This window comes from Pan troglodytes, chromosome 10 (assembly GCF_028858775.2).
Source record: "Pan troglodytes isolate AG18354 chromosome 10, NHGRI_mPanTro3-v2.0_pri, whole genome shotgun sequence".
In the NCBI taxonomy this organism is placed as follows: Eukaryota; Metazoa; Chordata; class Mammalia; order Primates; family Hominidae; genus Pan; species Pan troglodytes.
The window spans coordinates 123,303,067-123,374,800 of NC_072408.2; the positions used below are offsets into that span (position 1 = coordinate 123,303,067).

Below are 71,734 nucleotides of genomic sequence, written 5' to 3' on the forward strand. Positions count from 1 at the left end.
ACTACTGCTGCTCGGCTCACCCACCGTGGAAAGGTGGAGGTCTCTCTTTGCTTCTCTCAGTTTCTATCCCCCCAAAGACTAGGAGTGCTCTTTGGCCCAGGAAGTACGTGGTCTGTGGAGTTGTAAGACTTCCAAGGACACTACAGGGAAAGAGGGCAGATGTAAAATAAAATTCGTCTGATATAGCAAAAGTCTGAATGTAAAATCTTGGAAAGAAATGCCATCTCAAAACTTTTCGAATTGTTAACAATAAAACCAAGGCACCATCAGTCTATGAGAATCTTGTAAGTGCTCTTAAAAGTAGATAAGAAAAAGGCTGGGTGCGGTGGCTCACGCCTGTAATCCTAGCACTTTGGGAGGCCAAGGCGGGTGGATCACGAGGTCAGGAGTTCAAGACCAGCCTGGCCAAGATGGTGAAACCCCGTCTCTATTAAAAATAAAAAAATTAGCCGGGCGTGGTGGCACGTGCCTGTAATCCCAGCTACTCCGGAGGCTGAGGCAGAGAATTGCTTAGGAGGTTGCAGTGAGCCGAGATCGCGCCACTGCACTCCAGCCTGGGCGATAGAGCAAGACTCCGTCTCAAAAAAAAAAAAAAAAAAGTAGGTAAGAAAAAAAAAAAAAGGTCAGCTGTGGTGGTTCATGCCTGTAACCCTAGCATTTTGGGAGGGCGAGGCAGGCGGATGGCTTAAGCCCAGGAGTTCGAGTCCAGCCTGGGCAACATAGCGAAACCTCGTCCCTAATAAAAATAAATTAAAAATAGGGCCAAGCGTGGTAGTTCATGCCTGTAATCCCAGCGCTTTGGGAGGCCGAAGTGGGCAGATCACTTGAGGTCAGCAGTTCGAGACTAGCTTAGCCAACATGATGAAACCCCATCTCTACTAAAAATACAAAAATTAGCTGGGCATGGTGGCACGTGACTGTAGTCCCAACTCGGGAGGCTGAGGCACGAGAATTGCTTGAACCCGAGAGGCGGAGGTTGCAGTGAGCTGAGATCGTCCCACTGCACTCCAGCCTGGGCGACAGAGTGAGACACTGTCTCAAAAAAAACATAAAAATAAAACAAAAAATAATTAAAAAAAACTTTTACCTGCTTGTGGCAGAAACAGATACACGTATTACCCTTGGAGTCCCCCAGCCTTGGGTTGCAACGTGAGCAGCACAGTTTGCTTGCTGAGTGACCCTCAGGAAACAACTAAACGTCTGTGCTTCCAGTTCGTCACGTGTGAGATGAAAAGAGGAGTATCAAACCTCACAGGAGTCATGCTGTAAATCCCTGCAACCTGCCAGCTCAGGACCTGGCCCGGGGTCGGCACCCAACATTGCTGTTATCGCTCTCATTATTACGCACTGGGTGTTCGGTTCCTTTTCCTTTTGCCAATACTCTTTCTCCTCTTCTGTCCCACTTTATTTCCCTGTGCCACCTCCCCTACATTCTTTTTTTTTTTTTTCTTTGCCATCAATAGGGAAAATCAAAATAAATCAAACCAAGCCAACGCCAAGCTCTGCAAGCTCTCAGCGGCTCCAGCGTTTTCAAGGAGCGGGGTCAAGGTCAAAGGGCCCCTCCCAGGCTGCCCGGGCGGGGCTGTAGTGGGATGCTGGTCCCCAGGCTGTGCTTCGGTTCTCCAGGGCGAAACGCAGGGGCGGGGCCGTGCAGGGGCGGGGCGTCGCCGCCGGAGAGGGTCCCAGCGCGCCCAGGCCTCCCGCAGGCGGGACGCGGCGTCCCGGGGGCTGCTGCGCTGCTCGGCCCCAGCGGGCCCGCCGCGCCGCCGCGGCTCTGGCTGCCTCCTGCATGCCAATTAGGCCCTAATTTGATTTCTGTTCTATCTGTGCGAACCCCATTAAAACCCAATTCCGCTTATTACCAACAGCTTTCTTGCAACGCGACGCCTCTCCCTCCCAGGGCTGCTGCTCAGGCGCGCCGAGGAGCCAGGCTCCGCGCACCAGGCTGGCGGGGACACCTTCCCCGTTCCCCCTGCCCTGGGACGTGCAGGGTCCCCGCTGATTCCCGCCCCGGGGCTCCCCGGGTCCAGGCTGGGGCCCAGGGACTGGGGCAGGCTCCAAGTCACCAGCTTCATAAGAAGCAATGGAATCGTAGAAAACTGGAATCGAGGGTTGTTGGGAACTCAGAGGTCACCAGGTCCTCCCTCCCCACCCCCTGCAGGAATTCTGGAGACGCCTGAGCGATCATCAGTCCCCCACCCACGCTTGGGCTGTTCCCAGCGCGGAGAAGTTCCCTCCCTCCTTCCAGGAAGCCTGGCTGGGTTCAACTGTCCGCCCCTCTGCTGTATGATTTTAAGTAAAACTCTCCACCTCTCTGAGCCGCTGTCTCGTGTCCTCCTCTGTAAAACAGGACCCTTAGGGAAGATAACCTTGCCTCCTAGGGCTGTTGGGAGGATAAGACGCAAGGAAGACCTGAAAGAGTGGTACAGGGTGAACACCCGACAGCTATGGGGCCTGACTCCTGGCTCACCCCTGTAGTCCCAACACTTTGGGAGGCTGAGGTGGGAGGATCGCTTGAGACCAGGAGTTCAAGACCATCCTGGACAATATAGTGAGACTGTCTCTCTCTACAAAAAAAAAATTAATAATAATAAAATAAAATAAATAAAAACCAGATGGGGTGGTGCACACTTGTAGTCTTAGCTACTTGTGAGGCTGAGGCAGGAGGATCACTTGAGCCTAGGAGTTAGAGGCTGCCGTGAGCTATGATCGCAGCACTGTACTCCCGCCTGGGTGCCAGAGCCAAGACCCTGTCTCCAAAAAACACAATAGTAATAATAAATGAAATAGCTGTGAGAAGTTAATGCTGCAGAATCCATACTAGGATAAGATCAGTGAGGCACTTGCCAAGGTGCAAAATGTAACGGCAAACAAAAAATGTCCATAATCAAGATAAATAATGGCAGGAAGTGGCAGCTCACGCCTGTAATCCCAGCACTTTGGGAGGCCGAGGTAGGAGGATGGCTTGAGTCCAGGAGTTTGAGACAGCCTGGGAAACATAGTGAGACCTCATTTCTAAAAAATAAACAAATAAACAAACAAATAAATAAATAAATAAAATTTTAATACAATATTGTTAAAAACTGAAAATTACTGCCAACAAAATCAATGATGAACAAACTGAAAAAATTAAAGACAGGACTGGGATTAGAGTGAGGCAAGTCAGGTGAAGACTTTCGTGTACAAGGTGGGATCCTGTCTTTCTTTAAAATTTTCATGTCTTGTTCATTGTGGATATTTTGCATCAATTTGTGAGTTTTAAAATGTTGCATTAAATACTGTTTATCTTGATTACTGGGTTTTTGGTACCCCTTTAACTTTAGCAGCTGAGCCGAGGCTTCACTCTGGTCCCCGCCCTGGGTTGCCGTCACAAGAAAAACCTTCCAGAGCCTCAGTTTCTAATCTGCAAAATGGGGCTAAGCATGACTACTTATAGGGACGTTTTGAGAATTACTAAGCAGGCAGCATAATTAATAGTGTCTGCTCTAGAATCAGGGCAAGTTCAAGCCCCATCTCTGCCACTTACTAGTGGGAGGAGTCGCAACCTCTCTGTGCCTCGGTTTCCTCATCTGGACTATGTTTAGTTCCCAGAGGTTACTGGGAACTTAACTACAATAACACTCACAGTCAGTGCATGCATGACACTTAGCAAGACATCAGTTCATGTTGCAGCCATTATTATTTGCACGGATATCCTTAACCTTGACCATCCCTGGTGTAGCACAGGCCCTCAATAACTAAAATTCATGGTGATATGGGGGTACTTGACATCATTTTTGCAAGGGGCCTGGCACATAGTAGGTGCTCAGTTGACTGTAAGTGCTGCAAGAACAAAGACCACTTCTTTTCCTTTTCTTTTAATTTATTTATTTATTTATTTTTTGAGACAGAGTCTTGCTCTGTCACTCAGGCTGGAATGCAGTGGCGTGATCCAGGCTCACTGCAACCTCTGCCTCCAGGTTCAAGTGATTCTCATGCCTCAGCCTCCCAAGGAGCTGGGATTACAGGTGCACACCACGACACCTGGCTAATTTTTGTATTTTTAGTAGAGACGGGGTTTCACCATTTTGGCCAGGCTGGGCAGAGTCCACTTCTGATTTGTTCCCCATCATAGCCCCTTAATAACCTGCACATAATAGGTCTGCAGAAATATTCAGAATGAATCAATGCAATTGTTAAATAATGCAATACAGTGCACTCCATCTTTGGTTTCAGGAACGATTAGGAAAGTTTATTCTCTCAAGGACCCACCATCCTTCATCACCCTCTGTAATAATAACAATGCCAATGACCCGGGGGTGCCTCCTCTTACCCCCTGTGGAAAGGGCTTGCTCTCTGGACCTCGCTTAGGTAGCTTTGATTCTCAAAAAACCCTTCGGAATGACTCTGAAAGCTTTCATGTTTGGCCCCTTGGCCTTGCAGAGAAAGCTAAAGAAGGATGATAGAAACACACTTCTTCTACGGCACCTGCAGCCAATTTCCTGACACGCCCAAGAGCCTGAAGCCGCCCCTACAAAAATTGCCTTCATCCCATTGAAAATTACAGACATGGCTTTGGGAAGTGTGCTAAGGCTGTCCCAGTGTCAGGCTTGGGCTAGCCACTTCATTAATGTACTTACCTGTCTGGCCCCTGCTGGCATTTGAGGGTTAACCTCTGGCTTATCTGGAACTGGCCTTATTTGGACCCCAGGATCTGGCCCTCCCTGCCTCCTCGCCTCCAGGCTTCAGATCCTTGACTTTCAGCAGGGCATGCATACGGTGGGGTTTTCAGACTAGTCTTGGCTTTTGGCCTTTCTTTGAGATTTGGCAGCTTGCAGAGGTGGTCCTGACCATTGTGTGTGCTGGTCTGGATCCCCCAGGTCTCTCCCTAGACCCTTTTGGGGCCGTTTGCAGGGACCAGTGATGTCTTTGAGGCTATGTTTAAGGCAGGGAGGAGTGATGTGGGTAGATGGACCCACCCTCACTCATGTTTTTGTGCCTAAGGCTTGCAATTTCAGATGACTAGCTAGAGTTATATAGATGAAAGACACAGATTCAAAGCCAGCCCCTCAGCATTGAGGTCCAATCAGTGATGATCCTCAAAATATGTGTGTATTAGTATTAGTCAGTTCTCATGCTGCTGATAAAGACATACTTGAGACTAGGAATTTACAAAAGAAAGAGGTTTTGGTTTTGTTTTGTTTTTTTTTTAGACGGAGTCTCGCTCTGTTGCCTAGGCTGGAGTGCAGTAGTGCCATCTTGGCTCACTGCAACCTCTGCCTCCTGGGTCCAAGCAATTCCCCTGCCTTTCTCCTGCCTCAGCCTCCCGAGTAGCTGGGACTACAGGTGCATGCCACCACACCTGTCTAATATTTTGTATTTTTTAGTAGAGATGGGGTTTCACCATGTTAGCCAGGCTGGTCTCGATCTCATGACCTCATGATCCACCTGCATCAGCCTCCTGAAGTGCTGGGATTACAGGCATGAGCCACCACACCTGGCCAAGAAAGAGGTTTAATGGACTCGCAATTCCGTATGGCTGGGGAGGCCTCATAATCACGGTGGAAGGTGAAAGGCATGTCTCACATGGTGGCAGACAAGAGAAGAGAACTTGTGCAGGGAAAATCCTCTTTATAAAACCATCAGATCTCATGAGGCTTATTCACTATCATGAGAACAGCATGGGAAAGATCCACTCCCATGATTCAATTACCTCCCACCGGGTCCCTTCCACAACACATGGGAATTGTGGGAGCTACAATTCAAGATGAGGTTTGGGTGGGGACACAGCCAAACTACATCAATGTCTCACTCAGTACAACAAGGGCATTTGATCAGTCAGAATGGATCTTGGCTGCAGCACAGAAGAAGGAGCCTGGGGGTCCCCTCCCTGCTGTACCAGGGAACCATTATCCTTTTAGTTGCTGAATGGTGCAGAGGTCCCTGGGGTCTTAGGAAGGGTGGCGGGGGCTGGCATAGCCAAGGTGGCAGGATGGCACTTAGGGGTTCAGGGAGGCAGCTATTTACCAAGTGCCACAGACAGAAGTATTCCACCATTGGAACTGTGTCGTTGTATCAGTGCATCCTGGTGAATGTCAGCACTACCTCTAACCACCAGGGCTGACATTACTCCTCCCCGACCAGATCCTGAGCCCCATAGGGTTGGGGCTGTGTCGTACCCCCTTCAGAGCCCAGGATAGGGCCCCCCAAAGAGCACACACACTGTAGGTGTTTGTTGAAGACAGAGGGATCCAGGAGTTCTTGGACATTAATGAAAAAACCTGGGCTGATGACACTCCATGGTGATGACTGGAGCAAGTTAACGGTCTGCATGTCTAATTATCCTGCTGACTTGCCGGCTGCCTGTTTTTTAAAACAGCTGGAAGTTTGGGGTTTCAGGATTCCACTGTATTTGTTTCAGTGTCTTCTGCAAGAAACTAGCCTGTATCATTCTGACAGCACAAGAGGGTCTGCTCCAGTGAATTTTAACATGCACTACCTGGGTCATCTTGCAACCAACGCTTTTCTTCATTCAAATAATGATCCCAGGCCAGGCGTGGTAGTGCATACCTGTAATCCCAGCACATTGGGAGGCCGAGACGGGTGGATCACTTGAGGTCAGGAGTTCTAGACCAGTCTGGCCAACATGGTGAAACCCTGTCTCTACTAAAAATACAAAAACTAGCCAGGTGTCATGGCACGTGCCTGTAATCCTGAGGCATGGGAATCACTTGAACCTGGGAGGCAGAGGTTACAGTGAGCCGAGATCGCACCACCACACTCCAGCCTGGGTGACAGAGTGAGACTCTGTCTCAAAAAAAGAAAAGAAAAATGATCCCTTTACAGGGTATATTCATTTCCTTAGGCTGCCATGACAAATGAACACAAACTAGGTGGCTTAAAAAAACTGACATTTATTTTGTCATAGTTCTGGGGGCCAGAAGTGCAAAGTCAAGGTGTTAGCTGGGTCATGCTCCCTGTGAAGGCTCTTGGTGAAGACCCTTCCTTGCCTCTTCCAGCCACTGGTGGCCCCAAGATGTTCCTTGGCTTGTGGCTCCTTTGCTCCAATCCCTGACTGCATCTTCACATGGGTGTGTCAAATCTCTCTCTATCTTTTTCTCATAAAAGGCACTTGTCATTGGATTTAGGGACCCAGGATGATTGATATGGTTTGGCTCTGTGTCCCTGCAAAAATCTCATCTTAAACTATAATCCGCTTAATCCCCACGTGTTGAGGGAGGGACCTGGTGGCAGGTGATTGGGTCATAGGGGTGGTTTCCCTTATGCTGTTCTCATGACAGTGAGTGAGTTCTGACAAGATCTGATGGTTATATAAGTGTTTGACAGTTCCTCCTTTATGTACTCTCTCTCACCTGCTGCCATGTAAGACATGCCTGCTTCCCCTTCCACCACGATTGTAAGTTTCCCGAGGCCTCCCCAGCCACGCAGAACTGTGAGTCAATTAAACCTCTTTTCGTTATGAATTACCCAGTCTTGGGCAGTTCTTTATAGCAGTGTCACAACAGACAAATACAATGATCTCACCTCAGGATCCTTAATTATATTGCAAAGACCCTATTTCCAAAAGAGGTCACATTCACAGGTGCCAGGTGTTAAGATGTGTATGTAAGTTAGTGGCGGAGGGGGGCGTTGGGTCACCATTCAACCCCATTGCACAGGGACAGAAACCTTGCATATCTTGTTGATCTCAATCCCATGCATAAGCACAGTGCTAGGCACATGAGAGGCACTCAATGAGTATACGTTGCATGGATGAAGAATCTAGACAGGGCTGTAATGGAGAGGAGATTGGTTATCATTAGCACCCTGGTCTACACCTGAGCTGTCCATTTTTCAGCCCTAGCACACTGTGTTTAAATCCCAGTGAGACTCAAGGATTGGGCACTAGAGGAGGCAGTGTGCTGATACAAGGAAGAGTTTCAGACTTGGGGTCAGAGGACTTGCATGCTAGGTTTGGTTCTTGGCTGAATTGCTGAAACTGTCCAAGCCTCAGTAGCAAAACATGGGTGTTAACTACTCCCCACAGGATTGCCATTCAAGTTAAATGATATAGCATTTAGACAGCCCCAGATCCACACTACGTACTCAGCAAATGCTGATTATGTTGCAATTATGTCATGATTTCATTCGACTCACTTTATATTTGTTCTCAGTTTTATTTCCAGTACCTAGCTGAATCGTTGACTGGTGTGATTCCAAAAGCTTGTATAGGCTTTCCTTTGTGTCACAAGGAAATGTACAGCACCCTATAAAATTGGCTTATAGAACAGGTTAAATAAATCATGGTACGTCTATATGCTGGAATGCTATGCAGCCCAGATCAAACGAAAGCTCTCTCTGCACTCCTCTGAAATGGTCTCTAAAAGATATTAACAAACGGAAAGAACAAAGAGGCATAACAGCATGTAGAAGATGCTATCATTTGTTAAACAAAAGGGGATATGCACTTACATTACACACTTTTATAGCATCAAATTCTTCTGGAAGCTTATCCAAGAGGCTAGTGATGGTGGTTTCTTCTAGTGAAGGAACTCAGGGGGCCTAGAGTCAGACAGTGAAGGAGATGTATGCTCTTTTTTATCTTATTTATTTTCACTGTACACTTTCTTGCAATGCTTGAAATTTTTCCACATATACATATATTACCTATTCAAATAAAGACACGCTGAATATACATACACTGAATTTTTTTTTTGGCCAGGTGCGGTGGCTCACATCTGTAATCCCAGCACTTTGGGAGGCTGAGGTGGGTGGATCACCTGAGGTCAGGAGTTTGAGACCAGCCTGGCCAACATGGTGAAACCCCATCTCTACTAAGAATACAAAAAAAATTAGGTGGGTGTGGTGGCGGGCCCCTGTAATCCCAGCTACTAGGGAGGCTGAGGCAGGAGAATCTCTTGAGCCCAGGAGGTGGAGGGTGCAGTGAGCTGAGACTGTGCCATTGCACTCTAGCCTGGGTGACAAGTGCAAAACTCCATCTCAAAAAAAAAAAATTTTTTTTTTTTTGCATGGTCGTGGTTGCACCTGTTCATGTATTTAATACCAACGAATTGCATACTTAAAATGGTTGAAGTGGGCCGGGCGCAGTGGCTCACGCCTGTAATCCCAGTGCTTTGGAAGGCCAAGGCGGGTGGATCACGAGGTCAAGAGTTTGAGACCAGCCTGGACAACATGGTAAAACCCCATCTCTACTAAAAACACAAAAATTAGCCAGGTGTGGTGGTGCATGCCTGTAATCCCAGCTACTCAGGAGGCTGAGGAAGGAGAATCACATGAACCTGGGAGGCGGAGTTTGCGGTGAGCTGAGATTGTGTCGCTGCACTCCAGCCTGGGCAATAGAGTGAGACTCCATCTCAAAAAAAAAAGGTTAAAATGGCCTGGCATAGTGGTACACACCTGTAGTCCCAGCTACTCGGGAGGCTGATTGCTTGAGCCCAGGAGTTCTGGGCTGTAGTGCCCTAAGCCAATTGAGTGTCCACAGTAAGTTCAGCATCAATGTGGTGACCACTTGGGGGTGGGGGACCACCAGGTTGCCTAAGGAGCGGGGAACTGACCAAAGCTGGAAACAAAGCAGGTCAAAACTCCCATGCTCATTAGTAGTTGGGATCTCGCCCTGTGAATAACCACTGCACTCCAGCCTGGGCAATGTATCGGGAACCTACCACTTAAAAAAAAAAAAAAGATGAGTTAAAGTGGTGAATTTTGTTATGTATGGTTTACTAAAATTAAACATGCAAAAGCATTTTATGTGTACCCACTATGTGCCAGGCACTGTGCTAGGCTCTGGGTATATAACAATAAGCAAAGGCAGATGCAGGCCCTGCTCCCATGACACTTTCAGTTTAGTGGGGCAAAGGGGAAAGAAATTAGCACTCTAACACATCACATGATTAAAAGCTGAGATAAGCCTGCTGCTGGAAAGAGCATACAACAGATTGCACCTGTGCTGGGGTCCAGGCATGCTTATCTGAGGAAGTGATGCTTGAGCTTCACAGAAAGGATATGCAATTTACCTGCAAGAGGAAGGAAGGTAGACTGGTGCCATCAGAGGCAAGGGGCAGAGTCTGAAGAGAGAAAACTGGAGGAACTGGTGGGGTTAGGTGGGCCAGGTCGTGCAGGCACGGGTGTGCTGGTAAATGTTTAACAACCAGCTCCCCAGGAAAAAGCAAAAAGGCTCGGATTAGTGTTTGCCAATTTCCGTAGTGTAAATACTCCTGTTGTGGCCGATTCCAAGTCACCAATGTGACGTCAAGCAGCTTCCAAAATTCCTGATACTTTGATAATCTGCTCTGACAAATGGATACATGTGGACTCCAGCAGAGGGCTGCACCCAGCCACAGAGAAGAGTTGGGTCTTCCTGCTGAGGGCAGGGGGCAGCTACTAGTGAGTTTGGAGGGGATGAGGGAAGAGGAGGTCATGCATTTCCTAAACATCACCCTGGCTGCGGTTTACAGAGCAGCTTGGAGGCAGTTAGGGTGGGGCAAGGGGAGCACCTGGCTATGGTGCTCAGATTAGTCCAGGTGAGAGATCAGGGCTTAGATCAAGGTAGTGACGTGGAGATGAGAGAGGAGGATGGATCTGAGAGACATGTAGGTGATAAAAAGCACCTGTAGGCCGAGCACGATGACTCATGCCTGTAATCCCAGCACTTTGGCAGGTGGATCACCTGAGGTCAGAAGTTTGAGACCAGCCTTACCAACATGGTGAAATCCCATCTCTACTAACTAAAAAAAAAATTAGCTGGGTGTGATGGCGCACACCTGTAATCCCAGCTACTCAGGAGGCTGAGGCAGGAGAATCGCTTGAACCTGGGAGGTGGAGGTTGCAGTGAGCTGAGATTGCGCCATTGCACTCCAGCCTGGGTGCAGAGTGAGACTCTGTCTCAAAAAATAAAAATAAATAAATAAATAAAAAGTGCTGGTGTCATGTGGGGATATTGGATACGGTTGAGAGTGAATTGTGGGAGGGGCTGATATAAAGAATGACAGCTTTTCTGTTCAGGAAGTAACTTCAGTTGACCATCTATGACCACTGTCACCTCTCAGCAGTGTTCAGCAGCCTTTGAAAGGAGCAGCTGGCTCTAGGAAGAGCTGGGTGGTGCGGAACAAACTCACTTACTACACCCTGCATTAAACATGCAGAACGCACGCAGGCACCCAGCAACCCACGTGGGGTCTTCATTTCTGGCTCCAGGGGAGTTGCTATGAAAACATACAACCTCCTGTTTTAAATTCCCTGGTCTGAGAGTCAGCAGCCAGAACAACTGAAGGGATATTTGCATCTCCAGCCCCTCCCTCTCAAATCCCTAATCAAACGCAGCCTTGCGTGGTAGGAAAGTGGCAATTCCATGGCGGGAGACCCAGCAATGCCTTTTAGCCACCATGTAGCCTTCAAACCTCAGTTTCTTCATCTGAAAAATGGGGATGATAATAATAGTATTAATAATATTACCTGTGGGCCAGGCATGGTGGCTCATGCCTGTAATCCCAGCACTTTGGGAGGCCAAGGCAGGTGGATCACTTGAGGCCAGGAATTCAAGACCAGCCTGGCCAACATGGCAAAACCCCGTCTCTACCAAAAATACAAAAATTAGCTGGGTGTGGTGGCGCACACCTGTAATCCCAGTTACTTGGGAGGCTGAGGCATGAGAATCTCTTGAACCCGGGAGGCAGCGTGAGCCAAGATCACACCACTGTGCTCTAGCCTGGGGGACAGAGTGAGACTCTGTCTACAATAATAATAATAATAATAATTTAACAACAACATTACCTGTGGCTATAGACTGAATGTTTGTGTCTCCCCAAAATGCATATGTTGAAGGCCTAGTGTGATGGTATTCAGAGATGAGACCTCCTGGAGGTAGCTAATCAGGTCATGAGGGCAGAGCCCCCATGATGAGATTAGCATCCTTTTGAGAACAAAAAAAGAGGCTGGGCTCGGTGGCTCACACCTGTAATCCCAGCACTTTGGGAGGCCAAGGCTGGTGGATCACTTGAGGCCAGGATTTCGAGACCAGCCCACCCAATGTGGTGAAACCCTGTCTCTACTGAAAATACAAAAATTAGCCGGGCGTGGTGGTGAGCACCTGTAATCTCAGCTACTCTGGAGGCAGAAAGGCACAAGCGAGAATTGCTTGAGCCTGGGAGGCAGAGGTGGCAGTGAGCCGAGAACGTGCCACTGCACTCCAGCCTGGGTGACAGAGAGAGACCCTGTCTCAAAAAAAAAAAAAAAAAAAAAGAACAAAAAGAGAACTAGCTGTTTCTCTCTCTCTCTCTCTCTCTCTCTCTCTGCAGTGTGAGGATACAACTGGGAACTAAAGCTGGAAGATGCCAGACATTCAGCAGGGAGTTCCCTCATCAGCAGCTGGCTAACTGGGGAACTGAAAGTCACAAGGCGCTCGTTTCTGATAACTCCATGAAAATTTGCTCTGGGTCAGAAATCAATCTTTGGAGTTCTGAACATGCAGCTTTTCTCATGGGCCCTTTGGAGAACAATCAGCTACTCAGCCATCAGAGCCTTTTTTGCTGGACGGCAGGCAGGAACTGACAGCAAACCATCGTCTCTAAAACCCGCAGAAGATCAGCACCAAGTCTCCATTCTCTGAAAACGTGTGTCCATGCAGCTCTCCCAGGGGAGGTCTGCGCTGCAGTGGAAGGCCCCAGGAGCGTGGGAGCCAGCTCATCACATGAAGGAAACACAGAGTTATACCTCCAGGTGTCTAATTTGGAGCTGAGACCTATTCCTCTTTTGGCAGAGGACACTATTTCTTTTTTTTTTTTTTTTTTTTTTTTTTTTGAGACGGAGTCTTGCTCTGTCGCCCAGGCTGGAGTGCAGTGGTGCGATCTCGGCTCACTGCAAGCTCTGCCTCCCGGGTTCACGCCATTCTCCTGCCTCAGCCTCCCAAGTAGCTGGGACTGCAGGCACCCACCACCATGCCCGGCTAATTTTTTTGTATTTTTAGTAGAGACGGGGTTTCACCATGTTAGCCAGCATGGTTTCGATCTCCTGACCTCATGATCCGCCCACCTCAGCCTCCCAGAGTGCTGGGATTACAGGCGTGAGCCACCGCGCCCGGCCCAGGACACTAGATCTTTATCCCAGGCTTGTTCTGTGGGACAGTTTGTGAGTTCCAGCATCGGCTGGTTCGTGAGAGGCACCACTTGACGTGCAATGTCCCCTTTTGCCTCTCCTTCCATGCTACCAAAAGCAGCTGGTTCAGTGGCCACTGCCATCTTCCCTTGTTCCTGAGCTTTGGAGATGACTGTGTTTGCTAACCTCTCCTGCAGATGCCAGGCGGAGCGGTGACGTGACGCACGGTGGACGAGGAGCCAGGATGCCCAGCTCTGCTACCAACACAGAGTGGGAATTCGCACACCTCACATGGTGTCAGTTTCCAAATGCTGCTGTAATCAATTTCCACAAAGTGGTGGCTTAGAAAAACAGACATGTATTCGCTGACAGTTCTGGAGCCCACAAGCCTGAAACCTACGTGAGGGTTCTAGGGGAAGATCCTCATTTGCCCCCTCCCAATTTGGTAGTTCTGGGTGTTCCTTGGCTTGTGGACTCATCACTCCAATCTCTGCATCTGTCTTCACATTGCTTTCCCTGCTTCTCTGCGTGTCCATTCTCTGCATGTCTAATTTGTAAGGATATGAGTGATTGCATTTAGGGCCTACTTGGGTTATCCAGGGAGATCCCCTCATCTCAAGAAAATTGATTTAATCATGTCTGCAAAGACCCTTGATCCAGATAACATTCACAGGTTCTAGGGATTTGATTGGGATATCTTTGGGGTGAGGGGGGATATTTTTCAGCCTGCCACACCCACTTCCCTTCTTCTGGCCTCTTCCAGAAAATGATGGCCCCTCTGAGCCCCGAGTTCCCCTTCAGCTTCGAAGTTCTGCAGGTGACCCTCAGGCAGCCTAGCCTGCATCGCCAAGTTCACGACAATGTTATCTCAATAGAGTACCTGATATTTTTTTAAAGCACTTTCCCATCTGTTATTTTGCTTCGTGCTCCTGATCACCTCTCAGGGCACACAGGGCAATTAATATTAAACCCATTTAATTGATGAAACAACTGAGGCCCAAAAACTCCTAACTCACTTTCTCCTTGAGTTAGTCAGCTAATGGGAACCAGGAGCAGGCCAGGTGGTTTCCCAGGGCATGCTTTTTTTTTTTCTCTCTCTCTCTCATTGTATATAGCCTTTCACCACCACAGGCTTTGTTCTGGAAGCCCAGGAAGGTGGGCAAGTCAAAGCTTGTCATGTAGATCCAAGCCCACCCTGAATCCCTGATTCATATTCCCTGGAGAGTGTGGCAGGAACTTCATTTGCACTCCCTGTGGTCCCAGGTGGCAGGTAAGCTCCCAGTCTCTGGCTGTACACTGTTAGAGACCTCTTCTTCCCGTGGGTAGCTTCCCAAGCAAGGGGGTTTTCCCAGACCTCAAGAACTGCAGGACTATAAGACATTAGCAGAATTAGACAGATCTGCCTGGCCTCCGGGCCAAAAAAAGATTTCAGTTGTTTCAGGACAGATTAAATTCAGGACTGGGAATAGGGCAGGGGAGGTCTTTTTTCACAGTCCCACCTGCCTGTGACTTGCAGATCTGGACGAAGAATTTCCTGTCCTAACTAGGCCTCAGTTTCCCTGAAATAACATCGATTAGGTGGGAGTGGGTGAGGGTGAGTAGGATTTCCTCTTACCCCCAGCCCTTTTCAATCTAATTCAGAAATGAGGATGAAGCCAAGTGTTTGGAGTTCTTGCGAAGAAAAGATACAACAGCCACACAAGGTATTATTAACTTTATTACTTGTCAGGAAGAGGTGGGGGAAGCAGTTAAGATTCGGCTAGATGAGAGGTGAGTGTACTGCATTACAATCTCTGGAGGGTGTGGTGGGCATATGAGCTGGAAATGACCATTATTTATTTACTACTTTTGTTAAGTGCCTGTAATGTGCTGGGTGCTATGCTGGATGTGTGTGTAACACAGACACATAAACCATTCAGGGTCAACCTTGCGTGGGTGGGAGGAGGTTAAAAGCACTTGCATCTTCTTCTCCCTGAAAACAGAAACATCTTCCTCCTTGGCCTACCATGGTGCCAGCAATCTCCAGCATTAGCGATGGCTCCTTGGGGGTAACCTGCAGAAGCTTCTTAACTGGGTTAAGGCATCTTATTACCTTGCAGGAGTAAGGCAATCGCCAGCTCACTGATAGTACACAATGATTTCGCTCATTCCATCCACTCTTGGCCATTGGTGCAGCAGGAAGGGCCTTGGGGTCCTCCAGTTTGGACAGTGGGGAGGACTCGGCCCTGGGCTGACAGATTGCTGCTTGGCAGGTTTATGGGAGCCAGGCGTCAGCATGGTGTGACGTGGGGAGGCAAGAGTCAATGCCAATGCAGGCAGCCCCCTGCCACCAAGCAAAGCGGCTTACAGACTTCGGAGAGGAAACAAAACATCTACATGCAAATGTTGAACCAGATTTCAGAGCAAGAGAGCAACTTCAAGAGCCAAGGCAGTTCCAACTACCAGGTGTTTAATACCTTTTCAGCTTGGGTGGATCATGGATCTCTTTGAGAAACTGAGGAGACAGACTTGGATTCTCTCTCTCTCTCTCTCTCTCTCCCCCACCTCCCCCTCTCTTGCACCTTCTTCTCCCTGCAAACAAAAGCAGAGTCTTGCTCTGTCACCCAGGCTGGAGTGCAGTGGTGCCACCTTGGCTGACTGCTAGCCTTGAACTCCTAGGCTCAAGTGATCCTCCTGCCTCAGCCTCCCAAAGTGTTAGAATTACATGTGTGAGCCACCACACCTGGCCTGGATCCTCTCTTTTGTAGAAAATGCACTTGCATAGCAAACACACGCACACACACACACACACACACATACACACCTCTCACTTTTTTTAATGAAATGTCAGGGTGTCTGCTGATGCCTGAAGCACATCCGAGGGCCGCAGTTAGGTATTCTTCTTTGGAAGTGCTCAACAACCCTGGGAGGTAGGTGTGGCAGGGTCTCTTTTCATACACCGTAAAACAGAGACCCAAAGGCAGCTCGCGACTTGCTCAGGTCATGTATTAGTGAGCATCAGAGGCAGGCCAGGACCCCCAATTGCACAGGTCTAGGAAGCACCATTTCATCCAAGTCTATGTTGCATGCCAAAGAGTGTCACTGACAGAGAACACAGTGACACCACTGCTACCACCCTGGAGTTAGGCGGTGCAGCAGCCCTAGCGGACCTCAGCCAGGTCTTCTGATAACCATTTACAGGCATATATGCAAAAAGCCCCACTGGGTGACAGAGGTAAGGAGTCCTGGGGGGGGATCAGAGAGGGATGCAATTGCCGAAGACTTGGATGCCTAAGCTTGCAAATGGAAGACTATTTCTAAATCATTTATTCACTCCACAGCTTCATAGGTGGAGGTGGTTCATATGTGAATTTCAGTTCCCCTTCCCCCCGACCTAGAGTAAAATCCACACTCTTATTTATTTATTTATTTATTTTGAGATGGAGTTTCACTCTATTGCCCAGGCTGGAGTACAGTGGCATCTCGGCTCCCTGCCACGTCTGCCTCCCAGGTTCAAGCAATTCTCCTGCCTCAGCCTCCCAAGTACCTGGGATTACAGGTCACCGCCACCGCGCCAAGCTAACTTTTTGATTTATACTAGAGACGGGGTTTCACCAAGTTGGACAGGATGGTCTCGAACTCCTGACCTCAAGTGATCTGTCCACCTCGGCCTCCCAAAGCGCTGGGATTACAGGCATGAGCCACCGCACCTGGCCAAAATCCACACTCTTCATAGTGATCTCTGTGGCTCAGCAGGGACCCCTCCATGCCTCTCTGTCTCTCCTCTCTCTTGCCACTGCCTTTCTTGTTCATTACACTCCAGCAACCCTGACCTTCTGTCAGTTCCTAGCACTTGCCAAGCTTTCCCCACCCCAGGGCCTTTGCACTTGCTGTTCCTCCTGCCTTGGAAGATTCTAGCCCTGGCTGTTCCCAGGGCTGGCTCCATCTCATCCTTCAGCTCTCATCTTGAATGTCACTTTCTCAGAGAGATCTTCTTTGACTTTATCTAAGAATATCCCTCCACTATTCTCTAGCCATCTGTTTCTTCTTAGCACGTATAACAATCTGTAACTGTTTTATGTCTTAATTTGCTTATGTATTTATTATCTATCTCTCCCTTGATCATAGAAAACATGGTAAAGATTGTAGCTACGGTGTCCTGTTCACCATTCTATCCCTAGCCCCTAGCACGTATTAAGGGTTCAATGATTGCAGACTGAGTGACTGAAAGGCATGTTTGGAAGCAGAAGTATTCCTCGGCCACCACTTTATCTTACTTAGTGCAGTAATGCAATCAACATTTGGCTCCTGCTGTGATGCTACCCTGATCTTGGGCTGGTGAAAGCGTGACTCTCCAAGATGAGCCATCCAAGAAACCACATAGAAAAGATCAAGGTCCCATAACTTCAGCTTGGGGAAGCAAGAACAAATGCGGCATTCCTCACTTAAGAAAGAAGAGGCTGTGATGCTTGCTAAAAAAAAAAAAAATCTTGTCAACTGGATCCATCATCAAAGGAAACTGCCCCATGGACAGTTTTATGACGTAGTCTGAAGCACAGGAAATGGGCGGCACGGGAGCATCGGGGGACTTTTAGAAGTTGTATTGCTTTCTTAAGAAAATGCTGCTGGCTTCTGGAACTGCAGTTTAATTAAATTCAGTTGGCTGGATACCTTCAAAGGCTGTTCCAGGTCTTCACCAGCCCTCACAGACGCAGGCATCTTCTGAGCAAATGTGTGAGCGAGAGAGCGGTGAAGCAGTCTCTGGCAAGACAAGGCAGGCATTCTCCAATCCTGGATCATCACACCCTGGCATGCGGCAGGGCAGGTGGCCAAGGACCTGAGCGTCCAGATCTTCCTCCACCCACCCCGCCCGGTCTCCATGTGTGACAATGGAGGGGAGACAATGCTGTCTTCATAGAGGTAGTGCAGAGATCAGGGCTATCAGAGGGGCCTGCAAAGGTGCACACAGACCCACTTTGGTCAATTTCTCAGCGGTGAAATCCGATGCAGGTTCTCCCAGGGTGACTCGCTGCCACCCCAGGGATGGAGTCTGCAGGTTTCTAGGGGCTGGTCCCCCAGGGAAGGAAGGTCTGAGGGCCACAGGAGCATTTTGGGAACTTGAGCTCTTCCAAACCAGTCTGTAACACAGAAGACGCTAGAAAGAACACTAACTGGGTCAGAGATGCAGTCCAGACACCATGGGGCATTTTGATTATCTTGATAAGATGTGAACTCAAACATAGACCCTGTCAGATGAAATGTCTCAGAAAAGGCAATTTTCTGTTCAATCTAACTTTTAATTTAAAAAATAATAATAACAGGCAGGGCATGGTGCTTCACACCTGTGATCCCAGCACTTTGGGAGGCTGAGGTGGGAGGATCACCTGAGGTCAGGAGTTTGAGACCAGCCTGGCCAACATGGTGAAACCTTACCTCTACTAAAACTACAAAAAAATTAGCCAGGTATGGTGGCGCATGCCTGTAATCCCAGCTACTCGGGAGGCTGAGGCAGGAGAATTGCCTGAACCCAGGAGGTGGAGGTTGCAGTGAGCCGACATTGCACCACTGCACTCCAGCCTGGGCAACGGAGTGAGACTGCATCTCAAAAATAAAAACAAAAATAAAAATAAAAAATAATAATAACAAGCAAAAATCTCACCCCCATTTCCTCACTTCCCAAAGAACTGAGAAAATAGCCTCTGGTCTCCAGGAAAACAAAACCAAACGCAAGTCCACCATCAGACTGAGCTGACCTTGGCTGTGCACCCGTGCAGAGCCCAGGACTATGCTAGGCGAGTTCACACCCTTGATCTCATTTGATTGTGTCGACAATGTTGAGAAAGAGATTTTGTTAAGCCCATCTTCCAGATGAGGAAATCGAGGCATGCCAAGGTAATTGTCACTCTCTCAAGATCACTCAGCTTGTAAGTAGCCAGAAGTATAAATTGAGATGATTTGAGATGCATTTGGCATTACTTTTTGGCAACATACTGCTATTGATTGTTGGCAGTTTGGGGTACTGTGGATACAAGAGTTTTTTTAAAAAATGCAGTCCCTGTCTTGAAAAAGCTCACTCTTTCTTTGACTTTTTTTGTTTGTTTGTTTTGTTTTTGTTGAGACAGGGTTTTGCTCTGTCCCCCAGGCTGGAGTGCAGTGGCATGATCTCAGCTCACTGTAGCCTCCACTTCCCGGGCTCAAGCGATCCTCCCACCTCAGCTTCCCGAGTAGCTGGGACTACAGGCATGCACCACCATGTCCAGCTAATGTTTGTACTTTTTGTAGAGACGGGATCTTGTCACCTTGCCCAGGCTGGTTTCAAACTCCTGGGCTCAAGTAATCCACCTGCCTCAGCCTCCCAAAGTGCTGGGATTACAGGTGTGAGCCACTGCACATAGCCTGTTTGACATTTATGATTGCATTTTACATATTGATGAATACATTTGTCTTGTTCCCTAATTTTGCTGCAAACTCTTCCAGAGTAGAGGCCTAGCCGGGCGCGGTGGCTCACGCCTGTAATTCTAGCACTTTGGGAGGCCGAGGTGGGTGGATCACGAGGTCAGGGGTTCAAGACCAGCCTGGCCAACATAGAGAAATCCCGTCTCCACTAAAAATACAAAAAATTAGCTGGATGTGGCAGCAGGCGCCTGTAATCCCAGCTACTTAGGAGGCTGAGGCAGGAGAACTGCTTGAACCCAGGAGGCAGAGGTTGCAGTGAGCAGAGATTGCACCACTGCACTCCACCCTGGGCAACAGTGTAAGACTCCGTCTCAAAAACAAAACAAAACAAAAAACAGAGTAGAGGCCTCACCTCAAAGTTTCCCAGGTACAGACCATAAATCCCTTGGGCAGTTTGATAGAACTTTTTAGAATCGTGCTTTTCTTTCTTCTTTTCTTTTCTCCTTTCCTTCCTTTTTTTTTTTTTTTTTTTTTTTTTTGACAACGTCTTGCTCTGTCTCCCAGGCTGGAGTGCAATGGTGTGATTTTGGCTCACTGCAACCTCCGTCTCCCAGGTTCAAGTGATTCTCCTGCCTCAGCCTCCTGGGTAGCTGGGATTACAGGCGTGTGCCACCATGCCCAGCTAATTTTTGTATTTTTAGTAGAGACAGGGTTTCACCATATTGGCCAGGCTGTTCTTGAACTCCTGACCTCAAGTGATCCGCCAGCCTTGGCCTCCCAAAGTTCTGGGATTACAGGCCATGAGCCACCGCACTTGGCCCATGCTTTACAATGTATAAAATAAAGCACAGGATTGCCAAGGAAATCACTTAGACGGTAATACCGATACTGAAATATTAAAAACCAACGTTGTAAAATAGTAACAGGTAAGCTTATTTATTATCCACTAAGTAGCAAGATCTAACCCTGGTCTATCTACTACTGTAACTTCCAAGGAGTAAGGAGCACAACAATATTTTGATATATCTGCAGCAATTGATGATGATACACACACATCTGTGATTTGCATGGGTGCCAAAGTCACAGGTACTGCTGATACCACGGCAGTTTGTCACTTAGATTCCTAATAGAAGAAAATGTTGCCATTTGATCAGAAGTTAGTGCAAAGCCAGGCACGGTGGCTCATGTCTGTAATCCCAGCACTTTGGGAAGCTGAGGTGGGTGGATCACCTGAGGTCAGGACTTCGAGACCAGCCTGGCCAACATGATGAAACCCCATCTCTACTAAAGATACAAAAATTAGCCAGGTGTGGTAGCACACACCTGTAATCCCAGCTACTTGGGAGGCTGAGGCAGGAGAATCACTTGAACCTGGGAGGTGGAGGTTGCAATGAGCTGAGATCGCGCCATTGTACTCTGGCCTGGGCAAAGAGTGAAACTCTGTCTCAAAAAAAAAAAAAGAGAGAAGTTAGTGCAAATAAAGATGTCATTTTTTTTCCCGGCTTAAATTTATGGACCCCTGAATTCTACCTGTGCAAGGGTCCGAGGACTTCATGTTAGGGCTCCTGTTCATCAAGTGGCATTTCGCCCCAGTGTGCCCTTCTTACCAGCACCGAGGGCTGCTGAGCATCTCAGTAACCGAGCTGGGAAGGACGTGCCTTGGGTCTTAAACTTTCCATGATTGAGTGAATGGCTGCTCAGTTTTTCCATGTCATTGGGGAGGTTACGGGTACATGTCAAATTCCTGGTGGCGGCATTTGGGAATTGAGCCGTAAATGAAGGCTGGAGGGCAGAATGGTCAAGGGCATATCACAGAGTCACAGGAGACCTAATTTCACACTTGGAACCCCCTGGCTATTTAGCTGTGTGTCCTTGGGCAGGTTAGGAACGGGTCAGGTCTCAGCTCTGTCACCTGCGCAATGGGGCTGAAGACCCTGCTCCTGGGTTTGCTGGGAGGACTCTGCGAGATAAGAGATGGAACATGTGGATACACCATTGGCATATGATGAGCACTCAGTGTAAAGCGACTATTTGGCACCACCCCTTACTTCATTGTTTTATCTAGTACCTCTCTCCAAAGCTCGTGGAGTGCAACAGACAGCATTTGAGTTAGACCTTTGCAGATCGCTGCTGCTTTGTTCTCACTTGGAATCAGCTCACAGCTGGTAGCGTCCCCTCATGGGAGCTCTCAGAAAATTCGTCTCTTGCTCCCCATCCCTGGCCCCAACTTGAGTCATGCCCCAGGAATTTGGGAGAGGGCACCTTTAGCCAGAGGTGTGGCGATTTTTCCTTTCTTTCTCTTTCTCCCTTCCTTCTCTTTTGTTCTTTTTCTCTCTTTCCTTCCCTTCCTTCCTCCCTCCCTCTTTCTTTCCTTCTTCCTTTTCTTTCTCTTTCTCTGTTTCTTTTTTTCTTTCTTTCTCCTTCCATCCTCTCTCTCCTTTCTCCCTTTCTTTTCCTTCCTTCTTTCCCTCCCTTCCTCTCTTTCTTTCCCTCCCTCCCTCAGTCCCTCCCCTCTATCCCTTCCCTCCTTCCCTCCCTCCCTCTCTTCCTTCCTTCCTTCCTTCCCTCTTTTTCTTTTCTTCTTTTCTCCCTTCCTTTCTTTCACCTTCTTTTTGTAATTGTGCCGAGTTGCTGAGTGAATCATTAAGGGAGCGAATTCCAAGTGCATGAGCGTCTCTGTGTTTCCCGGGACGGGTTTGGGCCAAGACAAACCTCTGTGATGCCAACAGCAGTTGCTTGAACAGTGGAGCTCAGAGCTGGCTTCCCGGCGCGGCTTGCAGGGGCTCTGTTTGAACTTTCTCCTCACTCCTTCCACCCGGTGATTAAAGGAGCCACATGTAACTTTCTGCTTAGTCCTCTTTCTCCTTCTTTCCCGGTGCACACCCTGGGAAAGGCTCTGCGAAGTCCCACAGTGTTTCTTTAGGAGACTGGGCGGCCCCTTGATTTATGTTCACTTGGCAACGTAAAATTGAAATGGCCTGAGAACGCTGAATAACTGGAAAAGGGAGATGGAGAGGAGGCCTCTGGGTGTCTGATTCCATGTAGCTCATGCCTGGCCCTTCCCCCATAGACCAGAGCCACGGACCTTGGAGTCCATGGGCAAAAGGAAAAGCAAATGAGGTGGCTGGAGTTGGAAAAGGAAGTCCATAATTGTTCAGAGAAACTAGCATCATCTGTTTTTTCTGGGAGCCTGACGACTTTGTATTTTTTCCTCCTTCTTCCTTTCTCCTTCTCTGTCTTTTCTCTAGGGATCGCCTACCCATTTTGGATTTAATGCATAACCCATGGGGAAAAAGCAGAAATTTTAATCCCCAATCCGGCCCATGGTAGGGGCTCCATAAATGTTAGTTGAGTTAAATACTTTTTTATAAAAGAAGTTGGGGCCAGGCACGGTGGCTCATGCCTGTAATCCCAGCACTTTGGGAGGCCGAAGCAGGCAGATCACTTGAGGTCAGGAGTTCGACACCAGCCTGGCCAACATGGTGAAACCCCTGCCACTACTAAAAATACAAAAATTAGCCGGGTGTGATGGTGCACACCTATAATCCCAGCTACATGGAGGCTGAAGTGGGAGGATCGTTTGAACGCAGGAGGCAGAGGTTGCAGTGAGCCAAGATCGTGGCACTGTACTCCAGCCTGGGTAACAGAGCAAGACTCTGTCTCAAATCATAATAATAATAAATAAAAGAAGTTGAAAGTCAACTTTTTTTGTTTGGTTCTGTGAAGTGTCTTGCCTGGGCCTGCAGAACCTGGGCTCATATCCCTCTGAAAGCACGGCTTGCATCCCATATAAACACTTGTGTCTGTTCTCAAATTACATCTTGAGCTATTTGAGGGCAGGGACTCTTCTTCCCTCCTTGACTCTTTCTTTCCACAAATATTTATTGAACACCTACTGTGTGCCATCATTATCTCCCTTCCACTCCACCCTAACTCTTAGCATGTCTGTCTTTGAATGTTCGGGTCTCAGTGTTACATGAATAAATAAATGAATGGAAAAATGGAGTTTTAGGTGGGACTCCAGGAAGTGGACCAGGGTCTGAGGTTCTCCTGGAAGGCTTACATGTTGTTAACATCTTAGAATTGGGGCCAGGTGCAGCGGCTCAGGACTGTAATCCCAGTGCTTTGGGAGGTTGAGGCAGGAGGACTGCTTGAGGCAAGGAGTTTCAGACCAGCCTAGGCAACAGAGTGAGACTCTGTCCCTACAAAATTATAAAAATAAAATAAAATGAATTAGCCAGGCATGGTTATGTGTTCCTGTAGTCCCAGCTACTTGGGAGGCTGAGGTGGGAGGATGCCACGAGCCCAGGACTTCAAGGCTGCAGTGAGCTATGGTTGTGCCACTGCACTCCAGCCTGTGTGACAAAGCAAGACCCTGTCTCTGGAAAAATAAAAAAAATCTTAGAATTGGGATGGAAGGCAACAGAGAGACAAGCTGGTCTCGGGTAGGAATAAGGACTGATAGTGATCAGTACCAACTTGGCTGCCATTTTGCCTTATGACTGGAAGATGTAACTCTTTGGACTGCGGTTGTTCTATCCCTAAAACGAAAGCAACCTCAAGATTTCTTGCAGATTTAGAGTTCTAGGGTTCTCCAGAAACATTTACCCCTAAAACCAATAAAGTCAGATCCTTCCATAAAAGAATTATGACACCACCAGATTCGTTCCCTGCACTTTCTCTTCTTGGACTGTCTCTTCTTAGTCTCCCTTGGAACTGGATTTGTCTTTTCTTGTTCAAGAATCTATACTGGCTCCCAGTTGCCTATCATATCTAATGTGCCTTCCTCTCCTTGGCTTTCAAAAAATACACAGTCTGTGCACAGCCTACAAATCTCTCTGACATGCATCCCAGCACACAGCAGTGGAAATCCTCCATTCCAGCGAGGCTGTTTCCTCTCTGCCCCGACTTCCCTTCAGACCTTTACATGTGGTTCCCTCATGGAGTGCCCCTTCCTGTTCCTTTTATGATATCTCAATCCTCCTGATGTCATAAAGTTTCCAATTGGAGCCAAATTTAAGTTGGTTTTGAATAGAACATCCAAAACAAGGACTTACTCCAGGAAAAAAAAAATTTACTCATATTTCCAGGCTCAAAACAAACTCTGTGATTCTCTTGGTTAATTTCCTTCCAGTCTTTTTTCTTTGGAGATCTGAGCAGAATTTTAAAGGATGAACTCCACAGCTTACATAGCCATCACCTTTGGTTGGTTGGACATGGAGGTTGCTTCTAATCTTTCACCATAATCTACATGTCATGACGAACATCCTGTAACTAAATCTTTTTATATGTCTTTAATTATTTCCTTGGGCTAAATTCCTAACAGGTGAATCATCAGGATTAAAGGCTCTTTGATGATGGGGGTGTAGGGTTGGAGGAAGAGGAACCACGCTGTGATCTAAATCCTTCTGTGAGTCCATGGGGCACACTGAGTGAGAAAGTGACAACCTCCATCTTTTTCTTTGGGAACTGGCTGGTTGAGTGGGTGTCCCAGCACCTTTGCATCCCTGCCTATCATTTTTCTGCCCAACATCAAGTTTCTAAGACTTCTAGAAGGTTCTTCAAAGGCAATAGGTAATGGAAAATAAACAGCCAGCATAGCTTTAGTCAGTGGCAACATTTGCCATGCAGTGGCTGAGGATTCTGGAGCTGAGACTCTGCTGAGTCTGTCCCCTCCATTATCCCCACCCCCAAACACCCCCATTCCCCACTCTTGGGTTGATGGACTATGGCACTTGGACAGACACATGTGATTGACTGTGGTATTAAGAAAATATGTATGACACAATGGTTTTTAGCTTTTTCCAGAGATATTTATATCACACAAATGGCATGTTGGTTTCTTTTTTTTTTTTTCCATCTCAACCGCTAAGAATGAATAAATCAATTGTCTTAATCAGGCTAATGGAGAGTGCATGGGCTAGAAAGATAGGTGGGAGGGGCTCTTCATCTGAGCCTGTTGCTCCCTTAGCAGGGGTAGAGGGGCCTGGCAAAGTCCCATCATTATCTCTGGGCCTCTGTTTCCCTGTCCTTGGGATGGGCATCTGACCACTCATGACTTTGCAGGATAAAGATTGTCAGAAGCATTTGGAGTTCCTTGGAAGAAAGTAGCTGCATGAATTTTTAATCCTCTATTTTCAGCTCTTTGGAGCCGTGTGTAGGAGCAGGGCTGTAAACACAGAGAACTCACCGCTACATTCTAGTTTATAAGGTTTTTGTCTCACACAATCCCACAGACCTGACCTTAAGAACAACTCAAAATGTGGGCGAAACGCAGTTTGTTGTGGTCGTCGTTATCACATAAAAATTAATGGCTTGGCAAACACAAGGATCATCCTGTCACGCTGAGGTCATGTTTACACCAAGCAAATATATTTCAAGGTTCCTAGAGTTTCAGCAGCACTGCGAGGCAGAATCAACACAATTCCCAAACAAGACTCAGAATCCGGTGCCAGATTCGCCCTGGTTCCAGAGGGAGACATTAGTGAGTATTAATTCTGCAACTAGAATGCCATCCATTTCCAAATTCCTTATGGCTGAAGCAGGTTTTTTTGTTTTTGAGACAGAGTGTTGCTCTGTCGCCCAGGCTGGAGTGCAATGGTGCAATCTCGGCTCACTGCAACCTCCATCTCCCGGGTTCAAGTGATTCTCCTGCCTCAGCCTCCTGAGTAGCTGGGACTACAGGTGCCCACCATCATGCCCAGCTAATTTTTGTATTTTTAGTAGAGATGAGATTTCACCATGTTGGCCAGGCTGGTCTTGAACTCTTGACCTCAGGTGATCCACCCACCTTGGATTCCCAAAGTGCTAGGATTACAGGCGTGAGCCACAGTGCCCAGCCTGAAGCAGGTTTTTTAGTTCCTAACTTATTGAGGCCTGCTAGTGCCACTGATCAGTGAAAAAAAGAAAAGGAAAATTCATAAGGTCATAGGATCCACACTTGGATCTCATTCATTGCTTATGCATTCATTCACCAAATATTTATTGAAGTGGGCCAGGGCCTGAGATTCTCCCGGAGGCTTACATGTGGTTAACATCTTAGAACTGGGGCTGGGTGCGGTGGCTCAGGCCTGTAATCCCAGTGCTTTGGGAGGTTGAGGCAGGAGGACTGCTTGAGGTTAGGAGTACCAGACCAGTCTGGGCAACATAGTGAGACTCCATCTCTACAAAAAAATTAAAATAAAAATAAATTAACCAAGCATGGTTGTGTGTTCCTGTAGTCCCAGCTACTTGGGAGGCTGAGGGGGGAAGATGTTATCAGCCCCGGAGGTCAAGGCTGCAGTAGCTATGATTGTGTCACTGCACTCCCTAAAGTCTCTACCAGGGACTGTGCTAAGTGCTGGGGACACAGTGGGTGGCAAAAGCAGAATGGTCCCTTCCTAGGGGAAGGCTGTAGTCAGGTCAAGAAGATGGACATTAATCAGTAATTGCAAAAGGAAATGTAAAATTACAACCAAATTCGGAGCTGTGAAAGGAAGGCTGGGGGACAGATCATTGTCAGAGGAGGATCTGAGGTAGCCTTGGGGTACAAGTGGGCAGAACCCAGTGGGAGGATGGGAAGGAGGAAGGCACTGCATAAGCCAAGGTCCATGGTAAGACGGAGGGGCAATTTGGGGATATGAAAGTCCAGAGTAGCAAGAAGGAAGGGGAGAGAAGTATAAGATGGATCTAGTCTATGGCCATACCACCCTGAACTCACCCCATCTCATCCAAAAGATGGAGCTAGGCACACCCACTGGGATGGCAAACATTATTATTGTTACTATTATTTTGAGACAGAGTGTTGCTCTGTTGCCCAGGCTGGAGTGCAGTGGCACAATCTCGGCTCACTGCAATCTCCATCTCCCAGGATCAAGCAACTTCTCCTGCCTCAGCCTCCCAAGTAGCTGAGACTACAGGCACACGCTACCATGCCCAGCTAATTTTTGTATTTTTAGTAAAGACGGGGTTTCACCATATTGGTCAAGCTGGTCTCGAACTCCTGACCTCAGGCAATCCACCCCGCTTGGCCTCCCAGAGTGCTGGGATTACAGGCATGAGCCACCGTGCCCGGCGCAAACATTTTTTTTTTAACGGAAAATAACAAGTGTTGGTTGGCAAGGATGTAAAAAATTGGAGCCCTGGTGCACTGCTGGTGAAAATGTAAAATGGGACAGTCACTGCGGAAAATAGTGTGGCGGTTCTTTGACAAGCTAAACACAGAGTTACTGCAGAACCTAGCAGTTCCACTCCTAAGTATGTACCCCAAACAATTGAAAACAAAGGTTCAGGCCAGGCGCGGTGGCTCACACCTGTAATCCCAGCACTTTGGGAGGCCAAGGCAGGGGAATCAGGAGTTGAGGTCCTGACTGAGGTCAGGAGTTCGAGACCAGCCTGGCCAACATGACAAAACCCCTTCTCTACCAAAAATACAAAAATTAGCCAGGCATGATGGCGCACTCCTGTAATCCCAGCTACTCGGGGGGATGAGGCAGGAGAATCGCTTGAACCCGGGAGGCAGAGGTTGCAGTGAGCCGAGATTGTGCCACTGAATTCCAGCCTGGGGAACAGAGGGAGACTCTGTCTCCAAAACATAAATAGATAGATAGATAAATAAACAAATAAATAAATGCAAATATTCAAATGAAAACTTACCCACAATTGTTCATAGAGCACTATTCACAATAGCCCAAAGGTGGAAACAACCCAAATGACCACTAGCCAGTGAATGGATCAACAAAATGTGGTCCATCCAGGCAATGGAACAGCACTGAGCCATAAGAAGAAAGGAAGCACTGGCATGCGCTACAGCATGGATGAGCCTTGAACACAGATGCTGAGTGGGAGAAGCAGACACAAAGGTTATACATCGTAGGATTCCACTTACATGAAATATCCAGAACAGGCAATCCATAGAGACAGAGAGCAGATTGGCAGCTGCCAGGGGCCAACGGGAGGGCAGAATGGGAAGTGACTGCTAATGGGTACCAAGATTCTGTTTGGGGTGATGGAAAACTTCTGGACCTGGCCAGGCATGGTGGCTCACCCCTGTAATCCCAGCAGTCTGGGAGGCCAAGGTGGGTGGATCACCTGAGGTCAGGAGTTCAAGACCAGCCTGGCCAACATGGTGAAACCCTGTCTCTACTAAAAATACAAAAATTAGCCAGGCATGGTGGCAGGCACCTGTAATCCCAGCTACTCAGGAGGCTGAGGCAGGAGAATCACTTGAACCTGGGAGACAGAGGTTACAGTGAGCCAAGATCATGCCACTGCACTCCATCCTGGATGACAGAGTGAGACTCTGCCTCAAAAAAACAAAACAAAACAAACAAATTTTAAAAAAAAGATGGTGGCAGCTCACACCTGTAATCCCAGCAACTGGGGAAGCTAAGGCAAGAGGTGTGGCAGCTCACACCTGTAATCCCCAGCAACTGGGGAAGCTTGAGGCCAGGAGTTCAAGACTAGTCTGGGCAACATGATGAGATTTGATCTCTACAGAAATAAAAATAAAAATTAACTGGGCATGGGGGCAAGCACCTGTGGTCCCAGCTACTCAAGAAGCTGAGGCAGGAGGATTGCTTGTGTCCAGGAATTCAAGGCTGCAGTGAGCTACGATCACACTGCTGCACTCCAGCCTGGGCAACAGAGGGAGATCATGTCTTTAAAAAAAAAAAAAAAAAAAGATGGCGCTAGAGAGACAGTTGATACAGGGTATGGATGGTGACCATCATTGATCATCATGGCTGCTGGTGGGGAGTGGATGGGAGTGGGAACAGCATTAAGAGGAAGGCCAGTGATGAGGCGGGGACAGTGGTCCAGGAGGAAGATGCAGGTGGCCTGGACCAGGGGGCACACAGTGAGCCACGTGTGTCAGGCAAAACCAAGAGGGCTTAGTGACGATCTGGATGCACAATCATTCAAAATAGACTCAACTCTGCCCCTCCTATTCAGCACCTGTATGCACTTATGGATGGGAGGAGAGTGTTGGAGGGAGAAAGTACATGTTCTCATAGGGATGCTGAAGAACAGGTCAGAAGACCCCTGGCTTCAAATTTTGACTTTTTCATTGCCAGATCCCGAGAGAGTAACTTCGTTTCTTTGTGCCTCTGTTCCTTCCCCTGTAAAATCAAGGCCCCAACATGCACTTCATAGGTCGTTGTGAGACGGGGACAACAGCACCTGCCCTGGCTACCTCCTAGGGCTCTTGGGAGACCCAAATGAGTTGTTAATCCTTCAAGGACAACACAGATCACGTTGCTAGGCTGATGTCATTGCTTTTGGAAAGCAGGTCCCTTGAACAGATTCTCCCAAAGCAGTGACTTTAGGAACATCTCGAAGGCGACAGATTCCAGTTGTTAAGGCTGCGATGAAATAGCAGAAGACTCTGGGAAGCAGCGTGCGACGAGTGGCAAAGTAGCCCCTAAGGCTCTTTCTTCTGTGTTCGCCCCGCCCCCTCCGGCGTGGGCCCCGCCCCGACTAAGCCCCACCCAGGCCCCGCCCCCGATGTTAGCGCAAGCCACGCCTCCTCAGCTCCCAGCCTTCTGGGTCCGAGGCTCCCACCTGCGCTAAGCGCTTGGTACCAGGGAGGGAATGGGAGGACGCTTGCGGGATAGGGAGGCGGGGGCTGGAAATTGGCAGGGTGAGAACTGGGGAAACTAGTTTGGGACGCAGCCCTCCTTGTCCCCCTTCTTCATTCACCCCCTTGTTGAGGCCCTTGGCTTTTGCATAATGTAAGTACTTATTTAATGCGTGTGCTGGCTCGAGAGCTCTGCATTTGTCTTTCTGTCCTTCATATGCCAGTGTACCTCCGCCTTCTGTCTGTCTAGGTGGGAGCTCCTGGAGAGGAGGGTGCTTCCCAGCAGTTCCTGTTCGACCCCCAGCCCCGGGCCAAGGGCACAGAGAGAGAGACAGAGAGGCTGGGGCTGCGGTGGGGGTGGGGAGGTGGGAGCTGGGGCGGGGCGGGGGGAGCGAGGGGGAGGAATGAGAGCACCATATGACAGGCTTGTGGAACCACATCTGATGCCAACTTGGATGCTGTCCTTTTCCTCCAATAAAAGGAACTTTTCACTTGTTTTTCAGACACCCTTTAAAAAAATGTATTTAAAGAGGCTGGTTCCTATCCATCCGACTGGAGGCATCTCAGTGCAAGAGCAAAGCTAAGTCCTGCACACGCACCTCCCCTCCTCCTCCTCCTTCTCCCCCCAGGTTTTCCCGAATGTATCTACTCCGGTTACAACTAGACGCGGCCCCTCCCCCACCTGCCTCCCCCCTTCCTTCCCTCGATCGTGGAGGGAGCGTTCTCTGTGCCTTCCCAAGTCCCCGTGGGGTCCTTCTATGTTGGAGTGGGGTGAGGGGGGGAGGTTCATATAACGAAGGCCAGAAAGAACAAATTAGATAATCGAAAGAATTATAGTAATTGCTTTCACTTTCCCCCGCCCGCTCAGCGGATTCCCTCCCCCGCCCCTCCCCTGGTTTTTCTGTCTGTCGGGAATACTCGGTCTTTCCGACCCCCTCCCCTCCCCCAGGTTCCTCCTCTCCTCTCCCCTTGCTCGCGCGTTCCCTCTCTTCCTCCGTTTTCTGGTGTGCTGGAACGTTCAGCGGAATATGATGAATGATCACCTGTCACAGCTTGTTTATTATAATGCAGGCAATCAATTACACATCCCCAACGCTGGCCGGCCCGCAGGAAATTTATATGCTCAGCACAAACCAATGTGAAAATGGAATCTCATTTGCCAAATGTCTTTCTCCCCGTACAGCACGATGATTACAGTCTGTGTTTGTTTCAACAGTCGTGTACAACTGACAGTGCCATCATTTACTGCCTGGCTCAGGTCACGTTACTCTAAGGCTTTATTTATGGTGTTACGAAGGGCAGCACAGGAAAAGGACAAGGGTGTCTGTCAGGGATGGCACTGTGTTAAAAAGTGGGCGTGCAAGGGCCGCATTCCCGGGCAGCCGCTGCAACCTCAGCCCCTGGGCCCTTACCTCCGCAGCCTCTCCCAGCATCCAGCTACCCAGACTCCAAGGCCCCAGCCGGGAGCCAGCTCTCGGTACCTGGAGCTCCACAGGTCCCAGAATCGGGGTGGATCAGAATTCAAATTCTGGTTATGCTACTGTCTAATTGCGTGCTGCAGGGACTCAATCTCTTCATCTGGGAAATGGGAGTAATAGCCCTTGGCAGGAATGTTGCGATCTCTGGGATGTCAGAGGTGTTGATGAATGTTAGTTCCCGGGACTTCGGAAAGAGGTCCCGTTGGAAGAGATGTGAATTGGAATTCACACCCTATATTAAAATCTCCTCCAATCTTCACCTCTGAGACATGGCTGTCTCAAGACTGTTTTGTTTCCCTTCCTGGTGGAATTTTGCACTTTTATGTCCTGTGTAGCAGCAGGTAGTGTGGCTTTGAAAAAATAAAATGGCCACCTTGCTCCGCTGTTCTTTCTTTGTAAAAAAAAAAAAAAAAAAAAAAAAAAAAAAAAAAAAAAAAAAAAAAAAAAAACCACATAGCAATCTTGGCCTTTCTAGCTGTGTGACCCCAGGCCGGTCAATCCCTCCTCCTCTCCAAGCCTCGGATTCCTCCCCTGAGAAGTAAAGAAAATAACTCCTAAACTGCCTCCCTAGGCTTGCTGGCAGGATCCAAGGTGTCCAGAGATGTTAAAAAAAAAAAAAAGCCCAGTAAATGGGAAAGTGAGGCTGTCACTGCTGAGTGGCATCCTGTTTTCAGGAGTTCTGGTTGGTCCCCAGAGTTCTGCTACACAAAATGTTGACCCAAATTTGTGCCCCCACAACACTTGGTGTCAAGTGGGAGCTCAGAAACTGAGGGGCAGGCAGATGCTTTTATGTGTATTAGGTTGTCTTTTATTGTATTGTATAGTTCCCTTTTTTTTTTTTTTGAGATGGAGTCTTGCTCTATTGCCCAGGATGGAGTACAGTGGCACGATCTTGGCTCACTGCAACCTCCACCTCCTGGGTTCAAGCAATTCTCCTGCCTCAGCATCTCAAGTAGCTGGGATTACAGGCACGTACCACCATGCCTGGCTAATTTTTATAATTTTAGTAGAGACAGGGTTTCACCGTGTTGGCCAGGCTGGTCTCGAACTCCTGACCTCAACTGATCCACCCACCTCAGCCTCCCAAAGTGCTGGGATTACAGGCTTGAGCCACCGTGCCCAGCCTGTACTATATATTTCTTTATTATTTGACACGTGTATTTGTTTAATGGCCCTCTGCTCCACCAGTATGGAAGCTCCAAAAGGAAAGATACCAGATTGATCTTGATCACCTTTGCCTCCCCAGCACCTAGTCTTCCTTGGCACATCGTGAGTGCTCGGTAAACATCTGTGGCTTTAATGGATGAATGAGTGAATGACTACATGGCTAAACTCCATTCTAGGGCAACATCTGTGGTGCAGTGGGTGGGCCCTAGTGAATGGATATTTAAAGGATATCGTACTATTCCTCATCTCCACAGGGTCAGGCTGTGCCACATCCACCCGGCCTTGCCTGGGGTCATTCATCTACATGTACTCAGATCACGTGAACTGGTGATGGGCCACCCATGTGCCTGCCTGGAGACTCCTATTCACCCTTCAGATCAATATCCCCCGAATAAACTCCCAGTCACTCTGGCATCCCATGTTGGTTTGTAATCTCTGCCTCTCTCTAGACCATTTGGCTCCTATGCACAGGCAGCTATGTCTTTTTCATATTTGGGTCCCCAAAATGCACAGTGCGGTGCCTGCCTCAAAACAAATGCTTTTCAATCCGTCAATCAATCAGTTGACATGGATCATCTTTTCTCAGCACTGATGTATGGACTACAACTTGGAATTCCATTAAAGCTCCTGGGGTCAAGAAAAAAAGTGATTCAAGTTTATTTATTTTTTTTTTTTTTGAGACAGAGTCTCATTCTGTTGCCCAGGCTGGAATGCAGTGGCACGATCTTGACTCACTGCAACCTCTGCCTCTGGGGTTCAAGCGATTCTGACTCATGCCTCAGCCTCCCAAGTAGCTGGGCAAGAGCCAGCACACCCGGGCTAATTTTTGTATTTTTAGTAGGGATGGGCTTTCGCCATGTTGGTCAGACTGGTCTCGAACTCCTGGCTTCAAGTGATCTGCCCACTTCAGCCTCCCAAAGTGCTGGGATTACAGGCATTTAATCACTGCACCCAGGTGAGCCACTGCACCCGGCCAAGTTCATATTCTAAAAGTGAAACATTAATGCTGCATTGTGTATTTTTTGGTCAAGTGCTTCAGATGTGTGGAAGGAATTTCTTTGTATAAATGCAATTATTCGTCACCATGATGATAATTATAACGAGGGTGACTGCACAGAACTGTGCCTCCCCAGCAAGCATGGGCTGGGCAGGGCCGGGTATTCCCTTCGCTGACTTGCTTCACTAGTTGACTAACAGACCTTATTCCCGGGCCTGAGCTGATGATATCCTGCCAATGCCAGCTTCCCAACATGGAGGGGACGCAAGAGCGAGCGCCATGGGATCCTGGGGGAAAAGCAGCCTGTGTTTGCTGCTGCTTTGACAGTTGAGGCTCTGAGAGGGACTGGCAAACAATGGGAAATGAAACATTTGAGTGGTTGCAAAAAATTCCATGGGAAATCCCCCCTGGTGGTATTTATGTGCGACGGCTGTGACAAGGAGAGCGCAGGGGTTTCGATTTCAAGGGTTCCTGAGCAGACCACAATGGCCTTCCAAGATGGCAATCCCCGGGAACAGCTCTCTCGGCCACAAAAGGCCAGTTTGTCTGTCCAGGGAAGATCTGGCCCCATGCATCAAGTTGGCCATGAGCTGCAATGGCTTCTTTGGGGCATGACCCACATTTATAGGGTCTGGGCCTCTGAACCTTCTGCTCCTAAGACAGATCTATCTCAGTTGTCCCTCTGGTTTTCCCAGGCCTCAAGGACCTGGGGGCTGATAGGGGCTGAGGGGTTTCCCTCGGGCTCAGCTTCCATCTGCAGAACTGTGGGAACCTCAGCCTCCATCAGACCCCTCCCCATTTTCTGGTCAGCACGTGGCCTCCTCCTGTTTCCTCCATTCCCGTTGGTAATGGACATTTATTTAACTTTTACTCCCCCTCCATTCTCATTTAGAAAAGAAAGTGAACTGATATTAACCAATCCTTGTTTTGCCTTCTTTAACACTAACACATATGCAAAATAGTTACCACTATTGATAATATCTTATTGCTGCTGTGATATATGTGTGTATATGTACAGATCTGCTTGAAGGTAAGCTTTATATAGATTTTTAGAGACACTTGGTAAATGAGAAAATGGAAACTGAAAGAGGTTAAATAAACTGCCCATGTGTATTGGTCATGAGGTTTCAGTTGCAAAGTGACAAAATCCTGACTTAGATGAACTTAAACCGGATGGAAAATGTACATTGTATTATTTGAGAAGCAAGGTCTGGATAAGCTTCAGGCATGGCTGGATCCAGGCCCTCAGTTAAGTCTTTAGGAATTTCCCTCTCTCTAGCTTTTTGGCTTTGCTTTTCCCTGTATTGCTTTCATGTTTAGATTGGCTCACTTCACCTGTTTTACATCTTTCCAGAGTCAAATCCAGCCTTTTTCCTGGTTGCCTCCATAAAAGTCCCAGGGTTAGGTTTAGTGTGCTCTGATAGATTCAGCTGCCCATTGCTGAAGCAGTGACTCTGGCAACAGGGATGGACTGATCTAAGTGCCCAGGTTCCAGTCACTGCTGAAGCCTGGCCAGACCACCTGGACACAGTAAGAGTGAGTGGTTCCCCCAAAGAAAACTGGGGTGCTCTTACCAGAAGGAGGAATCGACAAAAAGACCTGATGTCCTAAACTCCCGTGTCACACTGTCACTAATGGGCAGGCAGACCCATACAGCAGCTCCTCTGCATCTTCATGCTGCTAGAGACCACCACCGGGACCACCTCCCTCCTCCATGCTCTATCCTGCCCTGTGCCTCCAGCCCCGCCCCTGCTGCAGGAATTCACTCTAGTCAGTAGTTGTCAAAATGTGCGGGAAGGAGGAAGCCAGTGGAAGAGAGCAGGTGGCTGGGTGACCTGTGGCTATGGGATTCCCCTCCTCTATTTCAACCATCCAGCAATTCTTGTGTCTCTTTGTAGATTCAGTTTCCTTGTACACTTTTATTTAAACAAAGGACACCCCAGATTTTTTAAACTTTCAAATCAGCAATTTTTCTGGAATCTATGTCTACTTACCCTAAATTAAGGAACAATAGCTCAGAAAGAGGCAGGAAACTGACAACACGTCAAATGAGTGCCAAGTGGATCTGAGAAACCACACCTCCCGATTCCCATCTCTTGCCCTTTGCACCCGCAGCCTCGCAGATGGGGTCAAGATTTGTGGGCTTCTGATTTATTGGCCAAGGATGCAGAACTTAACATGTAAGTGGAGCAGCTTCCCAGAAAAGAGAAGGAAGAGGATACCTTTGCACAGTTTTTTTCTAGTCTCTGGGTTCTGTGCCCCCAGGGCAGGCAGCCTCTGGGGACTCCCTGTAGGTAGGATCCTGCCAGAATGGAGAAAAACAGCCCAATTCCTGTTATTCCCTCCTGGTCCTGGGAGCTTACATCACCATTCCAAGAGAACTTACATGAGCAAGCCATGTCATGCTTCCGTTTAGGAGGATGTTTACAAACCACTGTTCTGTCCTCTGAGTGTCTGGAAAGCTGGTGTCTGTGTACCAGGCCCTGCAATGCATTTCAAACACAGCTTTCTGCTGCACTGATCAGTGCTAATCCTCATAGGTAACCTTTCTGAGCACTTCCAGCATTCCTGGAACTGTGTGCTAAGTGCTTGACATGTATCATTTCATTGAATCTTCCCAACAACCCAATACCATAGGTAGCAGTATTATTTTCATTTTATAGCTGCAAATAAACGAAGGTGCAGAAAGGTGAATGAATTTGTCTGAGGTCCATCAGCCAGGTTCAAACCCAGGCAATCAGAGTCAAGAGAATGAACTAGATGCTACGGTACATTGCTACGCTTAGATGCACCAGGAAAGCTTTGGACGAGGAAGATGTAGGTTGTTGCCAGCACCTATGCATGGACAGACAGAAAGTCCTCTGCTTCCTTCAGGCCCTTCCTTCCACTTCCCCGGGGCTTCCAGCTGAGCCTGCATTTTTCTTTGACTTCCCCCTCTTGCCTGGCGTTTTCAGCAAACACACACAGGGGATTACGGGGAGAAAACTATCATATTACCAAGTGGACATGGCTCCTAAGGTGCCAACTGAACACAGGTAAGTCGGGTAAGGAAAGGCACACAGTCTCATTACTTAGACTACCCCGCAGCCGCTTATTGAATTAGTGTGATTCTTAACATCTTCAACTTGGATCTCCTCCAGGCCAGCCAGCTGGTGCATTCAGTACGACTCAGCTCGCCTTAACTCAATTAACAAAGCCAGGCTGAGCTGGGCTGAGCTGAACTCAACAAGTTTTTCTTAAGCACTGAGCTGGCTGCAGAGGGGAAAAAATAGCAACAAAGGAGAGCAAGACGCTGCCTTGGCCCTTTAAGAGTTGCCTTGAGCGCTTAGTGGATAATACAGTGCCGTATTTTCTAAGTATCACCTTGGTGGTTTTTGCCATACCTGCACTCCCTCTGTGCTATTATTTACTTCATATTTTTCTTTAAACAAATTCACTTCCTTTTTCAAACTTATTTTTTTTAATTATTGAGGTGAAGTTGACATACCATAAAATTAACCATTTGAAAGTGAATTCTTAGATCATGATGTTCATCTGAAGAAAAAAGTAAAAATAAAGTGAATTCGGTGGCATTTAGTACTTTATAGCGTTATGTGACCATCAGCTTTATCTAACTCCAAGACATTTTCATTACATCAAAATGAAACTCCATAACCTTTAAGTAGTCACGCCCCATTCCCTTCTCCTCGACAACCCCTGGTAACCATCAACCTGCTTTCTGTTTCTGTGGATTTATCTATTCTGGATGTTTCATGTAAGTGGAATCCTACAGTATCCTTGTGGTTCTGACTTATTTTACTTAGCATAATATCTTTAAGGTCCATCCATGTTGTAGCATGAATCAGTGCTTCATTCCTTTTCATGACTGAATAATATTCCATTGTGTGGATAAACACAACTTGTTTACCCACCCACCCATTCACTGATGGACATTTGAGCATTTCCATCTTTTGGCTATTGTGATTAGTTAAGTAAGTTTAGTTTAGTTTAGTTTTTAAGATGGAGTCTTGCTCTGTCTTCCAGGCTGGAGTGCAGTGGCATGATTTTGGCTCACCACAACCTCCACCTCCTGGGTTCAAGCAATCCTCCTACCTCAGCCTCCCAAGCAGCTGGGATTACAAGTGTGTGCCACCATGCCTGACTAATTTTTGTATTTTTAGTAGAGATGGGATTCCTCCATGTTGGCCAGGCTGGTCTCAAACTCCTGACCTCAAGTGATCCACCTGCCTCGGCCTCCCAAAGTACAGGGATTACAGGCATGAGCTACCATGCCTGGCCCAAATAAGTTTACTTTAAAAGGAAATTCTACATCACTACAGTAAACGGGAAGCCAATATTTTTATAATACACAATACAATACCTACATAACTATTAGAAGGACAAATTTCATCTTTGTAGGTCATAAAAATCATCCTGTGAACTATCAGATGCAATCGTAAAAAGGCTGGGCTCAGGGAGTGGTCGGACTTGAGTTCAAATCCTGACTTTGCCATCTGTGTGACTCTGGGCAAGTGTCCTGTCCTCCCTGAACCTCAGTTTCTTTATTTGTAAAATGATAAGACTTAATATTCCTTCCTCCTGTAGTGGTTATGGGAATTAAGAACATGAGTGGCCTGGCAGAGTGGCTGCCACCTGTGATCCCAGCACTTTGAGAGGTCAAAGTGGGAGGATGGCTTGAGGCCAGGAATTCAAGACCAGCCTGGGCAACATAGCAAGACCCCATCTCTACAAAAAGTTTAAAACATTAACTGCGTGTGGTGGCACACACCTGTGGTCCCAGCTACTCGGGAGGCTAAAGTGAGAGGATCACTTGAACCCAGGAATTTGAGGCTGCAGTAAGCTATGATCATGCCACTTCACTCCAGCCTGGGCTTAATAGGGCAAGACCCCATCTCTAAAAAATAATATTTTAAATAAATAAATACAACCATGTGTAAAGTGTTAGAACCATGCCAGGCACATAGCAAGCCCTTCGAAACACAAAAGCTGGTAGGTAAAACTACAGGTCATACACCCACTAGCGGTCAATATATTAGCAGCTAACAAAGTAAATATTTGTTGTGTGCCAGAAACTGGGTGAACCACCTTCCAGGTGTTATGTCATCTTCTCAGGGTTCTAAGAGGCAAATATTATTATCCCCATTTCATAGATTGGAGAACAGAGGCAAAGAGAGGTGGAGCCAGTAGTCAAACGTTCATGAAAGATTAGGCCGGGCACGGTGGTTCATGTCTGTAATCCCAGCACTTTGGGAGGCCGAGGTGGGTCGATCACCTGAGGCCAGGAGTTCGAGACCAGTCTGGCCAACATAGTGAGACCCTGTCTCTACTAAAAATGCAAAAATTAGCCAGATGTGGTGGTGTGTAGTCTTAGCTACTCGGGAAGCTGAGGCAGGAGAATTGCTTGAACCCAGGAGGCAGAGGTCGCAGTGAGCTGAGATCATGCCACTGCATTCCAGCCTGGGCGACAGAGCGAGACCCTGTCTTGGAAAAAAAAAAAAAGGTTCATAAAAGTTCATACAGTGCAGGACTTGAACTCCAGGAAAGTTAAACGACAGTATGAGAAGTAACTAAGAATCACCTCCAGTGGAAAGTGGCCCCGGGGCAGGGGTGATTCATCGCAAAACGGCTTCCTGAGCCCCTGAGGTCCAGCCTGGGCAGTGGCAGTGCGTGGCAATCCTGGCCCAGTGGCTCTGTCCTTCTTGGATTCCTTCCAGCAGTGTCTCTTTATCAAGTCACTCTTTCTCGGGTCTGCCAAGACTAGTCTCCCTGAGAGACTGCTCTCAGCCTTCACATCTTTTCTAGTTGATATCCCTCTAGCAGTTAATGGCTTCACCTGCCCTTCCTGTATTCCATCACCCAAAGACAAATCCAGTGTCCCTAAAACCTCACCTGTGCTCTGCAATCTCTCTCACTAGTTCCATGCTGCATCTGAGCCCTCGAGACTGCCATACAGCCTCTTACTAATTATCCACCCTGGTGCAAAAATTAGCACGTCTCAGGTTCACATGTATCCATTATACCTTCACCGATAGGGATGCAGTCTGCATAATTCACAGTTTTAGTCTGCATGGGGAATCCTGTCTCACCCATTGGCAACACTAGCATGGGGGTTGTATTAGTCTTCTAGGGCTGTTGTAAATAATCACACAAACTTCGGGGGTTAAAACAACAGAAATTTATTTTCTCATGGTTCTGGAGGCTGGAAGTCTGAAATCAAGGTGCAGGCAGGGCCAAGCTCCTTCTGAAGGCTCTAGGGGACAATCCCTCCTTGCCTTTTCCAGCTTCTAGTGGCTCCTAGAATTATATTATTATTTATTTTTTGAGACAGAGTCTCACTCTGTTGCCAAGGCTGGAGTGCAGTGGCGCAATCTCAGCTCACTGCGACTTCTGCTTCCCAGATTCAATTGATTCTCCTGCCTCAGCCTCTTGAGTAGTTGGGACTACAGGCATGTGCCACTACACCCAGCTAATTTTTGTATTTTTAGTGGAGACAGGATTTCGCCATGTTGGCCAGGCTGGTCTTGAAATCCCAATCTCAAGTGACCTGCCCGCCTCGGCCTCCCAAAGTGCTGGGATTACAGGCATGAGCCACCGCACCCAGCTGGCCCCTAGAATTCTTTGGTTGGTGGCTGCATACCTCCAGTCTCTGCTCTGTCTTCACATGACCTGCCTCATGCATTTTTGTGTGTCCTTTTCTGTCCCTCGTAGGACACTTGCCACTGGATTTAAGGCCTGTCCTCATTCAGGATGATGTCATCTTGAACCTGGCCTAATTACATCTGCAAAAACCCTATTTCCTAATAAGATGACATTCTGAGATTCTGAGTGGATATGAATTTTAGGGGACAGTTTTCAACCCCCTGGATGGGGCTTTACAGAGAAGAGGTGCCTGGTAGTCTTTGTAACTGGCTTATTGTATATTTCAACACCCTGGACACACACATAAAAGGGTTCTTCTCTCAAGACAATTGTCAATGACATTCTTGCCAATCTCCTTTTCCCAGTCCTTTGTGGCATCATGAACAGATCCTGTAACTTTCTGGCCACTTCCCAATATTGAAAAGGCCAAGCCAGAGAGTCTGGCTCTGTCGCCCCGGCTGGAGTGCTGTGGCGTGATCTCAGCTCACTGCAACCTCTGCCTCCTGGGTTCAAGTGGTTCTGCTGCCTCAGCCACCTGAGTAGCTGGGACTACAGGCAAGTGCCACCATGCCCGCTAATTTTTGTATTTTTAGTAAAGCCGATGTTTTGCCATGTTGGCCAGGCTGGTCTTGAACTCCTGGCTTCAAGTGATCTACCCACCTCAGCCTCCCAAAGTACTGGGATTACAGGTGTGAGCCACCATGTCCAGCTGCCAGTTTACTTTAAAACAGCCACCTAGTCCCCATCTCCTAACTCAGGTTTGACGCACAGCCTGAGGAAACTGGAGAGGACCTGGCCACCTTTTGCTTCCTTCTCCCCATGTTTCTGGCTCCCAAAGTACACCAAGGAGGAGGATTTTATGGGCAAACAAATTTGGCCAATGCTGCATTAAACCAAGTTACCCAGATGTCTCTACTTTAGGGTCAGTTGATGTGTGAATGTTCATCCAAGAACAGGTGGTTTCCAAACTTCTTCAGCCCAGGACACTATTTTTCCACAGAGCATCCTACCTCCCTAGTGTTCCCCAGAGCACACTTTGTGAAACACCACACAATAAAAAGTACTGCCAAATATAAAGTATATCCACAACTATTACGTTTGCATAGCAATAGAAGATGAGTTTTTGAGTAAACACAGCAACTGTGGAACAGTTTTGTGATTTATTCAGAAAACTGGCTCCAAGATCACTGTGGACAAGACCCAACTTGGCTGGGAGATTGTAATCCCTCAGTAGAGCCACGTGGACAGTGAAGCTGGCCGAAGTTTACTCTGAGAAAGGATCAGAGACTGAAATTGCTCTGATTTTCCTAAACCCAGCTTCTGTAGTCAGGAAGAGGTAACTGTCATATTTAAAGGCAAGTACTTTCAGGAAAAATTTGCATGATAGTGTGGTCCTATAAGTTATGCAATTCTGTTATGCAAATTCAATGATAGGGACTCGGCAGATGATAATAATAATAATATAATAATAAGAGAAAATATAGAATTAACAAATGCAAGTGACAAGCAAAGCCTCGCCTTCTTCTCCTGGTGTAGATCTCGGATCCACCCAGTAATCTCTGCTCCCAAGGGCCTCTCAGCCTCAAGCATGAGTCTAGTATTTAAATATCTGTTGTTTTCGTATCCTACGACCTCTAAAAGCCGACCGACTTCAGCTGGTCCTCAGCTGGACAATTGGCAACCTCTTCTGATGCTGGAGAAAACCAGGCTTCCCTGGACTGATGGGGAGAAATTGACCAGCTCCCAACTTAGTGTCTTTCTAAGGATTTCCAAGGATAATTTCTGACCATTGTCTGTTCTCCCTAGAAGCTTTTTTTTTTTTTTTTTTTTTTTTTTTTGAGGCAGAAATCACACCACTGGAGTCCAGTGACTCGATCTCTGCTCACTGCAGTCTGTGCCTCCCAGGTTCAAGCAGTCCTCTCACCTCAGCCTCCCGAGTAGCTGAGACTACAGGCATGCACCATCATGCCCAACTAATTTTTGTATTTTTGGTAGAGACATGGTTTCGCCACATTGCACAGGCTGCTCTCCAACTCCTGGCCTCAAGCGATCAGCTCCCCAGACCTCTCAAAGTGCTAGGAATACAGGCATGAGCCACTGCACTGGCCACCCCAGGAGTTTATCGAGTCACACGACCATGCCATTGAGGCTCCCCTGTAGTCTCAAAACTGAATTGAATCTAGTTTTGTCCATATAGTCAAGGAGAATATTTTCTGAAAGCCAGGATTAACCCAACAATTGGATATCGCAGGGGCCATCGAGGTGATAAGATGTGAGGAAAGTCAACCAAGCTCACTCCATGCCCCATTCCCAAACTCCCCCATACATACACAAGATAGCCTAGAGAAAAAAAATTGATCTGACTGTATTATCAGAAAGGGGTGATATTACTCAGCAGTCTAGCCAGGATAGGTTTATCCATGTAGCTAACAGGCTGCCAAAGACCAGAGGGGATTTGGAAAGCAGTGTGGGGGCGGGGGGTTGGGGGCAGATATGGAGCCTGTACTCCACCTCTCCAGCTTTCTCCTCCTGCATAACAATTCCCACTGCCCACGGAATGATGCCCAAACTCCAGGCCCTTTGTATGCGTCTCCAGCCCTCCTGAGCTGAGACCATCCCTGACCCTAAGGCAGGGTCTGGTTCTCAGTCATCTACCATTCTGCCCAGCCCTGAGCACAGATTTTGGCAGATAAGCCAGAGCTCAATGGATGAAGGTCAAATGAGTGAAAAAGGAACCCGCATAAAACTCAGGTACCCCGTGCTCCAGTCTCAGCACTGCGTTATGTCAAAAATAAAATAAAATAATTTTTGGGGGGCCCAGGTGGGGTGGCTCATGCCTGCAATCCCAGCACTTTGGGAGGCGAAGGTGGGCAGATCACTTGAGGTCAGGAGTTCAAGCACCAGCCTGGCCAACAAGGTGAAACCTCGTCTCTACTAAAAATACAAAAATTAGCCAGGTGTGGTGGCGTGCGCCTGTAATCCCAGCTACTAGGGAGGCTGAGGCAGGAGAATTGCTTGAACCTGGGAGGCAGAGGTTGCAGTGAGCCAAGATGGTGCCACTGCACTCCAGCACTCCAGCCTGGGAGACAGAGCAAGACTCTGTCTCAAAAAAAAAAAAAAAAAAAAAAAGTATATAAACTGGAGAGCAATTGAAATCTTTACATTTCTCTGGGAACACCAAAAAAAATTTCCAATTTATATAAAGTCAAGCAAAACTTTTGAATGTTTAGATCTCACCTCCATGGCAGTTGGCTCCAAAATCTCTATTAAATTCCTTCAAACTCTCCTTCAGATCTCACTTCTCTCTTCCCCTTCCAAATATAACTTCCATTCTTTCCTGGGAGTGCAGGGAGGCTGGTTAAGCACACGGGCTTCGGGGCACAACTTGCTGAGTTTAAATTTAGTCCTGTCACTGTCTAACTTGGGCAGGTACTTGGCACATGGTAAGCACTCAATACATGTAATCCATTGTTGTTACTGTTATTAATATTCTTCAAATTCTGTTGGCTTCTCCAATATTTTTTTTTCACTTAGCCCACTTTTCCATCCATGCAGCAAGGAAAGTGTATTCATTTCCCAGGGGTGCCATAAGAAATCATCACAAACTTGGGGGCTTAAAACCACAGAAATCGATGTCCCCACAGTTCTGGAGGCCAGAAGTCCAAAATCAAGGTAGCGGCGGGGCCACGCCCCCTCCAAAGGCTCTCCCTGAGATTCAGTTCCTCGCCTCCTCCAGCCTCTGTGGCTTTTAGCATTCCTTGGGTCGTGGCTGCGTCGCCCTAGTCCCTGCCTCTGTCTCCACGTGGCCTTCCCCTGGCCTCTCTTGTCTGTGTCTCTTCCAAAGACACTTGTCGCGTTGGAGTTAAGGCCCACCCAGATAATCTGGGATGATCTCATTTCGAGAACCGTAACTTAATTACATCTGCAAAGACCATTTTCCCAAATAAGTTCTTATTCACAGATTCTGAGGAAGGATGGGTGTACATGGATATATTTGTGGGGGTGCATTTATCCCGCTACAAAATGACACTGGGTCCTTCTACTTGTGGATGGTGGGTGGGGAGAGGGTTGAACATTCCTGTAATTCTTTCTTTTTTTTTTTTTTTCCTTTACTCCTTGTCATGCTGAATATATCGAGTCAGCAGCCAGCATCAGGTACCTGGGAATGAGGAAGGAAAGACAGGCAGATGGCAAAGGGGCCTGTCAACTTCTCCTTTTCACTGACACTCACGCCACTCTTTCATTTACAACCACAGAATACCTAACTGCAAGAACTGCCGCATCCCTGGTGGTCTGACCGTGTCTCTGAGCTAAGCAGCAGATTTCAGCCACAGGGTCTGACTCTCAGGCAGACACATCCTGTCCAAGGACTGGAGACAGAGCATCCGTTCTCCCACCCAGAGCGGTCAGCTGCATGTGGCTGGTTGGGGGCGGTTCAGGTTAGTTAGTTATTGATATCCTGTGTTAAGATTCCTGCCTTGGCGGCACTGAAGGGATCCGGGAGGCAGTGACTTCACTCACTCGACTCAAATTGCAATCAGCCAGCCTCTTGGCTCAGGCATTCATCTACCCAGAACTATTTTTGGTGTGTGTTCATAGACAGCACACACCAAAGTATTTGGTATTTGAGATGCAAGCGCTAAGGATGATTAAAGTTAGTTGCTAATGAGCATGCCTAGAATAGATATACACTGTGTGTATGCGTGTGTGTGTGCGCGCGCTCCATGTGTGTGCTCTGTTGCGTGTCTACAAAGCAGATGTCTACACACCTGCCCTTAGGTGACCTCACCAATGTCCATGAACTGGTGCTGCTAGATCAGCTAAGAGGTCCCTGGACGGAAGACGGAAATGGATAACAATTGACCTGTCTCAAAATACTGCCTTACTGGGTACCCATGCTCCCCCATCAGAATCCAATCTACCTTTCAACGTCTAGCTCAGCCCATCTTACCAGGAAGCCTCACTTGACCACCTTCTGAACTTAGACCAAGGCTAGAAAATATGTTTTATCTCGAGTTCCTTGGTTTGTGTCTGCATCACTCCAACCTGTGGTTCCATCTTTACACAGCTGTCTTCCCTCTGTGTCTGTGTCCTCACATGGCCTTATCCTCTGTGTGTGTGTCTGTATTCAAATCTCCCTCTCCAGCTGGGCACAGTGGCTCATGCCTGTAATCCCAGCACTTTGGGAGGGCGAGGCAGGCAGATCACTTGAGGTCAGGAGTTCGAGACCAGCCTGGCCAACATGGTGAAACCCCATCTGTACTAAAAATACAAAAAATTAGCCGGGTGGGGTGGCGAGTGCCTATAATCCCAGCTACTTGGGAGACTGAGGCAAGAGAATCGCTTGAACCCATGGGGCAGAGGTTGCAGTGAGCCAAGATTGCTCCACTGCACTCCAGCCTGGGCCACAAAACTCTGTCTCAATAATATAAAAATAATAATAAAATTTAAAACATCTCCCTCTCCTTATAAGGACACCAGCCATTGGATTAAGGTCCATCCTCATGACCTCATCTTCACTTGATTACATTGGAAAAACCACATTCATAGGTACCAGGGGTTAGGATTTTAACTTATCTTTTGATGGGACAGGGGGTGGGGGTAGTGGGGAAGACACAATTCGACCCATAATGAATGCCATAAATAATTAGGGATATCCAGCATTGGTGAGAGAAGGGAAAGGGCCACCTATCTGCTAAATCTGCTGTATCATGTTTAATTTTGGTATCATTTAGTTGGAAATCAGCACCACCTGCTATGACAATTGGTTATTTCTCTCTCTCTCTCTAATCCTCTAATCTACCTATCTTCCTACCTGCATGCCTACCTATCTATCTATTCTCTATCCTCTATGTATAATCTATCATCTGTATCTATTTATTTACCTTCTTAAATAGATTGAAAGTTCCACGAGGGCAGGGATTGTCATTTACACCCCTTGTAAATTTCTCCACTGGCTAAGCCAGGATCTAGACAGATGTAGTAGGCACTCAATAAATACTTTTTCAGTCACTAATTTTCATTGTTTGGACTCTGAAATTAAATCAGGAAGAGGTCTCTGACACACAATCCTCTAGGGACTTCTGAGGATAGAGTTGGCTCATTCACAGCTTGCCCACCTGCACTCTGTCTTCCCGGCTCCCCTCAATGTTCAACAGATCTCGTCTACCAAATCTTATGTGTGTACTGGGGTGTCTCCCACTAATAGGACAGCCCTGTTCAGTGAGATTATAACGTCAGCCTCATCCATCAAGCTCTCCGCTAAGTAGTTTGGTTTTCCTAATGGAAAGCAGTGTCCTAAACAAGAAGGGAAGCGTCCTAATGTGGGGTTTTATGTAGGTTGGTTTCTAGCTGTGAGCTATGGACCTGAAATGATAGTTAAATCGATGGAGAGGCACTAAGCTATAGCCTGTGAATCTGGGCATCCGTAAAACCCAATTATTAACAGCCCTGAGTGGATGCGTTGCACGCTGGCTCTCCCAGCTTTGACTGGGGCTCTCTCTCTCTCTCTCCAGACAGAAACGGCCCAAGAGAAATGGAAATATGATGGCTGGTTGATTGTTTCGCAGTCTGCATGACAGACCACCCTCCTAACAAGACTCTAGGTCAAGTGCTCTTCTCTGCCCTGTGGATCTACTGGGGAGAAATTAGCTCTCGGTGGTATTTCCAATTATGGAGAAAAGCGATTCCTCCCTGGTCTGGCTATCATGTGTTTTGCAGTGGACCAAGAGACATGAAGCCCATTTTCCACCCTCGCCTCTTTCTCGATCTAGCTGCATGACCTTGGGAGGTGGCGTGACCTCTCGGCTTCTTTGCTGCCTCATCTGTCATGATCCACCTTCACTACTTCATAGCCATGTTCTAGGATAAATGAGAGAAGCCTCTACATCTTTTAGTCTCCCAGAAAGACTGGAACCAGGTAAATGCAAAGTGGAGCCGTTTCCTTTGTTTTTGCTGCCTGAGTTACTAACGTGTGGGATATTTTTTAATAATGGCAAAAATGGATGGATTTATGCAATTACTTTTGTTTTTGTTTTGTTTTGTTTTGTTTTTCCTCTGGGGGGAGTCTTGAGGCATTCTAGGCATTCTATACATTATTCTCTTGTATAATTGTTCATCTCTTCTATGGAGTGGATATTGGTATGCCCCTTTCTTAGCAAACTGATGGAGGCTGGCCTCAAAGTGAGCCACAGTGATGGGCTATAACTAATTCCTACTCATAACTCCTAACTAAGTTTAATGTCTGTCTTCCCTACCAGTGATAAGTTCCATGAAGACAAAGACCTGTTTATCTTGTTCTGCTCCAGCACCGAGCAGGTACTCAGTAAGAACTTGTAGAATTAGTGGATGGATGGATAGATGAACAGATGAATGGATGGATTAACAGATTAATAGATGGATGGATAGACAGAGGGATAGATGGATGGATGATGGATGGGTAAGTGGGTGGATGATAGACAGATGGTTATGATAGAGGGATGGCTGATTGGATGAATAGATGGATGGATAGATGGATGGATGAACAGATGGATGGGTGGATAGATGGACAGATGAATGGATGGATGGATGGATAAAATGATGCATGATAGATGGATGGATGAAAATGGAAGGATGGCTGGATGGATGAACAGAAGGATGGATGAATGCATAGATGAATGGGTGAATATAGTTTGTATATGAACATGAATCACATTACCAGTACTTATCACTGAGAGAAAGTTCTAAGTTGCAGATGTTCAGAGAAATTTAAAGATGCAGACCTAAGATACAGGCCAGAAGGGCCATGCTGTCTCTAAGTCCCTGGGTAGAATCCTTCCTTGCCTCTTCCTAGCTTCCAATGGTGGCCATAAATTCTTGGTGTTCCTTGGCTTGTAGCTGCGTCTCTTCACTCTCTGCTTCCATCACCACATGGCCTTTCTCCCTGTGTGCCTCTGTCCGCTCATTGTTTTCCCTCTTCTTGGAAAGACACCAGTCATATTGGATCAAGGGCCCACTCTACTCCAGTATGACCTCCTCTTAACTAATTATATCTGCAATGACCCTGTTTCCCAACAAAGTCACATTCTGAGGTGTTGGGAATTCGGACGTCAACATATCTTTGGCAGGGGACACAATCCAACCCATAACAATCTGTGACATGGCAACCCCTCTCCCGGGTGTGTATCCTGGGGAAACTCCTGAATAGGATCATAAGAGGACATGTGTGAGAATGTTGGTGGTGGCCAAGTTTGTCCCAGCAAGGAGCCCAAGGTGACCTACATGTCTATGACTGGAGGAAATGAGTCAGCCAGATTTGAAACATGCAGATGATGAAATAATACACAATACCCTGAATTTGCATACATCATCATGGATAGAGCTTAAAAATACAGTGTGAAATGAAAAAAGTAGGAACTAGACTGAGATTGATGACACAATACCATGGACATAAATTTAAAATATACACTCACAGAGCAAGACTATATATGTTTCATAAGCATTGGAAAGTGGGTTGGAAGGATTTATTTTGAAGATACTGGAGTCACTGCCTGTGGGAGGCAGTGAGAAATGCTAACAGCAGACGCAGGCGAAAAATAATACAAGAAGGCACAAGGAGGGCCTTGAACAGACAAATAGTGAATGTGTGGCATAAACTGAGAAGTGTGATTCTACGAAGGCGCCCACCCGGGGTCCAAATTTTGCAAAGAGGGGAGGAATCAGGAAAGGGATTAATGAGTGACAGTGGCGCCCAGGGCTGGGCGGAGTCCAGGTCCTGTGAGCATGCGCAGCAGGGCCTCTTGATCCACGCTGAGCTTCAAGAAAGAGTGCGGAGAAAACCGCCCTAAGCCCAGACCTGGAGGGGAATTGGAGCTGTGCAAGTCAAGAATTAAGCAGACAGGGCCGAGCAGAAGGAATGGATGGTTAATAAGCCCCCAGGAGAGCCCAGGCTGGTCCAAGTGCATCCGCCTGGGGAGAAGGAGAAGGGTACGGTCCGCATGGCCCCGCTGAGGAAGGAGTGGGGACAGGGCTGGCTGTGTGTGTGTCACCCACTCAGACGCCCACAGGGACCAGGTGGCGGAAATGAGCGAATGACCCAGGCGCATACTAAACACTTCCACAAATAATGATGGGCCTTTCTATATTTAAGAAACCCAGGGCCCCCCCCCCAAGTCTGTATTTCTTTTCCTCCCTTTTGATGGAGACACGGGGGCTGGCTTCTTCTTTAAGAAAAACAATAGCGGCGTGTGATGAGAAGTGGTAGCCAACTCAGCCATGGGGGAGACATTAGAGGGGTAGGGCTTGGAGAGGACAGGAAAGGGATGTCCCAGCTCCATGGGAGGGCTGCTGCCTGGTAGCTTCAGAGGATGCCTCCGGCCGAATGTGGTCCCGATGTTGACAGATACTTCCTTTTCCAAGAGAAACTGTGAAACTGGATTTTTATTGGAAATCTTTTTATTTGACATAGTAAAATCTAACTGAACGACAATGAGGTACCACATCACACGCACTAGGATGGCTATAATAAAATAGAATGGAAAATATGAAATTTTGATGAGGAAGTGGAGCAGTTGGAACCCTTGTACATTGCTGGTAGGAAAGTAAGGTGACCCACTCACTGTGGAAAAGTTTGGAGGTTCCTCAAGAAGTTAAACATAGCCTTATCATATAACCCAGCAATTCCACTCCTAGGTATATGCCCAAAAGAATTGAAAGCAGGTACTCTACATGAAGACAAGTACATCTACATGCATGTTCCTAGCAGCACTGTTCATGATCACCAGGAGGTGGAAACAACCCAAATGTCTGTCATCATGTATGCTACAATGTAACTGAATCTTGAAAAGGTTATGCCAAGTGAATGAAGCCAGACACTAAAAGTCATACATTGTATGATTCCATTTATACGAAATGTCCAGAATAGGCAAATCCATAGACGGACAGCTGACAAGAGGGTTGCCAGGGGTTGGAGGGATGAGGGTATGGGAGTGAATAAGTGCTGGGTAACGGGTTTCCTTTTGGAGTAGTGAAAGTGTTTTGGAACCAGATAGAGGCGATGGTTACACAAGATTGTGAATATTCTAAATGCCACTGAATTGTTCACTTTAAAATGCTGAATTTTTGCCAGGCACAGTGGCTCATGCTTGTTATCCCAGAACTTTGGGAGGCCGAGGCAGAAGGATCACTTGAGGTCAGGAGTTTGAGACCAGCCTGGCCAACATGGTGAAACCCCATCTCTACTAAAAATACAAAAATTAGCCAGGCATGGTGGTACATGCCTGTAATCCCAGCTACTCAGGAGGCTGAGGCAGGAAAATCTCTTGAACCCAGGAGGCGGAGGTTGCAGTGAGCCAAGATCGCGTCACTACACTCCAGCCTGGGTGACAGAGTGAGAGTTGGTCTTAAAAAAAAAAAAAAGAAAAACAAAACAAAAACAAACAATGCTTAATTTTTGCCAGGTGCAGTGGCTTATGCCTGTTATCCCAGAACTTTGGGAGGCTGAGTCAGGAGGATCACTTGAGGCCAGTTCAAGACCAGCCTGGGAAACATAGCAAGAGCCTGTCTCTATTGGGAGAAAAAAAAAAAAAAGGTAATAAATAAAATGCTTAATTTTATATTATGTCGATTTCACCTCAATTTTTAAAAAACTGGAAAATGTAATTCAAATATATAAGGAAAAACATGTCAGCCAAATGGATTCAGGCTGTAGGCTGCATCTGAACCCCTGGGGTGCCAGTTTCTAAGTTTGATATGGGGCTTACAGTCAGCAGGAGCCCCATAATCTTGTACAGATCTGTAGGAATAGGAACTGTTTTACTGGCAGGGAAACTGAGACTCCAAAGAGGTAAAGTGATGGGATCAGAGTCAAGCGCAGGAGCTGGAGCTGAGCCCCAGAGGGTGATCTCCCAGCACAATTGATCCTGTGCTCTCTGCAGTTGGGGCCAAGGGCTGTAGAAAGCATTAGAAAGGTGGCAGCTATTGAAGCAGGTGGCAGAAGGAGGATGCCTGGAAGTTCAGACAAGAACTGTGCATCGAAGCCGGGCACGGTGGCTCGTGCCTGTAATCCCAGCACTTTGGGAGGCTGAGGTGAGTGGATCACTTGAGGTCAGGAGTTTAAGACCATCCTTGCCAACATGGTGAAACTCTGTCTCTACCAAAAATATATAATAATTAGCCGGGTGTGGTGACGCACGCCTGTAGTCCCAGCTTCTTGGGAGGCAGAGGCAGGAGAATCACTTGAACCCAGGAGGCGGAGGTTTCAGTGAGTTGAGATCGTGCCACTGCACTTCAGCCTGGGTGGCAGAGTTGAGACTCCATCTCAAAAAAAAAAAAAAAAGAAAAAGAATTGTGCATCCAGATCTCCTTGGAGTTGTTACCTCCTCTCACACAAGGCCCAGAAAACTCTACCAATTGAAGCCCATTCAGCAAGGCTGGATTGAGTATGTACTGTGCATGTGGCATGCACCAAGTGAAACTAATAAAAGTAGTCAGTGCAAAGGCTTAAGAGTTCACCTTGTGCAAAGCACGTTCTGTTGAGACCTCCTCTGATGCTCAGGGTAATGCTGTGAGGTGGAAACAGCATTGCCACATGGATTGCATGCATGCATTTAACTTTTATACCATGCATGCATTTAACTTACATAATGCATGCATTAAACTTACATAAATTCAACTAACTGCAGTTGGCCAAAAGGAAAGGAGAAAAATCCTCATTGAAAGGGGGTAGACCTGTCGTGTCCCCGTGCGAACTTGCCACACGGGAAGCATGGAAATGGAATATATGGATCTGTTCTCATTGTCTCCAATCCTGGCAGCCTTTCCTAGAATGAGCAGCTCTCTGTGCTCAGTGGGATTCTAGCTGAGGATTTCTCAGCCTTGGCACTACTGACATTCTGGGTTGGATCATTATTAGTTGTGGGGACTGTCTAGTGTGTTGGAGGATGTTTCGAGGCATCCTTGGCCTCCATCCACTAGATGCCAGGAGCGTTTATTCCTACCCCTAGTTATGACAACCAAAAATGTCTTCAGGTGCTGCCACACATCCCCTGAGGGGCAAAATCGCCCTGGCTGAGAATCACTCATCTAGAGTTTAAAATGCATATTTATTGGTGCTCAACTAAGGAGCAGGATTGGAGGTGGGGGATGGGGAGGATGGGGAGGTGGGTAAATGGCTGCATTATGATGATAGTATTGTTGTTACAGGAAAGTGGTCCCAATCCAGACCCCAAGAGAGGATTCTTGGATCTTGCTCAAGAAAGAATTCAGGGCAAGTCCATAAAGTGAATGCAAGTTTATTAAGAAAGTAAAGGAATCAAAGAATGGCTACTCCATAGGCAGAACAGCCCCAAGGGCTGCTGGTTGCCCATTTTTATGGTTATTTCTTGATGATGTGCTAAACAAGGGGTGGATTATTCATGCCTCCCCTTTTTAGACCATATAGGGTAACTTCCTGACGTTGCCATGGCATTTGTAAACTGTCATGGTGCTGGTGGGAGTGTAGCAGTGAGGATGACCAGAGGTCACTCTGGTCACCATCTTGGTTTTGGTGGGTTTTAGCTGGCATCTTACTGCAACCTGTTTTATCAGCAAGGTCTTTATGACCTGTATCTTTTGTTGACCTCCTATCTCATCCTGTGACTTAGAATGTCTTAATCATCAGGAATGCAGCCCTTTTTACCCAGCTCCTATTCAAGATGGAGTTGCTCTTGTTCACAAGTCTCTGACATTACGACAATTTGCTGACACTTGTGGCTGTGCCATACCTTGTGGAAGGGGGCGGAGTTAAGGGATTTTCACGGAAATGTTTTCCTTCACCTTGACTTTAGAATCTAGTACCCATATATGCTCACTGCAACTCAAGTCCCACAGGTGAGAAAATGGGGGCCCCAGGGAGTTAGTCACTTGCCTAAGGTCTCAGAGCTCATGAGTGACAAAGAAGAGATTCAAGCCCAATCTACTTTACTAGGAAACCCGCTCCCTTTTTTTCCCCCCTTTTCTCTTTCCCTTCTCCCATTGTTTTGCCTTCCTGTCCACAAGAGGGGTCTAAGGGAAATCAGCGTGCCAGAAGGTAGAGTCTCACCACAGACTCTCCAATACTGCAGGTGGCACTGAGTGTCATCGGCCTGCCTCACAGTTCTGGATGAGGCCACAGGTAAATTGAGATTCCAAAGGTTTATGAAGCTGGTATGACTTAGGACTTTTCTAGCTGCAAGAGACAAAAGCCTAATTCAGACTAGCTCAAACCAAAAAGGAACCATATTGACTCACATAACTAGCAAGTTGAAGGGGTGATGGCTTCAGGCATGGCGGGATCAAGGGGCTCAAATGGTCATCAGCATGTGATCTCTCCATTTTTGGTTTCATCTCTGTTAGCTTCATTCTCTGAACAACTCTTCCTTCCATTATACAAAGAGAGCAATGGCAGCACTGAGTGTAAAACTTGAGCTTTTAGAAATCCAGCAGAAAGATTTCCTCCCTCCTAAGAGATTCATCCAACATTCCTGAAATTCACTCTGATTGTCCCAGCTTGAGTCCCAGGGATGTTTCCAGAAATGAATCACTATGGCCAGGGGCATATGAGACCCCATGATCAGGCCTGGGCCACCTCCTCACTTCCAGAGTTTGAGAGTAAGTTGAGCCCCAAATCTTATGGAAAAAAGAGTGGGAGGAGGAAGAGTAGTATTCTGTGGCCAACCTAGAAAACCACAGAAATTCCTCCCACCTACTGCTCAGGCCTGTGGGAAACTTGTAAGACAGAGTCCCAGTCCATGTGAGTGGCGAGTGGGGGCATCTTGGGAGGGGCCTTCCAAAGGCAAAGCCAGGCTCGTTTGGTGGAGTCCTTTCCAGAACCCATCTGCTTGTGTAAAGCCTAGCAGAGGCCACCTTCAGCAGCCCTCCCGCATACTGGTTAAAGTGTTGTTGTTGTTGTTTGAGACAGGGTCTCACTCTGCCACCCATACTAGAGGGCAGTAGTACAATCTCGGCTCACTGCAACCTCCACCTCCCGGGTTCAAGCGATTCTCCTGCCTCAGCCTCCTGAGTAGCTGGGACTACAGGCATTGAGTAGCTGGGACTACAGGCATGTGCCACCGTGCCCCGCTAATTTTTGTATTTTTGGTAGAGATGAGGCTTCACCATGTTGGCCAGGCTGGTTTTGAACTCCTGATCTCAAGTAATCCACCCACCCTGGCCTCCCAAAGTACTGGGATTACAGGCATGAGCCACTGCACCTGGACTTAAAGTGGTTTTTTAAAAGTGCTGTGTGAGACTTCCAAATAGTACTCACGGGGAGGGAAATGAAAGGAGAGGATTGGGGAAGAAACACCTTCTATTTTTTTTTTTTTTAGAGACAAGGTCTTGCTCTGTCACCCAGGCTGCAGCCTGGACCTCTTGGGCTCAGGGGATCCTCCCACCTTAGCCTCCTGTGTAGCTGGGACCACAGGCGTGCACTGCCACACCCAGCTAATTTTTTTTATTTTTTTGCAGAGATGGGGTCTCTCTGTGTTGCCCAGGCTGGCCTCAAACTCCTGGGCTCAAGTGATCCTCCCTTCTCGGCCTCCCAAAGTACTGGGATTACAGGGGTGAGCCACCTCACCTGTACAGCTTCTTTGGAGAATGGGCCTGGGCAGGTCAAACAGGGGCCACTCTACACTATCACGGCACAGCAAGAGCTGGGCTATGTAGGTTCAGTATTCTTTGTCATTTAATCCTTGTGACGACCTCGTGTCATCATTGCTGTTTTACAGGTAAGGAACTGAGGCTCAGAGAGGTTCAATGTCACAGCTAGCATTTCACTTACGTTTCACAAAGAGAGCAAAGGCTCTCTTTGTCCAGAGACAACGTGCCTTTAGGTGATAGAGCTAGGACTGGAACCCAAGTCTATCTGACTCAAAGTCCACACAGCTTGTCCCCCATCCCGCAGGGACCTCTCCACGCTAGTGAGCCCCATGAAACCTCCTCAGTGCTTCGTTCCAGTCTTTTAACTTCAAGCCCAGTCAGCGAGTTCTTTATTTCCACAAATGGTGCTATTAAACTAATGGCTTCGGGAACTATAGGCTGGCCTCGGCACAGTTACACATCTCTCCACCCACCATGTTCTGGCTTCCAAATAAATACACTGGAAATTCCAGGAGCCGAAGCCCATTTGGAAACGTTTCCGGGCCACCATTTTGCTTTGGGATGGGCAAAAAGAGACACCCTAAACTTGAACTCCTGTCTGTGCAGCCTCCAGCCGGCCAGGCGCTAAATAAGGCCACGGCCCGTTTCCTCCTTCAAAAGTCCCTTGTAAAGGGCGATAGCAGACCCCATCAGGCAAAAAGCTGAGAAGCCAGGGTTGAAATAGAGGCCTCTTTCTGTTTGGTCAATCAGCAGCTGCAAAGGATGCGTAGGATGGAGCTAAATTTATTTGTTCCTTTCTTTCTCAGCAACAGCGACGAGGCCCGAGGTGCAGCTGTCTCGCCTCGCCTGTCTTTTGCAGGCACCGGCATGCACAGAAGATGGCTCTCCGGGAGGAAGATTCCTTTCCATTTTGTTCGCTCTCTGCCTCCGCAAGGCTCCCAGCCACCTCTCGGGAGTGCAGGGCCAGATCCTGTGCCAGCGGGTAGGAATTTGTAGCTGCCTCCCAGCCCCAGGGTGGAAATCATGACCTTTGAGAAGCAGGCAAGCTGCACGGCATAGATACTCAGGCCTGGTGAAGGCAAAGTGGGGCCACACCCTAGAAAAACCACAAAAGTCCCCACAGCCTCTGCTTTCACTAGTCAGACCTGTGGGAAACTTGTAAGACACAGTCCATGTGATCGGCGGGTGGGGGCATGTTGGGAGGGGCCTTCCGAAGGCCACAGCCAGGCTGGCAGGGCAGAGTCCTTTCCAGAATTTATCTGTTTGCTTAAAGCCCAGCGGAGGGGCCACCTTCAGTCAACCCTCCAGCATACTGGTCCAAGTAGTTTTTTCAAAGTGCTTTGTGAGACTTTCAAAAGGTACCCATGGGGAGGGAAGTGAGAGGAGGAGGAGGGGACGGGGAAGAAACAGCTTCTTTATTTCTAGCCTTGCTTGAATGGCTTCTTGACGGTTACTGCTCCAGTTTTGCTGAGTCAGAAGAATCCCACAGCCGCTCACCGGAAACACAGCTGTTGGGCAAAAATAACCACAGAGCTGAGCATCATGCACCTTCCAGAAAAGATGGCAGAAAACCTCAAAACAAAAGAGAAATACAAAACAATAGGAGACACTGTCAAGAAAAAAAAAAAAAAAACCACCGCAGCTCACTAACCGATCCAAGCTGGTGGCGCTCTTCTGATCTCTCTCCACTCCCAGGCCCAGCAACGGCTCTGAAATAAAGCTAAGTTTGGCTGCATATATATATATATATATATATATATATATATATAGAGAGAGAGAGAGAGAGAGAGAGAGAGAGAGAGAGAGAGAGAGTCTTCCTCTGTCGCCCAGGCTGGAATGCAGTGGCGCGATCTCGGCTCGCTGCAACCTCTGCCTCCTGGGTTCAAGCGATTCTCCTGCCTCAGCCTTCCGAGTAGCTGGGATTACAGGTGCGCCACCATGCCCAGCTAATTTTTGTATTTTTAGTAGAGACGAGGTTTCGCCATGTTGGCCAGGCTGGTCTCGAACTCCTGACCTCAAGTGATCCGCCCACCTCGGCCTCCCAAAGTCTTGGGATTACAGGTGTGAGCCATCACATCTGGCCTACTTTTACACTGTAGTGGGTTTAATAGTGTCTTCCCAGTCACACCTCCACCAAAAAAAGAAAAGATATGTCCACAGTCTAATGTGCTCCAGCACCTGTGATTGTGACCTTAATGGAGAAAGGATCTTTGCAGGTGTAAATTAATTTTAGGATCTCAAGATTGAATCATCCTAGACTACCTGGGTGGACCTCAAATCCAATGACAGGTATCCTTATAAAAGCAAGGCAGATCCAGCTTGGGCAACATAGGGAGACCCTGTTTCTACAAATAGTTAAAAAAAAAAAAAGGCTGGGCATAGTGGCTTACACCTCTAATCCCAGCACCTTGGGAGTCCAAGGTGGGCAGGTCACTTGAGGCCAGGAGTTCAAGACCAGCTTGCCCAATATGGCTTAACCCCATCTCTACTAAAAATACAAAAATTAGCTGGGCATGGTAGTGTATGCCTGTAGTCCCCGCTACTTGGGAGGCTGAGACACAAGAATCACTTGAATCCGGGAAGCAGAGGTTGCAGTGAGCTGAGATCGTGCCACTGTACTCCAGCTTGGGCAACAGAGCACGACTCCATCTCAGAAAAAAAGCTGTGGGGGACAGTGGTGTGTGCCTGTGGTCCCAGCTACTTGTGAGGCTGAGACAGGAGGATCTCTTGAGCCCAGAAGTTCGAGGCTGCAGTGAGCTATGATGGCACCACTGTACTCCAGCCTAGGTGACCAAGTGAGACCCTGTCTCAAAATAAAAAAAAAAAAGAGTGTGGCAGAGGTAGATGGGTAGATTAGACACACAGAGAGGAAGTCCCAGGGGAACTTGGAAGTGAGGATTGGAGTTTTGCAGCTACAAACCAAGGATATTAGGGCACTCATAAGAAACTAACAGAGCCACCCCGGGCTTCTGTTTACCAGGTCCTCCCCTGGCCATCTCCTTCCCCTTGTCTGGGCTGAAAACATTCACAGCATCTTGTTTGCGTGGACACCGAGTTTCCCTTTCCCCAGACTTCGTAACGATCAGGAAGCAGGATGGGGCCTTGAGGACTCCCGAGACTAAGGGAGGAGTCGAGGGTCCCTGGTTGTAGATAAGTCTTGGCCACAGGCCAGGAGTGTGACCTCATTAACCAGCAGCCATTAGCCATTCACTGAGGCAGCTGGATCCTGGTTCTGCCCCTTACTAGCTGTGTGGCCTGGGGTAAGGTATTTACCCTCCCTGGGCCTCTGTCTCTTCATCTGTCCAATGGAGATAATTAGAAAACTTCCCTTACACAGTTGTTGTAAGGATGGAGCAAGTACATGCAAAGCTGTTCTTGAACGAGGCTGGACTCTGTGCTTCTTATTGTCCAGTGCTTTACACAAGTGTAGTAAGGCTATTGTTTTTCCCTGTCAGCATCTATGACACTATCTTTTGCTTCAGCATCCTGGCTTGCCTTCGGGAGACCATCTCTCTTCCACCCCCTCATTCCAGGACAGGGTATATCACCCAGACCTGACCAGTCAGACTCAGCTCAGTTCAGGGATGGGAATGTGATCCAAAGTGGGTCCATCAGAGCAAATAGTTGCCGAAACTCGTAGGGAAAAGAAATTCACTTTCTCTTGGTTCCACTATGTGGTGGGATATGAGTGTGGAGCATCTCTGCTGCTACCTAGGGAGAGGCTGCCTGAGACCGATGCCAAAACCCCAGAAAGCAGAGATAAAGGATAGTGGGAGAGTCCTGACAACAATATTTGTATCCCTGGATCCACCTGTGCCTGAAACCATCTGTAGCTCCAAACTCGCAAGTTCCATGAAACAATAAATCTTCTTTATGTTTAAGACAGTTTGAGTTGATCACTTGTAAACAAAGGCATCCTGACTCATGCAGTATCTTATGTGATAATCTGAGCAGGAGGTAGACCTCTTATCCCTATTTCATGAGAAGAAACTGAGGCTTAGAGTAACTTAATCACTTGCATAAAATCACTAGTAAGTCCAGGGGTGTCGTCTGATCCATGTAGCCCTGGGAAGGTAGAACGATGATGTGCTTGGTGCATGCCTTGGGAAAGTCACATAAATCTCAAGGCTTTGAGTGGCCAATCTGTACCATAAAAGAGTTGGTATTTTTTAAACTTTCAAATGTATAGCCGATTACAAAAGTGACTGTGACAATTAACCATGTATTTGCTCTCCATAACTGACAGATGTTGGCATTTTCTCACAGTTGCTTCAGAGATGAGCTGGTATCTGAAATACTATATAGCTCCTTGTTTCTGTGTCTTGATTCTGGATTGTAAAACACCTAGAAAGTCTGACTCGGCAAAACTTGAAAAAATTTCAAAGATACAGAAGCATTTTATATCTACTCACTTATTTATGATTTCTGGCATTCTTCATTTCTTAAATAAATCTGAGTTTTCACCCTGTATTATTTTTGCTCAGCCCAAAAAAGAACTTTATTTTATTTATTTATTTTTTTGAGATGGAGTTTCGCTCTTGTTGTCCAGGCTAGAGTGCAATGGCACGATCTCGGCTTACCACAACCTCTGCCTCCTAGGTTCAAGCGATTCTTCTGCCTCAGCCTCCCGAGTAGCTGGGATTACAGGCCTGCACCACCATGCCTGGTTAATTTTGTATTTTTTTAGTACGGTGTTTCTCCATGTCGGTCAGGCTGATATCAAACTCCTAACCTCAGGTGATCTGCCCACCTCGGCCTCCCAAAGTGCTGGGATTACAGGCATGAGCCACCACACCTGGTAAAGAACTTCTTTTAATATTTCATATGGTGTAGGTCTACCGGTAATAAATTCTACCACTTTTTGTCAGTAAAACATTCTTTCACCTTCATTTGAAAAATATATTTTCACTGGACACAGACTTTTGGTTGACAGTTTTGTTTTTGTTTTCAAATGTAATGCATTAAGGGTGTTATTCCATTGTCTTCTGTGTCGCATTGTTTCTAAGGAGAAATCAGTGATAATTCTTATCTTGGTTCTTTGTATGTAATATGTATTTTTACCTTGGCTGCTTTTAAGATTTTTGTCTTTATTGCTGGTTTTAAACAATTTGATTAAGATGTGCCTTGATGTTCTTTTCTTTGTGTTTATCTTGCCTGGGCTTTGCTGAGCTTCTTGGATCTGTAACTTTATAGTTTTTATCAAATTTGGAACATTTTTAGCCATTATTATTTCAGGGTTTTATTTTCATCCTCTCCTCCTGGAACTGCAATTATTCGTACGATAGATCTTCTGTTATTGTTCCATAGGCCCCTGACACTCTGATTATTTTTTTGGCCCTTGTTTCTCCTGGTTCTTTAATGTGAATAACTTCTATTATTATGTCATTGGATTTGCTGATTTTTTTCTTCTGCAGTCTTTAATATGCTGTTAAACTCATCTAGTAAATTATTATTTTATTTTTTAACAAATGGGATCTTGCTGTGTTGCCCTGGCTGGCCCCAAACTCCTGGGTTCAAGCAATTCTCCCACCTCAGCCTCCAAAGTAGCTGGGACTAAAGGTGCATGCCACCACACCCAGCAAATTTTTATGTTAGGTATTGTATTTTTTATCTCCAGAAGATACATTTGGTTCTTTTTTATAGCTTCCACTTTTCACTATGTTTATATTCTTTAGATCTATGAACATATTTATAATAACTTTTAAAATCTTTGTCAGTTAATTACATCATCTTTGTCATTTGGGGTCTGTTTATATTGACTGGTATTTTTCATGATAATGGGTCACATTTTCCTGCTTCTCTAGATGTCTAGTAAGTTTTCATTGGATGCTAGACAATGTAGATGCTGTGCAGCTGAATGCCTGGGTTTTGTTATTTTCCTTTGATGTTTGTTTTGGGAGGCAATTGAGTTACGCATTGACCAGCTTGATTTTTTTTTTTAAGGCTTTTTTTTAAGCTTTATTGCAGTGGCTCTAGAGAAGCTTCTTATCTAAAGCTGGCTTAGGCCTACAAGAAAGGTGTAGCCTCACAGTGGTCTCTAATGAATGCCTTGGATGTTCAACAAATTATTCCCATTCTGGCTTGCTAAGATTTGAATGTCCCCCAGTCCCATGAGAGCTCTTGGAATTATTCAGCTTATACCTCTCCAATAGCAGTTCCTTGACAGTCTTGTATCATTTTACCCAATATCTGAGCAACTTAGTATTTAGCCAGTGACTCAAGTGGTCCCCTGTGCAGATTTCTGGCACTATGTGTCCATATAACACCATCTTGCCTGGGACTTTGCCTCACAAATTTCAGCCTTTTCAACCTCCGTATATTATAATCTCTCTCTTCAACTCAGAGAGGCCACTGTGCTCTGCATGGGATCCTCCTCCCTGTGCTGCAATCTAAAAAGCTCTTCCAGGCAGAAAGCCAGGGTGATCACTGGGCTCACTTGATTTGCATCCCTTCTTTCAGGCCTCATAGTTCTACACTACCTGTGGCCCAATCTCTGAAAAACAATTGTTTTATATCTTTGGTCTGGCTTTCCAGTTGTGTACAGCTGGAAAACAACTTTGGTACCAATTCCTTCATCATGGCCAGAATCAGAAGAAGTTCACCCTGATAATTTAAGAAAGAAAAATTTTAAAAAAGGAACATATTGGAAGGGCCTAGGGGAATTCACCAAAAAGAAGTAATAGCCAAAGAATAGTCCTCAAAAGGGACAGAGACCACAGAAACTCTGGAGATCCAGGGTGTCTTAGTCTGTTTTCACACTGCTGATAAAGACATACTCGAGACTGTGCAATTTACAAAAGAAAGAGGTTTAATGGACTTACAGTTCCACATGGATGTGGAGGCCTCACAATCATGGTGGAAGGCAATGAGGAGCAAGTCATGTCTTACATGGATGGAGGCAGGCAAAGAGAGAGAATGAGAAATGAAGCGAAACAGATTTCCCCTTATCAAAACATCAGATCTCATTCACACATCTTATTCACTACCACGAGAACAGTATGGGGGAGCTGCCCCCATGATTCAATTATCTCCCTCTGGGTCCCTCCCACAACATGTGGGAATTATGGGAGTATAATTCAAGATGGGATTTGGGTGGGGACACAGAGCCAAACCATATCACGGGAGAACTAAGAAACAGTCTCTTCAGGACATAGATGACTGGACAAATTAGCTCCATGCCCATGGGGTCCTTCAAGACTCAAATTTCTGGGAGGAGATATATGGCCTAGTCACAGTCATGGGCTTACCTCTTGGCCAGAGGAGGGCAAGACACTTTGGTTAATGATTCTATCAAGATGATATACGATGGTGGGAGAACAGATTCCAAAGCAAAACTGGGATGCTCCTTCCAGAAGCAAGGAGATTGGCCCCTTGGCAGGCAAAAACAACAGAGACACAATTACAAAATATTTATGAAAGCAATATTTACAAAAGCACAAAATCTTTAAGTAGGGTTGGCTTTTGAACTCAGAGCCTTGGGGTTTCTTTTTGCTATTTCACCACAAGGCTGCATGAATTCGTTCTTTCCCCTGACATCTCTGCCTTCCCCTCCAACACAGACAGACTTTCTCCACAAAAAATCCATTTTATGAGCAACATCTAGACAATAACAAACTTCTCATCAGGCCAGAAATGCCAGTTTATAGCTCATCGAGAACAGAGATTCTCTGAGCCTGCCAACGTTCAAGGAAGACTTCCAGAGAATAAAACTTGCTTGGGGGTGAAGGGCAAGCTTGAACCTGTGTCCTGGGAACAAAACATGCAGCAAAATGCGTTTCTTCTTTTCCCACTACTCATAACTACCAGGAGTTGGAAGCACCTTGCCTGAAAGAGAAGGTTGTGTTTTGTGTTTCAAGAGTGAGTCTGAGGTAGCTGCAGGCTAGATTATTAAGCAGATTAATTCAACCAAATATATTGACAAATGCACCAGCAGGTAAAGGAAGAAGATGTTCTCTGCTTAGATTATTGTGAGGAAGTTTCTGTGTCCCCACTCTGCCTAGAGGCTAATCAGATGTGTGTGTGTGTGTGTGTAACCTCTACAAAACAAAACACCCCAAATCCTTAAAATATCCACAAATGTTGTTTTCTTGTATGATCATACCCATTTCAGAGATGAAAAATCTGAGATACAGTACATGGAACTGTGAGTCAGTGATTAAAAAAAAAAAAAAAAAAAAAAAAAACAAGAATTGAGGCCAGGTGTGGTCACTCATGCCTGTAATCCAAGCACTTTAGGAGACCGAGTCGGGCAGATCACCTGAGGTCAGGAGTTCGAGACCAGCCTGGACAACATGGTGAAACCCTGTCTCTACTAAAATACAAAAATATGCTGGGTGTGGTGGTGGGCACATGTAGTCCCAGCTACTCAGGAGGCGGAGGCAGGAAAATTGCTTGAATCCAGGAGGTAGAGGTTGCAGAGAGCCAAGATCATGCCACTGCATTCCAGTCTGGGCCACAGAGTGAGACTCTGTCTCAAAAAAAAAAAAAAAAAAAAAAAAAAAAAGAATTGAGTTCAAAACTGCAGGATAAAACTTTTCTGTATGCCTTGAGAATAATTTTGAAAGCAAGAGAAACGGAAAGGGAGAGAAGGGAGAGGGAGGGGAAAGGACAAAGGAGGTAAGGAAAGCAAGTTAGCTCTTTGGCTAATTCATGTCTTCAAAGGTGCCTGGGTTTTTGGAGATTTAGAGTGCTGAGAGATGCTGTTTGCACACCACCAAGATTCAAATTGAAATTACAGGCAAGTAAAAGCACCTCCTATCCCATGGCTAACTCCTTTCTCCAGCTTTACATTTTAGCTATGTCCACCCTCAGGTTCTCAACTTAGAAAGAAGTCTTTTTATTCCTTGAGGGGATTTATTTCTTTCTCAAGAAAGAAATCATGGTAATTTCATGCTGATTGAGAAAAGACCAAAATGAGGTTATAAAATTAATTCCTGGGAGGGTTTTAGTCACTTATATCTTGTTGACTGCTTTGCAAATCTTTTTTTTTTTTTTTTTTTTTTGGCCAGGCACGGTGGCTCACGCCTGTAGTCCCAGTACTTTGGGAGGCCGACGTGGGTGGATCACTTGAGGTCAGGAATTTGAGACCAGCCTGGCCAACATGATGACTCCACGTCTCTACTAAAAATACAAAAATCAGCCAGGTGTGGTGGCACATGCCTGTAATCCCAGCTACTCAGGAGGTTGAGGCAGGAGAATTGCTTGAACCCCAGAGGTGGAGTTTGCAGTGAGCCGAGATTGTGTCACTGCACTCCAGCCTGGGTGACAGAGTGAGACTCTGTCTAAAAAAAAATAAAAAAAAAAAAAAATATATATATATATATATATATATGTAAACCCTCTAAGGGTTTTGGTTGCCAGGAGAGAAGAAAATGGAACCCAAAACACTTAGAGGAGGAATGACAGACTCATTTTATAGGACAGTGGGAAGGGATTTGGGGATTAGGAAAACCTTCTGGGGAAGTGTCTGGAGCCTGAGAGGTCTTGAAAAGGACAAATGATCATGTTCCCCATTGTATTTCAGATGCCCAGCACAATGCCTGATCTGCAGTAGGTGTTCAGTAAATTATTTGTTGAACGAAAGAATGATTTAAGTGAGTGAATGTGAATCTCCAGTCAGGCCTAACCTATGTTTTTGCCAAACCAGACTCCAATGCCTTGATAGCTTTGCACCTCTTTTTCCATTCTTTGTCGTCCTGGCAATTGTCTCTGATCCTTTCAAGGCAATAGATGCGACCCTTTTGTGGATTATGAACATCTCTGAGAATCTGCTGAGAGTAACAGGCCCTTTTCTCAAAAAAAAGAATGCACAGACACGTACACACAATTTGGCATATCTTTTCAAGTGAGCAAATGCCCTGAACCTCACATGTGGCCACAGCCTAACAATCTCTGGAGCTTTTCCCACTCTTCTTCCTGTCTCTCTGCCCTGCAGACTTATTTGCTCCTTCACTGGGTCCTCATAGCACTTTTTAAAATCTTTTCAGTTTTTAGCTTAAAACAACATGTACTTTATTCACAAGTCTGTAATTTGTGCAGAGCTTGGGGGATGCCCTCTGGCTCCACTTCAGGCTGGGGCTGGAATCACCTGAAGGATTACTGCATGGTTTGAATGTGTCCCCCAAATTTCATGTACTGGAAACTTAGATCTCCAAGTTCATATGTTGATGGTATTTGGATGTGGGGCCTTTAGGAGGTAATTAGGATTAGATAAAGTCATCAGGGTGCAGCCCCCATGATGGGACTGGTGGCTTTATGAGCAGAGGAGGAGAGGCCTGAGCTGACACACATATTCTTGCCCTTTCATCATGTGATGCCCTCCACCATGTTATGATGCAGCAGGAAGGCCCTTGCCAGACACTGGCACCTTGATATTGGACTTCCCAGCCTCTAGAACTGTAAGAAATAAATTTCTTTTCTTTTTTTTTTTTTTTTTTTTTTTTTTTTTTTTTTTTTGAGACAGAATCTCGCTCTGTCTCCCAGGCTGGAGTGCAGTGGCGCATCTCCGCTCACTGCAAGCTTCGCCTCCTGGGTTCACGCCATTCTCCTGCCTCAGCCTCCTGCGTACCTGGGACTACAGGCACCCGCCACCATGCCTGGCTAACTTTTTGTATTTTTTTTAGTAGAGATGGGATTTCACGGTGTTAGCCAGGATAGTCTCGATCTCCTGACCTCATGATCCGCCCGCCTCAGCCTCCCAAAGTACTGGGATTACAGGTGTGGACTACCGCGCCCGGCCAATTTCTTTTCTTTATAAATTTCTTTTCTCTAGAAATTACCCAGTCTATGATATTCTGTTATAGTAGCAGAACACAGACTAAGACAATTGCTCACTCACCTGTCCAGAAGCTGTCCAGAGATTGATGCTGAAGAGACCTAAACAGTGGGGAGCTAAAATAGCTGGGGGTCCTCAGGCATCTCCTCCTGTCTCTATGTGGTCTTTCTATGCATTCTCTCTGGCTTATCCAGAGCACTTTAAACATACCTCTCTTACTACTTAACCCACAACGTAGTAGTTGTTATTTGGGCCTGTGGATTGTGGCAATGTACTTAACGTCTGTTTCATTGGCAAAACTGTAAATCCTTCAAGGACAAGGACCATAACTTGTTCATCTCTATTTCCTTAAGACCCTAGCAGCTACCTTGTATGTAACTATGTATTTAATATATGCTAGTTGGAATATGCACGTAGGTATGTGTTTATTTTATCATGATGTCCCACTACATTTCAACAAAGAATTAGAATGGAGCTTATATACATAACTCAATACAACAAAATAAAAATGCAAATCAAAGAAATGGGGATAAAGTAAAAATAAAGCTAGGAAAAATGTTAAAATAAAAGATAACAGGCCAGGCATGGTGGCTCGCTCCTGTAATCCCAGCACTCTGGCAGGCCTAGGTGGGCGGATCACAAGGTCAAGAGATCGAGACCATCCTGGCCAACATGGTGAAACCCTGTCTCTACTAAAAACACAAAAATTAGCTGGGCATGGTGGCGCGCACCTGTAGTCCCAGCTACTTGGGAGGCTGAGACAGGAGAATGGGTTGAACCCAGGAGTCAGAGGTTGCAGTGAGCCGAGATCGCGCCACTGCACTCCAGCCTGGCGACAGAGTGAGACTCCATCTAAAAAATAAAATAAAATAAAATAAAATAAAATCACTACCCAAAATGCATACCCACAAAGTTGTATATCATTATTGGCAGTGGCTCAGAAGAAGGGGCAAAGAGGGAAATACCCTCATTACTAAAGTTCACAGGGTTGCATACAGATGATCCTCAATTTACAATGGCTCAACTTATAATTTTTCAACTTTATGATGGTGCAAAAGTAACATGCATTCAGTAGAAAGTGTACTTCAAGTACCCATACAGCCATTCTGCTTTTTGCTGTTAGTACAGCATTCAATGAACATGAGATATTCAACACTTTATTATAAAATAGGCTTTGTGTTAGATGATTTTGCCCAACTGTAGGTTAATATAAGTTTTCTGAGCTTGTTTAAAGTAGGCTAGGTGATATGGTTGGGCTGTGTCTCCACCCAAATCTCGTCTTGAATTGTAGCTCCCATCATTCCTATGTGTTGTGGGGGAACTCAATGGGAGGTAATTGAATCATGGGGGCGGTTTCCCCCATACTGTTCTGGTGGTAGTAAGTCTCACGAGATCTGATGGTTTTATAAGGGGTTCCCCCTTTCACTTGGCTCTCATTCTCTCTTGCCTGCTGCCATGTTAGATGTGCCTTTTGCCTTCCACCGTGATTGTGAGGCCTCCCCAGCCATGTGGAACCTCTTTTCTTTATAAATTACCCAGTCTTGGGTAAGTCTTTATCAGCCACATGAAAACAAAGTAATACTCTAGGCTAAGCTATGATGTTTGGTAGGTTAGGTGAATTAAATGCATTTTCAACGTATGATAGGTTTACCAGAATGTATTAATAAGTCGAGAAGCACCTGTGTAAGGCAACTGATCACTTGGGAAAACACAGTTTGGGTGAGTAACAAGGTATACAAGAAATGTTCTTCTATCGGTTGCAATTTTATTGCAACTTCCTTGTGATAAAAATGATAGCATATTTATACAATGAATTCTCTGCAATGTGCCTCAATTCAGGTTAAGGGAGGTTCAATACAAGAAAATCTACAAGTGGCCAAAACAAAGGGCTTAAAGCTGCAATTCTGTAAGGGTCTGATTTTATCTAAGGACATATTTAAGACCATGTAGTCCAGCTTTTTCTGAAGAGTACACTATGGAATAACAATCTTGGAAAAGCTCTGCCCATAATGGCTTCTGTGGTTGAGGAAAGGTGGGAAAGCCACTCATGTCTTCCTCTTGGAAGTGCACAGTAAAACACTAGCATTTTAAAGGCTCTGAGAAGTCCTGCAGTAAGGAAACCCAGCATTTGCCAGGTTTCTCTGACTACTGTTGTGCAAGAACCTTGGGGCAGTCTCAAAATGCGACCTAGGTCCACTGATCCTACCATGAAACCATGAAATGAATTTTTCCTTCTCGTGAGAATAGATGGGAGTAAGGGACTGCTATTCTTTTTTTTTTTTTTTTTTTTTTTTTTTTTTTTTTTTGAGACGGAGTCTCACTCTGTCGCCCAGGCTGGAGTGCAGTGGGGCGATTTCTGCTCATTGCAAGCTCCGCCTCCCAGGTTCACGCCATTCTCCTGCCTCAGCCTCCAGAGTAGCTGGGACTACAGGTGCCCACCACCACACTCGGCTAATTGTTTTGTATTTTTAGTAGAGACGGGATTTCACCGTGTTAGCCAGGATGGTCTCGATCTCCTGACCTCGTGATCCGCCTGTCTCGGCCGCCCAAAGTGCTGGGATTACAGGCGTAAGCCACTGCGCCCGGCCACGGACTGCTATTCTTAGGGACGTTATTCTGAACTGTCTCTCCTTTGTCCTAAAAAGACCTAGGAGAGAAACAAAGTAATGTCCGCGAATTTCCTGCTTAAAGCAACTGTTCGTTTGTTTGTTTGTTTGTTTTTAATGGTCATAGCTGTAGAAAACAACATCCTTCTTGTTTGTTTTCTATAGCTATGACCATTACAAAAAAAAAAAGGTTAGGGAGAAACTTGTCCTCTTACATTGCAAATAAAGGAAAAGAAAGGTGTGATTGAATGTTACCGAGAGTTCACAATTTCTGCCGCTAAGAAAATAGAAAAGAGTCCTCTCTATAGACATCAGACAAGACCTTTAGATTATCCATAACCTTGATCACAAAATGATCGATACTTGCTCAGGCCAATCAGAAAACCAAAGAGTTGTACCTTCAGCAGATAGATTGCCAGAAGCAGCACGGGCATCGTCTATTTGTTTTGGTATTGCATATGAAAGGAAATCAAGGGTATCTGTTACTCTTTGCCCAGTTCCTGTCTCCTGGTACACTAACATTTTCATCTCAAAAGAATCAAAACGTATCTAGTCCAAAAAGGAAAGGCATGCCTCAGTTCTTTTTTTTTTTGAGATGGAGTCTCGCTCTGTCGCCCAGGCTGGAGTGCGGCGGCGTGATCTCAGCTCACTGCAAGCTCCTCCTCCCAGGCCCACACCATTCTCCTGCCTCAGCCTCCCGAGTAGCTGGGACTACAGGCTTCCGCCACCACACCCGGCTAATTTTTTGTATTTTTAGTAGAGACAGGGTTTCACCGTGTTAGCCAGGATGGTCTCAAACTCCTGACCTTTTGATCCGCCCGCCTCAGCCTCCCAAAGTGCTGGGATTACAGGCGTGAGCCACGGCTCCCGGCCAAGGCATGCCTCAGTTCTACATGCCATAGAACAATCCCAGAGTCTTTTCTTCACAGAATACTTGTTAATATCCACTTAATATTCTGTGGAACACACTGGAAATCGGTGATTAAGTACATAGAAGGACTGCAGAGTCTTTAGGTCAATGGTTCTCAAACTAAGTTCCACAGAACAGAATCTCAGAGGCTGCTAGGGAGGGATGGAGAGGCCCTTGGCAGGCAGAGGTCTGGGCCCTCAGCCTCAATTCAATTGTGGCGGATTTTTTTTGTTTGTTTTTCCTGAGACAGTCTGGAGTCTGGTTCTGTCTCCCAGGGCCAGTGGCACGATCTTGGCTCACCGCAACCTCTGCCTCCTGGGTTCAAGCGATTCTCCTGCCTCAGTCTCTTGAGTAGCTGGGACTACAGCACGTGCCACAACGCCCAGCTGATTTTTGTAGTTTTATTAGAGACAGCGTTTCACCACGTTGTCCAGGCTGTTCTCAAACTCCTGACCTTAGGTGATCCTCCCACCTTGACCTCTTAAAGCACTGGCATTACAGGCATGAGCTACGGTGCCCAGCTGAATTATCTTTTTTTCTACATAAAAACTTGTTAGGAAAAAAAAGTTTCTGTTACTTAAAATTAGAAAATATTTGAGAGCCACTGCTTTAAACAGAGCTCCATATACATTATTTTTCACAGCTGAGATTCTGGTAAGGCAAACGATCTTAGTTATATTCTTAGCAAGAACCGGGGGGCAGAAATTTAATTATTTTAGATTAAAAGCAGAACCATGGCAAAACAGCATAAACAAATAAAAGATTTGCAACTATATAATTCATAAAGGATTAATATCGTCTTCCTTTTTCTTTTTCTTTTTCTTTTATTATTTTTTTGAGACGGAGTCGCTCTGTCGCCCAGGCTAGAGTGCAGTGGCGTGATCTCGGCTCACTGCAACCTCTGCCTCCTGGATTCAAGCAATTCTCCTGCCCCAGCCTCCCAAGTATCTGGGATTACAGGTGTGCGCCACCACACCTGGCTAATTTTTGTGTTTTTAGTAGAGATGGGGTTTCACCATGTTGGCCAGGCTGGTCTCAAATTCCTGATTTCAAGTGATCCACTCGCCTTGGCTGCCCAAAGTTCTGGCATGAGCCACTGCGCCCAGCTGATATCCTTAATTTATAAGACAATCTTACAAAATAAAAAGACCAATAGCCCAGGCAAAACATGGGGCAAGGCTGCAGCTTTCACAGAAGTAGAAATGCAAATGGCCAACGAGCATATGAAAAGATGCTCAGCCTCACTTGTCAGGCAAATGCAAATGAGAACAATGAGATACTATTTTTTACCCATCAGAATGGCAAAAATGGAACATATGTGTAACATCCAGAGCTCGTGAGGGTGTAAGAAATCCAGTTCCTTTGAACACCATTGGGGGAGGTCTGTAAATTATTATAACGTGGTGGAAAATCAACTTGGTATTTTTGAAAATTTAAGCTGTGGCCCAGGACTCCTATTTCTGAGAATATATCCACCAGAGATGAAAATGTCAGTATACAAAGACATAAATCTATAAAGAAATTTATTGCAGTATCGTTTGTAATAGTTAAAAAAAAAAAACCTGGAAGCAGTCTGAATGTACATTAACAAAAACATGGTTGAGCAAGTCATGATATATTTATATTAAGAAAAACAGTGCAGGTATTAAAAATTACAAAATAGGCTGTCGCAGAGGCTCACACCTGCAATCTAGCACATAAGGAGGCCGAGGTGGGCAGATCTCTTGAGCCCAGGAATTCAAGAGCAACCTGGGCAATATGGCAAAACTCCACTTCTACAAAAAATAAAAATAAAAAAAAAAATAGCTGGGTGTGGTGGCGTGCCCCTGTGGTCCCAGCTATTTGGGAGGCTGAGGTAGGAGGATTGCTTGAGTCCAGGAGGTCAAGGTTGCAGTGAGCTATGATCGTGCCGCTGTGCTCCAGCGTGGGGGACAGAGCGAGACCCTGTCTCAAAAAAAAAAAAAAAAAAAAAAAAGCATACAAACACATATACACATTTTTGTATTTTTTAATTTTAGTAATTTTTAGTATTTTTCTATTTTTAGTAGAGACAGAGTTTTGCTATGTTGGCCAGGCTGGTCTTGAACTCCTGACCTCAAGTGATCCACCAGCCTGAGCCTCCCAAAGTGTTGGGATTACAGGCCTATATATTTAAATATAATACATCTGAACATAGTGGCTGGGAGATAGCCCTGCAACACCTTGTTAAATATTAAAAAGGCAAATGTCGGCGGGCGCAGTGGCTCACATCTGTGATCCCAACACTTTGGGAGGCCCAGGAGTTCAAGACCAGCCTGACCAACATGGAGAAACCCCGTCTCTACTAAAAATACAAAAATTATCCAGGCTTGCTGGTGCATGCCTGTAATCCTAGCCACTCAGGAGACTGAGGAAGGAGAATCGCTCCAACCCAGAAGGCGGAGGTTGCGGTGAGCCAAGATGGTGCCATTGCACTCCAGCCTGGGCAACAACAGCGAAACTCAGTCTCAAAGAAAAAAAAAAAAAGCAAGCAAATATTATTCAATTTTTATTAAAAAAAGAAAGAAGAA

At 46.6% G+C, this 71,734-nt stretch overlaps 3 long non-coding RNA genes across 3 annotated transcripts in view; 2 read left to right on the forward strand and 1 right to left on the reverse strand.

The window, feature by feature from the left end:
* Positions 1-1,308, reverse strand: part of LOC134807514 (uncharacterized) — a 3,133-nt gene extending 1,825 nt beyond the window's left edge. The window contains exons 1-2 of the long non-coding RNA XR_010148162.1: positions 1,088-1,308; positions 25-140 (exon numbers count right to left, since the gene is read on the reverse strand). This is a non-coding gene — a long non-coding RNA (uncharacterized LOC134807514). The remainder of the gene's footprint in view (positions 1-24; positions 141-1,087) is intronic.
* Positions 1,309-29,954: 28,646 nt separating this feature from the next.
* On the forward strand, positions 29,955-33,083 carry LOC134807515 (uncharacterized). The gene is made up of 2 exons (XR_010148163.1): positions 29,955-30,173; positions 30,523-33,083. It is a non-coding gene; the product is annotated as an uncharacterized LOC134807515 (long non-coding RNA).
* An 11,030-nt stretch (positions 33,084-44,113) lies between these two features.
* On the forward strand, positions 44,114-50,871 carry LOC129136685 (uncharacterized). The gene is made up of 3 exons (XR_008538576.2): positions 44,114-44,739; positions 46,816-47,219; positions 50,737-50,871. It is a non-coding gene; the product is annotated as an uncharacterized LOC129136685 (long non-coding RNA).
* The last annotated feature ends 20,863 nt before the right edge of the window (positions 50,872-71,734 follow it).